General features: G+C 31.3%; 6 protein-coding genes across 7 annotated transcripts in view; 2 read left to right on the forward strand and 4 right to left on the reverse strand.

Annotated features, from left to right (window-relative positions):
• Window positions 1–1,528, reverse strand: part of LOC114189813 (transcription factor E2FA) — a 5,023-nt gene extending 3,495 nt beyond the window's left edge. Inside the window, exon 1 of the mRNA XM_028078513.1 lies at window positions 1,137–1,528. Coding sequence (XP_027934314.1) covers window positions 1,137–1,334 — 198 coding nt within the window. The 5' untranslated portion in view covers window positions 1,335–1,528. The remainder of the gene's footprint in view (window positions 1–1,136) is intronic.
• Window positions 1,529–13,165: 11,637 nt separating this feature from the next.
• Window positions 13,166–16,727, reverse strand: LOC114190686 (cytokinin riboside 5'-monophosphate phosphoribohydrolase LOG7-like). Of its 2 annotated transcripts, none has more exons than XM_028079664.1 (7): window positions 16,545–16,727; window positions 15,427–15,524; window positions 14,719–14,749; window positions 14,484–14,583; window positions 14,254–14,324; window positions 13,601–13,744; window positions 13,166–13,502 (listed from the first exon to the last, which is right to left on the reverse strand). In XM_028079664.1, exons 1-7 carry the CDS (start codon window positions 16,650–16,652, stop codon window positions 13,413–13,415), a joined length of 642 nt encoding a protein of 213 aa, XP_027935465.1. In that variant the 5' UTR covers window positions 16,653–16,727; the 3' UTR covers window positions 13,166–13,412. The 2 variants fall into 2 exon arrangements, with proteins under 2 accessions (XP_027935465.1, XP_027935466.1); XM_028079665.1 differs by lacking the exon at window positions 16,545–16,727 and adding an exon at window positions 15,737–16,472.
• Window positions 16,728–33,592: 16,865 nt separating this feature from the next.
• Window positions 33,593–35,220, reverse strand: LOC114189921 (probable aspartyl protease At4g16563). The gene has a single exon (XM_028078648.1). It carries the CDS (start codon window positions 35,105–35,107, stop codon window positions 33,725–33,727), a length of 1,383 nt encoding a protein of 460 aa, XP_027934449.1. The 5' UTR covers window positions 35,108–35,220; the 3' UTR covers window positions 33,593–33,724.
• Window positions 35,221–36,356: 1,136 nt separating this feature from the next.
• LOC114189900 (protein TRANSPARENT TESTA 9-like) lies at window positions 36,357–37,994 on the forward strand. The gene is made up of 6 exons (XM_028078625.1): window positions 36,357–36,636; window positions 36,848–36,899; window positions 36,979–37,055; window positions 37,139–37,272; window positions 37,476–37,572; window positions 37,934–37,994. Exons 1-6 carry the CDS (start codon window positions 36,584–36,586, stop codon window positions 37,992–37,994), a joined length of 474 nt encoding a protein of 157 aa, XP_027934426.1. The 5' UTR covers window positions 36,357–36,583.
• Window positions 37,995–38,706: 712 nt separating this feature from the next.
• Window positions 38,707–50,570, forward strand: LOC114192591 (protein TRANSPARENT TESTA 9-like). Its single transcript, XM_028082362.1, has 16 exons — window positions 38,707–38,769; window positions 39,163–39,271; window positions 39,366–39,486; window positions 39,591–39,780; window positions 40,717–41,051; window positions 41,703–41,791; window positions 41,889–41,944; window positions 42,616–42,675; window positions 42,811–42,951; window positions 44,678–44,783; window positions 45,114–45,188; window positions 45,298–45,347; window positions 47,482–47,638; window positions 47,724–47,890; window positions 48,045–48,312; window positions 50,388–50,570. The coding sequence occupies exons 2-15, from the start codon at window positions 39,226–39,228 to the stop codon at window positions 48,309–48,311; spliced, it is 1,860 nt and encodes a 619-aa protein (XP_027938163.1). The 5' UTR covers window positions 38,707–38,769; window positions 39,163–39,225; the 3' UTR covers window position 48,312; window positions 50,388–50,570.
• A 4,314-nt stretch (window positions 50,571–54,884) lies between these two features.
• On the reverse strand, window positions 54,885–59,284 carry LOC114191737 (protein SMAX1-LIKE 3). The gene is made up of 3 exons (XM_028081104.1): window positions 57,625–59,284; window positions 56,646–56,886; window positions 54,885–56,259 (listed from the first exon to the last, which is right to left on the reverse strand). The coding sequence occupies exons 1-3, from the start codon at window positions 58,818–58,820 to the stop codon at window positions 55,102–55,104; spliced, it is 2,595 nt and encodes an 864-aa protein (XP_027936905.1). The 5' UTR covers window positions 58,821–59,284; the 3' UTR covers window positions 54,885–55,101.
• Between the last annotated feature and the right edge of the window lie 1,664 nt (window positions 59,285–60,948).

The raw sequence follows: 60,948 nt of genomic DNA on the forward strand, positions 1-60,948 counted from the left end.
GAGAAGATGAATGCAAGCAAAGGTATAATTCATCCTTCCATATTTACAATCGATTACAACAATGCTAAATATAATGTTCCTTGAAATATCAACGAAAGAAGTGGAAGAAGGGGATAAACACACGTACAAAAGCAATTCAATCTTATCACATTGAGTCACAGATTAAGAAGTTCATGAGCCAGCATTACCTATCCACTAAAACTAGATGAACTATGCATAGCAAAACTGTGTCAACAATTACAAATCAATATGCATGGCTGCAAATGAGAGTTAGGGACATAGATAAGAATTAGCTCATTGATAGAAGACCATAAATGTTCGAAGGATCAACTGTATGACTTTATGACATACATCCTCCAGCTCGTACGAGTGTTACAGAAGTTGAGGTTGACCAAATTCTTTCCCTCACTTTCTTGTTTCTCTTATTTATTTTAGTTTCCATAAAGAGCTTGATCTTAACACATAATCACTCGACTTCAAGAATTGATTTAGATTAAGTCATACAAATCGCCTAACTAATTAAAAAGAATATAAGTTTTCCCATCACAATAACTTTGTATGTCCAAAACCTAACTCCTGGACAACTATAGCATGGTGTCCTTAATCAACAACTGACCACATCAAAAGTGACCCATTAAATTCCCGCTCAATCAACCTCCACTAAACCACCTTCCCACTTGATTATCGCAAAGAACTACCTCACTATGCCCCAACCTACACTGATTTGCCAGTTTGCGACTGAGAGACTAACTTCACTTTTTTCCCCAGAAGCTAGAAAATTAACCCAAACAAATAACAGAAACGGTATCGCACTCTCAAATAATCATCAGAGACAAATTGAGACTGAGAGACCAACTTCACTTTTTCCCCAAAAAACTACCCAAAAAACAGCAGAAACACCATCGCACCCTCGAATAATCATCAACTCGTTCGTTCACTAAGGAAAGGGAAAAGATCCAGAGAAAAGAATAACAACACACAACACGACCGTTAAAACACGAAAGAGATCTCCGTCAAGTAAATTTAGCATCGCAGTCAGTGAATTTAACATCGCATTCGACGCAGAAGAGGACATTCCAGATTCGAGAGCCGCGGAGGTGAATTTGAGAGCGGAGAGAGGAAACCGATGTACTCACTGGAGATCTAACGACAACGGCTTCATCGGCGAGGCGGCGGGAGTCGATGGAGGAGAAGCTGTGGTAGTCGTCCGGTGGAGCAAAGGGCGGTTTGGTGACGAAAGCGAGATGGCGCTTGAGCGCCGGGCGTACAGTGGTGGCGGCAGCCCCCCGCGGCGGCGAGGCACGGCGGTCGGGAGGTCCGGCGGCGGTGGACATGGGGCGAGGGGCGGAGCGAAATTGGGGGAAATTTGGAGGGAAAAGGGCGAGTATGGGCGGAAAGTAGGGTTTTAGAGAGAGAAAGTGAGGTTTAGAGAGAGAAAGAGTGGGGAAAAGGGTTTGGAAGGAAAAGAGGGAGTTAGGAGCGTAGAGGAGGCGAGAGCAGAAAACGAGGGAAGGAGGGAATTTGGTTTCGGATAGATGTGGAGGGAACTGCATGCGCCAAAATTAATAAACAAATTTTAATTCTTACATCACTAACCTAAATACTATTATTATTTTTATTATTATTATAATTATAATAATTACCCTACATTCTTTTTAAATTATTATTATTATCAAATTATCCTCACGTTTTATTTTCTTTCTATTTTTATATTTGCTTTTTTTAGGATTAATCATAGTCATAATACAAAATTAATATTTAAGTCAGCAGGATGTACGATGTGACGACAACGAAGAAAATAGTTAATAATTTAGGTATGTTAGTAATTTCAAAAGAGACCGTAGAGTGGGTTATAAAAATTTAAATTTGATAATAGTATTAAATTAATATTTTAAGAAATAAAATAACGTAATTTTAACTTTAATTTCAAGGGTTCATTTAATGATTTTAAATTTTAGGAACTAGCATTTGCAGTGCGTTGAAACAGTAAATTTACTGTTTAACCAGGTACTCACTGTAAAGAGAATTTGAAATCAATGAAATTAAACTTCAAACAGAGGATATTTACGTTTTAAGATTACCGTTTTCTTTATTGTATATGTTTGATGGATAAAAACATTGGATGTATTTATTAGGTTGTCGTCTCTATGATGAACTTGTTATAAAATTAATAAATAAATAAAATTGCAACAACTATCTTGTTTATATATATATATATATATATATATATATATATATATATATATATATATATATATATATATATATATATTATATATATATATATATTTAAAATTTATAAAAGTTAACAAAATTAAAAAAAAAATGAATAATTATCATCTGTATTGTTTTTGTTCTCTTTAACTATTTACATACAAAGTACAATTATAATAATATCATAGACAAGGAAGTGTTTTTTTAAGAATATTTTAAATTGTAGTTTAAAATGTTGGGTAAAAACAATAGACGGCTACTTGTATTCACAAAACAATTAGAAGAAAGTGAATAATGTAATAATTAATGATAATAATAACAAAATTACCTTATAACAAAAGATTTTAACAAGAAAGAGCATGTACTATAATAATGTATCGAGATATTAGAACAAAGATAACAATACATTATTAAGAAAAATGTCATCTTTGAAATTAGAAAGGGTGGAGGATCTACCTAATCTAAATATAGTAAATTGTTTTTCTTTTATCTTTTTAACGATCATGATTTTGAAGGTAATACATTATAGTTATTCACCATAATTTCAAATAATGCAAGAGTTCCTCTATAACATTTTCTCATCCTTAAAAAAACAAAAAAAATAATTTGTTTTGAGAAATATTTAAACTTCGATTTAATAGTTAGTTATAAAGTTTTGTACAACACACAATTTTTCTATTATTTTTTTAACTATATGTCTTCATTCACCTCTTATGAGTATAAAATATACTTAACACGAGTAGTAGATAAAATTACAAATAATTGCAAATTAACTTTTCAACAACTATAACTCCAAACATTGTAAAAATATATTAAAAAGTATACTTTCTATTATTCACATAATATGTATCTACAAACCTTTCAATAGCTTATCCATTATAGTAGACCATCTATACACAAATTCAAACGATATTGTTCCACTAAAATTCCTTAGTATTTGCTTTAAACTTTCTCAATGAACACGTTTAGGATATGTCATGAACTTGTTAACCATATTTACAATGTCAAATTCAATCTACTACACCTTTGAAACCTCACCTTCCTCAAAAAATTAGCAAACCTTGTGTGTTATTGTCGTGAACTCTTTTTCAAGTCGTACAATTATCAATGCAAGAGACAAATTTTTCCTTAACCTCCAATAAGTTGTCATGTTGTTGTATCTTTTAACGTCCAATTATGCCAACCAAATTGTAGTAGTAAACAACTAAAATCAATATTTTTCCCTCCACTTGTGTAGAATATTTCACCACCAGTCTCAACTTGAATCTTTCTTTCTCCACACTCAATATTTTGTCTTTTTTTCTTGGATACTCACTTGTCTCCCACCACTTTATGATTTTTGCACAAGTCCACAAGCATACACATGTGGTTCCACTTCAAAGATTCAATTTTCTCTTTCACGAATCTACACATTCTCTCACCTTTCTAAAACTTACAAGTTATAAATGTTGTATCTATTTATCCACAATAAAGATATAGCAAACAATTTTAGTGCACCCAAACTGTTGTGTTGGTTTGATCATCATCCCCTCCCTATTTACTTATATGTTGATAGTCAAAGTCCAAATTTGAACGTCTTGACCTTCCTAAGTGAGAAGTAAAAGGTGAATTTTATTTGTTTAATGATTCATCATATATCCCCTTCAAACGATCTAATCCAAACTAGAAGACTCAATCTCGATGCGAGCTTTTTCTTTACCTTTTTATAAATCTATACATACCAAAAAACATGTGAGTCTAATCCAATGTACCTATTACAAGGTGCATCAATTACCATGTGACAGAGGCCAGGTGGATTAAATCACAATCAAATTGTAGCACTTGGGTTATTAATTTCTTAAGTAAAAAAAGTTGTGTATTTATTAATGACTATAATTTTTTGCCTAATGGTAAACGTTTGATCCAACAATATTGTCATTCTCAATAAAGCATCTAACATATCCATTTTCCAACCTCCCAAAACGTATATCCATTGATTATCCAATAAAAATACATATTTATGTCTTTACTTTCAATTTAACTTTCTTTACATGAGCAGATGTCAAAGCAAAAACACCTTGAAGTTATCCTAACATATTGCCTTTCCACTTCAAATTCCTATGGGAGCCTGAATCTTAAAAACAAATTATTTTATCATGTTTATTAGATAGATACCATAATATAAAGTCCCCCCTATATGGACTTAAGCAAACTAACTTCTAGTGCATAGACTTTGTCTTTGTCTGTTACAAAATAGTTATATTCATCCTCTCAATAAAATTATTCAATTGAGGCGTATCTATTGCCATCTTATGCCTCTTAAATCATTCTTTCCAATAAAACTCATTAAATCGATCTTATACAAACTCCAAATCACTATTAGTTCTAAGCATATTAAGAACATACTAATTATCGATAAAGATGTATTTTATAAAGAAAAAGTCTTAATTTGTCTATCAAATATATAAATCCATACCCTTTGTGAATAATTGTTTACAACAATAAGGAAATAAGACATTTCACCTTAAGGGTGAACTCACGTTGAATTCTACCCGATGGGGGTTCTTTTCACCCTCCCCTCACGGTACTACTTCATTATCAGTAAAGATTCACATAAGCATACTTAAATAATTTGTTAGAAACATGCTTACTAGTCTCAAACTTCAATCTATGAAACTTTTCAAGTATGCACTCATCACAAAACTCAACTTTTTCATCTTATCAACTCCTATAATGTTCTACTTTCCAAGCTCCACCAAAGAGTTTTCACTTATGTGTCCCAACCTCAAAGGTTACAACATCATCTTTTCTTGGATCGTCTAATTAGTTACAAACGCATGCATAGTCATTGTTGAACTATATAGTTTGTTGAGACCGTTCCTTCTCATCGGCTTAACAACTATGCACACTCCATTTAAAATATTATAGTATCTCGTTGAATCTTGATTTTCAAAGCCAATAAGATTAAACACATTAATTGACAAATTATTTATCTCAAGCTTTGGAATATACCTTAATCTCGCAACAATATCTCCCTTTTGTCAAATATCTTCAATTTGTATAATCCTATATGTTTTACCTTATAGGTTTTATCGTTCTTAAGAAGAATTACACTTTATTCTTTCGGTTCAAAGGTCTTAAAGAACTTCTTTGCTAGTATGGTGGTAGTGCAACTTGAGTTTATGATGCAGTTCTTGCATGTTTGTTTATATCACTAGTGCAGAGAAAGGAAATGACAACGGTTATTTCCAGCTTTTGGCTTCGGATCCGCAACCGCTGCATATACGACCGAGGTAAAAAGCTAGTATTTTATGTCTCGGTTACAACCCGAGGCATATTTAATCTTTACTGCCTCGGTTCTCGCACAACCGAGGCCTAATGAGTATCAGAAATTCAAAAAAAAAACGCAGCGGCACCATAAGAACCACCTGGAGGTGCGTGCAGTGGCGGTGCAGGTAGACTAAATAGAATCGCAGTGGACGTTGGTGATGGTTGCTCGAAGAACACGCAGCGGCTCCGGTGGCAGTGCACAGCTCCTCCACGGTGCAGTGACGGTGGTGGTTGGTCGAAGAAGAAGAAGAAGCCGCGGCGGTGCGGTGTAGGCGACGAAACGATGGCCTAGAGCATCGGAGGTGTGCGGGATGGTGGGAGCTGTGCGTCAGAGGTGTGCGGGACGGTGGCGCAGAGCTGCGTTGGTCGTCGGAAAAGGGCGGTGCGGTGCAAGCGACGAAATGCTGGCCTGGAGCGTCGGAGGTGTGCGGGATGGTGGGAGTTGTGCGTCGGAGGTGTGCTAGACGGTGGGAGCTGTGCGGGACGGTGGCGCTGGTCGTTGGAGAAGATGAAGGTTGGCCGGAGATGGTGAAGCTCGTAGAGAAATCGGAGAAGATGTCGCTGCACAATGAAGAAATTGGGGTTTTTTAACCCTACGAAGGGATACTGCCTCGGTTATTCGAAACTGAGGCATATTGTACCCTTACTGTCTCGGGTGAGTGCTTGACCGAGGCCTATTGTCTCGCTACTGCCTCGGTTATTAGAGAACCGAGGCATATTGCTTCAGTAAAAAAAAAAAATTCAAATTATGGGTCAACGCGTGAGTCAAAATTTTTTTTTAGCCATATGCCTCCGTTAGTATGATAACCGAGACATAAAAAATGAATTTAATTACGAAACTGCCACCGCGTGCTTATATGCAGCGGGTCCGCAAGAACCGAGGCATATATTGCGATATAAATGCTCCAAAATGCACTAATGTATCTATTTAAGTCATATGTGTGCACTCCAATTTATAACTATTTAGTCTCTTAAATCCTTATTTATTGTGTTATAGGTTGTGAGATTTAAATTATTTTCATATATTTTCTTCCAGATTCCAGGAATTTAATTGTTATTGTCATTTTTGTAGATCTAGATTGTTAGTATCATTCTTGTAAAATTTTAAATGTAATTTTCCATCTCATAAAGAATTTCAGTAATATATAACATTTACAAAAAGTATCGCATTATACATTAGTTAAAATCATATTCATATAAAAAAATATACATTCTACATCAATTAAACTTTATAACCAATTTTCAATTTCACTAACTATTATGAACTAATATTATTATTAACTGATATTAAAATACCTGTACTTTCCACACAAGTAACATTTTACATCTATACATTATTCAAATAAATTTTTTAAAATAATCATATAGAAAATATACATATCAAAATAGTACTAATAAATTATTATATAACTTTTTGTTTCTTTCTTTTTTGTCTTTTTTTTAATCTCGATATATATATATTTTTTAATTTGCCTCTGTCATAAACTGCTATTCAAATCAATTTATTTTGTTACTCATTACGTTACTCCAACAATTTAAGGAAAAAACATAAAAAAGTGAAAATCATTCATAATCTAAAGATTATTTTTTATCAGGAATAAAAGAATATAATTCAATAATGTATTAAAGAATAAATATATTGAAGCCTTAATTAATACAGATTAAAATTTAAATATTAAGCTACTAGATTTAGAGATTTTATTAATAGATCAAATCCATAAAGCTATACTTAATTAAGATTGTATTATTCATTTTGACGTATAATATACTATTTTAAATACAAAAACATGATGACGTTTATATATTTGAATGTTTAAATTTTCTAAACTTTGATGTACGTGATTATTAGAATAATGATAACCTTTGTATGAAGTTAGTTATATCATCAGTTGGGAATTTTTTTATATTCAGATACATAGTAATTATATTTATTATATAATGCGTTATATTATAAATCTAACATTATTTTTTGAAATATTTTTAACTAAGTTTAAAATAAAATAAAGTTAAAACATATACTTGAAAAAATATCATGATTTTACGTTTCAGAGACTAGGGTGATTTTTAATTCAAGAAAAAAAGTAAAAATATATTTGTTGAAATTTTAAGAATTAAATAAATTTTATACACAATAAAATTTATATTCTCATTGCAGTGCAACAATGGTTAAAGTTTAGAATACATCAACCAGATGATGTTAATATGAAATTCTTTAAAAGTATCACTATTCCATTATTTTCTCATATAGTTTAAAGAAAATTACATTTAACTTATGTGAAAAAAAAAAGAGTAAAAGTATTTATAAAATATATATCAGTTTATTTGACATACATTTGAAGGGATGTCTATTGAACTAAAAGATTATTCTAGTTTTGACCGTGTTGTTAAAAATAATATTTTCATATTTTTGATATCTTGTGTCAAGATAATATATATTTCCTCTCCAGACTCACAAAGTTATCATGGTCAAGATGTATGAGATGTATTTTGGCTTAACTATATCAGGTCTTACACAAAGAAAAAACAAGATTAGACTCAAGTTATTATGATCGAGATATACTAGACTCACCTTGTTTGAGATATATTAGACCCTGTACAATACACAAGTCCCCTAGACTCACAATAAACGAAGTGTAACAAGGGTATTATGCTCTTTGTGATGATAATTGAAAATATGATTAATGTTCTTTATCTGTATATCATCGACCTTAGATCAAATTGCACCAACCCATCTTATGAACATAATGTATATATACAGTAGCCGCATACACCGAGATATACTCGATTTCCCACATTGGTAATGGTGTGTAGGGCGAGATATACTTGATTTCCCACATTGGTAGTAGTGGTGCACAGGTCGAGACATATTGGATCTTGTGTTACTTTATCGAGGTTGACATGGTGTTAGTAATCTTAAAGCCGACATGATCCTTACTCACATAGTTATTATGATGATTTTGGCTGGGACGAGCCTAATCCCCCTGGGATTGATATTACCTTGCCCGAGATCATCTCGATCCTGTGTAGCAAAATACATAGTAATGGTTGAGATGATCTAGGCAATGATGACCAATATGGTCTCAATCTTAGGTTGGTATAATGTTGGAAATCCTAATTCAGTATAATCACTACTCATGTAGATACTTTTAATGGTGTTTGAGATGATGTATGTAGTGATGACCGAGATGATCTTAGTCTTAAAGGGTGCACGTATAAAAATAGAATTGATATTCAAAACAATATTTCTATTCAAACCAGTTATATTCAAAAAGTGAAGATCTTCAAAATGTAGATCTAGATTGATACAAGAAAATTTATGAAAGATGATGTGTAATTATAAATTGAAATTAAATACTTTATATAAATTCTCTCACTGATAACCCCTAACTTTTGTGATGTAGATATGGTTTTAGTTTTGACATGATTATAACTGAGCAATAAGTGTTAAAATACTTAACCAAGATATATCCTTATTAAATACATCTTTGTTATTCTTTAATGCTATATTTTTGGCCTTTCTATTGTCATCATGCATTGAGTTATAATTCTATAATAGGAAATCAAACACTAAATAATCTAACTATGAATCAAATAATCCCGGTTTAGAAATCTGGTGTGTGTTTAAACTCTCATATCTACATTTAGAATCTAAAGAACTCCTTAAGATCAGCCACCCGGAATTTGTCAGGATGAGAAAAGCGCTCCTTAAAATCGATCCATATATCGAGAGAAGTATCCATCCACATGACAGACTGTTTGATTGAAGCACTCATAGAACGTGTGAGCCAAGCCATGACCATGCGATTGCAGCGACGCCAGGCATCGTGGAGAGGATCGCTGATAGGAGGGCGTGAAAGACTGCCATTGACAAATCGTTCTTTGTTCTTGGTTTCGAGAGCCACCATCATTTCTCTTTGTCATTGATGGAAGGTGTTTTCTGTGAGGGGAGATGAAACAAGAACAAGGGCTGGGTTTTCACCCGCGTGGAGATATAAAGGGTTTGCCGGATTTAGAAGATGATCCGGAGGATTTTGGTTGGGTTGAGCCATGGTCGATCAAGAAGCGTAAGAAAGAAAGCGGGAACGAAAAAGGATATTACCAAACTGATACCATGTTAGTTTATGGAAGATAACAGAGGGTAATGAGCATGGAAAGGACGTATAGTCTTCATTGATCATTACGCTATGTTATTTTCAATAAACTAACATCTAAAGAACAAAAACTGTTGAACTCAAATGCAATCTAAATGTAGATAACGAATCCACGTTTAACTTGAGCTAATTGTTAAACCAAAATTGCATGTAATTGGTCTGTTTCTCACTTTCTCTATACTCTCACTATCACTTTAAATGTCGCATGTTATCATCACAGCACAGTGCTTTGAAGTTTGAGGAATCTTGCTGAAATGTTGTTTTTGTTTCTGATTTAACATAGTGTGAGCTTGCACTGGTTTGAAACACTTAGCCAGAGGTTTAATTGCTGTAAATTGCTTTATGAAAATAAGGGTCTGTTTGGTTTGACAAAAAATGTTGTAGTTTAAACTTCTAGATATTACTGCTGAACCTGTTAACGAGGTGTTTGTTTATGTGTATAAAATCTCATATTATGCTTACAACAAACATAAATTGAAACACGATTTTGTCCATCTGCAGATGTAACGAGATTTCATGCTATTCATAAAGAAAAACACACGACAAGACCTTTGCATAGACAGCACCAACACTCTCCCATGCAGATGTGTGAATGGTCTGTGTTGGAATCTGTAGGTTCATTATGTTCTCATGCTTGTGCCATAGCTTTTCTAATGGAACTGCCACAGTTTATTTATTCTTCGTATGTGATACTGTTGTATTTGGTGTAGTTCTCGCATCTTGCATGGATTCAAAAGACAGAAACTCAAGTGGCCTTGGTGACTTGAACTGTCCTCTGGTTTCTGATGTCACCAGAATGTTACAGTGTTCCATTCCTGAAGAAGTATGTTCTGACTTCAAATTTGTTTATTATGGTTGGTTTTTTAAGAAGCGGACTTTAATTATAATTTTACGTTTAAATTGTCTAAATTTATAAACTAAAAACATATTTATGTCCTAACAAAATTTTGAGTTTTGTAAACTGTTAAATACTCATAAATTTTGAGCCTTGTAAATTGTTAGCAGAATTGTCTGCACTAAAAATAAGATCCGTTGGGTATACGAAAGACATACATAAGAGTAATAACACAATATATTATGTTATCTTCTGAATTGTTCATGAAACACATAATTCATGTTTTAAAGAGAAGAAAAAAAAAACATCAAATTTTGTTAGTTACAAGGCTAAAGTGTGTCCTACATAAGAAGTCAACTAATACGGGGTGTACTAAAAAGCATCACAACTTATATAAGTGGTTTCAAATTCCGTTTTTTCTGGAGATTTTGGAATTTAGATGTTCACATTGCTGTTGAAGAATTCCCCAACAAAGATAAAATGATTGTTTAGTGGCAATAGAGACTAAATTAATGTGCATTGTTGGTATCTTTTATTAGATACATCACAATTTTAGGTCATTGGTCAAAGTCACCAACACATGATAACAGGCAAATAAATTTGGTACATGCGACAAAATCCTAGTTCATGTGATGATATTATGAGTTAGACTAACGTTATCCCTATCATTTGGTTTATAAAGATTCCGTGAAATCTTTGGAATTTTTTCACGACCAAAAGAATAAGGTGGTTATTTAGATGATGATGTATCTTAAGATAGAAGTTATGCACTTTTTTATTCGATGATACCAATGTTGTATTATACAATGCTATGATATATGTTTATAGTTGTTGATTTAATGAGTTTCTTTTTCATTCTCATTAATTTTCCCACTTATTGAATTGATCTTAGCAGTCTAATATTGGGTGGAACATCATATCCAAGAAAGCTCGTTAGGATAGATTTTAATCTGACTCTGATACCATATTAGAAGTGAACTTTAAGTCTAACTCAATCCCACAAAATCGGTTTGTGAAGTGAAGATTGCACCCACTTCTATATTGTGAATTGACCTTATCTCTAGTCGATCTGGGGCCTCCAACAAAATTAAGTAAACAAATTATTTTTAATTTGTTGAAAAAAATTAATTCATTTTACATGCCAAGTTTTCTCTCTTCTATAATTATTTTAAGAAAATATGTCACATAATATTGTTTCTAATATTTAAATGGACACAAATAACATGTTGAATATATGAATAAGTACACCAAATTCAAAGTTCTAATTTTGTTGTTGTCATCTTATACACCACAACACCCTTTCTCTAGAAGGAATACTAACTTGTACACGTTAGAGCTTTAATCAAAGAACTAAAAATATTATAGTTTTATTTGGTATATATATAAAAAAATCACATTTTTATTTGGCACATAACAAATATTATATAATTGTACCTCCACCATACTTCTTTAAGTTCTTTTTATTGATTCTTTATTTAATATCCTCACCCACTCATCACCAGAACTTTCTTATAGGATTTACTTGCAACTGATTTTTTTTTTTGTTTAATATAAACTTTAGGATAAAATAACTCATAGGTCCTTCTCATTCCAAATTAGTTGGATAGAGGAATGCAATAAATATTTCCCAAAGCCTTTATTTATTTCTTTGTGATTATATTTTTGATGGCCAGTGCAACAGAATATTTTGAACAAATAGTTAGAAATTCTTTTGTTTGTTGTAGAAAGAGGACTTTAGATGAATAAAATTAATTAGTTCAGACTGAGTGGAGTTAATTTTTTTAATGGTTGGTGACTGGGAATTTTCCAACAAGATTGGATTAGATTTGATCTCATCTAATTGATTAAGTCAAAATTGCAAGTGTTAATTTCCTAAACATCATGTGCCTCACATGTATTTTGTTACATCAAAGTTTTCTTGTTGTGTAGTTTTTGTGGGACATTTCTCTTATTTTGTATAAAGCTTTCAACCACTTTACAGTGACATGATAATGATCAAATAATAGATTACATCATTAAATTTTGGAGATGCTAAGAAAAGTTTTTGATGTGTGGCATTGGGCAACAAGCTCATTGTTGTTGTTGTTGCTTTGTTAAAATTTTCTATCAAAATGAGCATTCAAACTCATTTTATGTTGATTCATAAAAGAAGTAATAATTAAAGATTAAAACATAGTTTTTATCTCAAAATTTTAAGATAATAAATATATAACTATGTTTTTTATATATTATTCATTTCTTTTATGAAAAATTCTAAAAACCCATGTCGTGACATTTTGCACCAAATCATATAGAGCATGTTGACCCACGTGACAAGCCTTTGAGCAATGGGACATCTAAGTTTTCTTATTCTTAATAATATCTCAATAATTTTAAGTTTAAGATCTCATAGAAAAAGGTTCACTAAAATATGTTCATAAGATATAGAGTGGTTCTTAAAGTTAAGATTTGAATTTTATATAAAACTTTTATCTTGAAAATAAAAAAGATGACATTAAAATAATAAAATTAAGCTTTTAAGTTTTCAAAAATTCGAATCCAAGAATAATTGAGTTACATGATTAAATGGTCAATTTTTCTTGCATAGCATTCTAATTTTGATAACAGTAAAAAATTAATGAAGTCCGAAAGAGAAAGAACATAAAAAACAAGGATCGATAAGATAATTAACTTCCATTAATCGATGATTTTTTCATATTTTTGACCTACCCTCGTTTTCTGTATAGTAGTAGGGGCATCAACATAAGTTGGAAAAAGAAAAAAACCAAAACAAGAGGATGATGTATGATCCTACGGTTCCTATGCCCATATATATATTGACTATATTATGTACCCAAAATACATAAAAAAGAACAACAAAATGATAGAAAAGATCCCAAAAACTAAGTCTTCATCTTCATCAGTCACATGGCAACTTCGGATTCAGCCACATAACTCAGTCTTTCTTCCCACACCAACTTGGACACAACTTCATCTCGTTCAGGCACATGTTCCTGTTTCACAAAACATCATATGATTATTGTCCCCACTTAACAATCATAATCACCATCATCACCATCTTAATTCTTAATTAACATGATTTTTTACGCACCTCAAGCTCCCTAACCAACTCTTTGGCTGTGGGGGCTGACACGATAATGCGACGTGCCTTTGGAGAAATAAAGCCTTCATCAACGGCCTTGTCAATGAAACACAACAACGAATTGTAAAATCCATCCACATTCAACAGACCCACCTGCACCACACAATAAAATTCTTAATCATAATAATATTAATAATAATAATACATAGCATTGACCATTAACTTTAAAATTTGTGTCGTTTCCCTCAATCATTTTCTCTATGTTTATTCATCGTGGCATATCTTTCTCCCATTCAAACGGAGAACCATCAAATAATGTAACGTGACAACGATTAACTATACAAAATCTCTCATGTGAATCTTCAATTAAATACCCCACATGTGTTTGTTCCATTCTCAAGCTTTAGCAGGCTATTTATTTAACTTGTCTAATCCGTATAACTCAGAATTACGACATTATAATATAAGGAGATAGTGAATGAATGCGTAATATCATGCGTCATGTGGAACCAAAGTTTTTTTGATTAAGGCAACAACAAGTGCTACAACTACAACAATACAAATAATACGAGATTTGACTTGTTCGTTTTTATATTCATTCACACATCAGAAAGAACTTTGTACTAAAACTGAGGAATAATAGTTCATTGATTCATTCATACCGGTTTGCTGTGGATTCCAAGCTGAGCCCATGTAATGATTTCGAGCAATTCTTCGAGTGTTCCATATCCCCCTGGTGTTTGAAAACAACAAGACATGAGTAACAGCAACATGTGTTGATGTTTGGTTCCACCATTCAAAAGACAGAAAATCCCCACTTCACATGACTATGTCGTTAGTTACTTTCAGTTTTTGTGTTTGTGTCAATGTAGTTATCAGTTATAATCCATACCAGGAAGGGCAATGAATGCATCAGCTTGACGAGCCATCTCAGCTTTCCTCTGATGCATATCAGATACTGCTCTCACTTCACCAATAGGTTCACCAGTTATCTGTATTATTAATTTCCAACATAATTACCATTATTAAATTACTGTAACATAACAATTTATAACCACACAACAACATGTAATCACTGCATAAGAGACAGCATAGTATAAAGAGACAAGAGTTGTTTATTTATTTACCTCAATTGGCATGAGACTTCTCGGGATAACACTGCAAAACCGAGTCAAATGATGCACACCATCAGTCAAAAAGACAGAAGTGGAACTATTTTATAAGAGGAAAAAATGATTATCTCAATAAACAAATAACAAAAGAAACAAAGACCAATTTGAATTCCCCTCAACCATGGATGATGATGATGATGATGAACTTTTGAAAGTGCATGCAAAGTAAAAGAAACAAAAAAATGGAAGCCAATGGTGTGACTCCGATTCCTGAGCAAAAACTTTCTACCGTTAAAAGGTATTCAACTTTTATCCAACAGAGCAAAGCTGTTCAAAAGGCTTCTAACCATAGGTAAAGGTTAAGACCTTTTCCCCTCTTTTTTTTAACACCCCCGATGCAACATAAAGCTACATTAACCATCAAACATAGTAAACTTATATTTTATTTATATCCAAAATGCTCCCTTTCATCCAACATTTGGAAGCTTTAATCCAAAATTGATGTCACATGTTGGAGTTTTTTTATCCAATGATGCTCTTAACATAACACATTTCTTAGGAAACAGAGAAACACGCATGGGACAAAACAGAAGGATTAAACATCATAACCCACTTTGTTGTATCAATCAACAAAATGATTAAGGTGGTCTATATATCATAAAACATAGACATAGAGTGAGATTAAGAGAGAGAGAGAGAGAGAGAGAAGAAAAAAAAACAAACCCCAGAACATGGCGTCCACCATCATGAACTGCCTGAGAAACTAGACCCATCAACCCCACGCTACCACCTCCATAGACCAAATCAATCCTTCTCTTAACCTACAAAAAAAAATCACATCGAAAACCAAACCAGTTAGACACGTGTCACTGAGTTAATCATCATCATCATGGAAGAAACAAACAAGCTAAGTTATTGGACACAAGCAAAAATAAAATACTGATAAATTTACTATAGTATATTATTCACCAAGTGGTCAATGGTAAAGTTTGGTGACAGGGAAAAATCATTTTAGGGTGCAAATAAAAATTACCCCTCGACCACAGGGAAAAATCATGGAGCTGATGAAGCTTGTGGGGAATGCCAAAGGCTAAGAGCACGCTTCATAGTGCAATGATGCCAAAATTGCACGTTCGTCCTCCTTGAAACGCGCACAGAACATTTCTTTCTCTATTTGTTTTTTTTATGGTTCAGTTGGAAAATTATTGACACAAAAAAGAAACGGAAGAAGAGATAAAAAAAAAAAACAAACATGTTACAAGCATAACATAGATCATGCAAGAAAGCTGCTCAACTGACAGCAGGTTCCAGCTTGCAATCTTGCAATCTCTCTCTCTTTCATGACAAACTCTTAACCTAAACCTTTCTCATTCCTCATCGATCATAACCAAGAGTTGAGACCTTAAAGATTACGTTTCTTACCTAAAACTTATAGAATGAGAAAACAAAGTTCAGAAAGAGGAGAAAAGAAACTGCCGCAGTCTTTGAAGAAAATAAAAAAGAGGCTTCAAACACCCTTAAATGAAGCAAGTTCATTGAACATGGTAAAAGTAATAGGTAATAGGACAAAAATATGATAATGCTATAGGGTACCCAAAATCAAGTGGATGAAGATTTAAGTTTCTAAACTATTTTTCTTTTGTTTTTTTACTGAGTTAAAGTGTAGAGTGTATGAAGATAGAGGAAAGAAAGAGTGCAGAATTTGATAACAACAATTGGGTGTCTTTATCATCTGAAAAGGACTTGTGATCTGAAGAAGAAGGTGGTGAAAGTGAGTGTAGAATGGTAGAAAAGTGAAAGTTTTAAACTACAAGTGTTGAAAAGTGTTGAAGTAAAATTACCATCTCCTCGCCAAGTTCCACAGCAGCTTCTTGGTAACTGGCTTTGTTACCAGAACTGCTTCCACAGTACACACAAATCCTCTTGAACTTGGATTTGGTCTCTTCCATTTGTGATGTGTGAAGTTGTGGAAGAAAGAAAAAAAGGGTTGAGAATGAGATAACACAGAGAGAGTGAGTGCTTGATAATGCAGAAGCACTTGTGTGAGAATGTGTATATATATAGAATATAAGTGCTTGGCCCTTCACGCTCGTCAATTAGAGCTTTTTTTAAATGACAAAAATGCTTTTTCTATTGTTCTTTTTCGGTTTGTTTTTGTTCGCGTTGAGTCATTGACCCAACAAGAAAAAGCGAAACCAAACCGTGAGATTATGTGTATTGTGTATGTTATCCTTTTTGGAGTTTATTTATTACATGGAAATAATAATGCCACAAATACATCAATTCTCTTTTTATATATACTCGTACAATATTATGTCGAATTTAAAAGATATTTTTTTATCTTTCATGTAATTTTAACAATTAAAATAAAAAATAAATCTTATATTATCATTATTTTTTTTATATTAGATATTTGATAGATTAAATTTATTTTCGTATTAATTAATAATTTTAAACTTAATATATATGTAAACGTCGTATTTCGTGTCTTATATTTTTTTAATTTAATCGTATTTTTTATCCATATCTATTTTCGGACAACATAGGTATGTAGTAATTTATTTGAAGAATTTACTCAGGATTCATTGAAAATGAATCTTTTTATTTCCTTTTTTGTTTTTAGAAAACTAGAACAAAGCCTACTTCGGTGAAATTTTGGGAAATTTTGTTGTGGATATTACTCATCCTACACTATCACACCCTATGTTATCCACATCATATTGCACGTGTTACTTGTGCTAAATATTTGAAAGGAAGATGTAAATTATGTAATATTTAATGAAATTATTTTCTGGAAAAGGATTTTTGTCTTCAAACGCCAAAGTTGCACGTTCTTCGTGGAAGGAAGAGGGAACATACCACAAAATTGTCAAAAACTAAAAAATGGGTTTGATTTGTGTAAGTTCATCATAATTGAATGTTGTGTGTCCGGGATAAAATATAGGTTTTCATTTTTTCTTTATGTCATTATTTTTCATTGTTTAATTATTTTAAACCCGGTTAAACTACTTTTGTAATGGGATTTTATTTTGAACTTAATTGAAAAAAGAAAAAAGAAAAATAAGAGATCCAAATTGAATTACACGAACAAAACTTATTATCTCTTCTTTACAATATATGTTCATAACAAATGGATGACCAAATCCAAACTCAATTGATACAATATTATAAGAAATTCAAAATATTAGTGAACACCTGCATGAGATGAGATATAAACTTTAGATATGTTTAACAATTATTTACATTTTATGGATATTTAACTTTGGAAAGAAATTAATGTGAAAAAATATAGGGTTAAATATGTTTTTAGTCTCTTAACTTTTAAATGTGAAAAAATATAGGGTTAAATATGAAACAAACTTCGATACATTTTGGTCCCTAAATTTTTAAAAATGAATAAATATAGTTCTTTTAATTCAATTACGTTAATTTGTTATGACGTGTCGAATACATTTTTCAACAAATATTGTCAGAAGTCCCACATCGATCATAGATAAGACCAATTCAAAATATATAGTGGATGCGATCATTATTTTATAAGTTGATTTTGTAATATTGAGTTAAGTCTAAAATCCACTTCTAACATAATATTAAAATCAAGTTATAATATATTTAGGTAAACTTTTTTAAATATTCTATTTCACTCCATTTAGAACTGTTAACGAACTATGAATTAATTTTTAATCTCACACGAATAAAATTAAATTCTAATTTTTAATGAAAATTCAATAACAAAAATAGTTAGACCCAAAAAAATATATGTGAAAAGCTATAAATATAGAGTTGGTTTAACCGTTGGATATCGGAAAGAGAGAAAAAATGGATAGAAGGTACTAGGTTATGGGATGGAGGGAAAAGATGAAATTAGTAGTAGAGTAGGAAAAAAGAAGACATTGGAAGTCGTGAATACTCTTTGCAGATAGCAGAAATCAGAGATTGCAGAATGCAGAAATTGCAGAATGCAGAGATTGGATCAATCGGTTTGGCGGGTAATGATTACACTTTTGCTTGATTTATGCAACATTTTCTCATCTTCATCTTCCAAATTTTTCTTTTTCTTTCTCTCAGATTAACAAAACTCAGAACGAACGCAGAACAAGTCAGTTCAAATCATTACCACCAAAACAAAAGGGTTTAAAACTCTGTTTTCGTTTTACAAACAAAACTGGAATTTTTCTCATTAATATAAATTCTTTTATCACTTTTTCTCTTACTATTACTTTCAAACCTTTCTTTTACTTACTACATTGCTTTCATTTTAATGTAATATTCTTTCTTTAAACTAATAATTATAGTTAATAGTTTTTTTTTCTATATCAATAATCCTTTAAGTTTTTAAAATATTTTCTCCAAACAACATCAATTGGACGCGACCTTTAATTAATTGAGAGGTTATTTTTTCCTCTCCACAACAGTGTTTCACGTGGTGGAAGTAAAACTTAACTAAAATTTATATCTTAAATAACCGTTTGATATTCAGTAAGTGAATGATTTTTCAATAAAAAAAGGTATAACAATCTATTTTAAATGGAGAAAAAGTAATAAATTATTGTTGTTCAATTAAAATTTGAAATATAAAATAATTTCGGATCTCAATTTATCAGCAACTAAAATTGTTTATTTATAGTAGTTTATTCATCACGGAACTTTGAGAGAGATGAAAGATTGAAAAATAGAACTAAGAAAATGAAAACGAAAAATATTACGCAATAAATTTTCTTCAATATCTAACACTGATTTGTGAAGAAATATATACATTAGTTATATTATAAAAATTTCGTTATTTTAGTAATTACATCGTTACTATTTTATTAACATATTATATTATAATGTTATATACTAAATTTATTGACGACAAAGAATACAATCATTATCCGGTAACTATCATAAGGAAAAATTTATTCAGTACGTTCTTATCTTCGAACTTAATTAATAAAGTTGAATATTATTTATATTTATATTCATATTTATATTCGATCGATGTGAGAATCATTTAACAAAACTAATACGAGTTCATGCAATAACCATGAGTCAAATTTATTTATCATTCTAACTAAATCATTTTCCAATAAAAATATAAAATATACACTTAATGTACAAATATTAGAATAATAAATTTAACTAATTTAAACTTTTATATTTTATAAAGTAATTTATATTTATGTATTCTTACTTTCAAATATAGCTTTTTTCACTAAAGCTCTATTATAGATTTTTTATTTTAATTTTAAAACTATTTAATATTTTAAAATATAATTTTACATTAAATTATTCTACAAATTTTTTATTATATATATATATATATATATATTAGCTACGAACTTTTCTCTGTATTTTATCTAGTTTAAACAATTTTTTTTCTTTTGTGTTGACATGTACTTTGCATTGTTCTATCAAATAAAGAAATATGTTATAAATTATTTTGTTTACATGTTTGATATTTCATATTCTTTTCGTATTTATAAATATATTATATATTTTGAGAATAGAAATTACGATCGATATAGATTCACTGTCATGTTTTGATAATTATAAATATATTTTATGTTTAATTACACATTATGTCTATGTTTTTGTCTAAAAATATTAAGTTGATCTTCAATTTTTCAAAAAATCAAAACTAAATTGTATCAATTTTTACAAATTGAGACTAAAAAATTTGCAAAACCAATTTGATATTTTTGAAAATAAAATTAAATAAAATTAATTATACTAACACAACAAATCATCCTTATTAATTTTTTATGAAAAATCCATGACACATTTCAAGAATTTAATAAAAAAGACCAATTTACATTAATTTTTCAAAACCCAAAATCATATTCCATTAATTTTTACAAATTAAAATCAAATAGGGACCGAAAAAATTGGAGGACCAAAACATTTTTAAACTATAAAAATCATATGTATAATTAAACCTATATTGTATATGTAATTAATTTTTACAAAAATATTTACCCTATATATTTTTTCTCAATCGCCAAACGATCATCTCACACAATGACAGATCTTGACAAAAAATGTTGGAAGGGCAAAAATAATATAATTTTAAGATGATTAGATTTGATTATTAGTATAATGCTTTAGAAAATGAATTCTCTAACTGAATTGATAATTAGTCTAATGGTTTAAAATATATGAAGAAATAGAATTTATCTTCTTTTCATCAATAGTTTCTTTTTTATCACTTTTAAAAAATGAATTTATTCTTTTATTCTTTATCAATATACTTTTCTTTTGTAAATAACATTAAAAAATAATTTATCATAGTATTATTTTTATAATTGAGACACATAATTATTAAAAGAAAAATATATTATAATCAAGTCATAATTAAAAATCGATTATGAAAAAACACATAATACATCATTTATTTTTCTTCTATATTCATAAAAAATGAATATACAAAAAACTCATGAGATAAAGAAATAATGTTTTTCATTATTGAGACGAGAGACAATAAATGGATGCGATAAATGAAAAATAAGAGCAAAAATAATGAGTTTATTTCTAACTTTTTTTTTCTTCAAGAATAGAAAGAAAACATATAAGAGTAAGAAATGATTACAATATTAGAGTGAGAAATTATTACAATTTGTGAAGAACTAAAAAGATAATGAGAAAGAAAATAAAAATTATCTTAAAAAATATTAGGTTTAATTACTCTTTTGATTCATGTTTTGGTTTAAAATGTTAAATTGGTCTTCCAATTTTTTAGTTTTAATTTGGTCCCAATTATTGAAAAATTGATACAAGTTGATATTTTACGATTAATTTCGTTAAATTTTTTAAAACAGATCAATGACTTTTTTACTAAAATTGAAACTCTTAATATGAATTGTTTGTTTTGTTGGTGTAATTAACATTATAAGATCAATTTTTGACAAAAAGATGGACCAAAAGGAAATTAAGCCTAAATATTTTTATTCTTTATTATATTTTTAATTTAATTTTTATTATTTATTAACACTAAATGTTGTGCTTTATAAAATAAATGAAAAAACACACAATTTAATTTTCATCAATTTTTAAAATATACTATCTACAATTTAATAAATTTTAAATATATATATATATATATATATATATATATTATAAATTAAAAAAAAATTGGGGGGCCGGGACCCCTCCCTCCCTGCCACTGATCTCACACACATATATTTACAAATTTTTTCCAAAAGTTTTATTTTTCATAATTAATTAAACCATATACAAATATAATATTTTCACAATAAAGGAAATAAAGCTACAAATTATAAATCATTTTCTTGATTTTAATCTCATCTAATATTATATTTGATAAAAAGCGGCATATAAAATAATCGTTCATAAATTTATATTTGATAAATTCATTTTTAATTTATTCTCTAAAGTTGGAAGAAAATAGAATGTTAATTTTAAAATAACTTAATTTAAACACATATTTCTTCATCCAACATTATATTATGATTAACTTTATCACGTGTAGAAACATAATTTTGTGAGTTATTTTGCGTACAACATAATATAAAACTTCTTATCATATAATATAATTACATGGCTAATTCCACGAGACACGATGAATTTTGTTTTTCTATTACAGTGACTATTGATGTTATAAATAATGTATGTTCCATTAAATAATAGTTTTTAGTACAATAATTACAGCAACAACTATATGAAAGTATTTCCCTTTACAATCAAAACACAATAATACTTATACTAATCAATATAAATAATAAATATAACACATAAAAATGTTTCAGACTGAATTGAAAGCGCGTAAAGTATTATCTTTAGAATCAGAACATTTTCAGGTTTAATAATATTTAATCTTTTTATATATATATCCTAGCGAATATAAATGCATTCTTATATACAATCCATATTTTTTATCATACTAAAATATTATAATTATAAAAGTTTCAAATATATATATATATATATATATATATATATATATATATATATATACACACACAACAATTATTTTAGGAGAAAAATGTATATAATTATTTTTAGGTATAAAGATTATGAAATTATCTAATTAAAGAATGATTAAAATGAATATAGAATGTACTTTTTATATAATAGTAATTAGCGAAAAATATAAGCGCCTGTTCGAATTTTCGAAAAACATAAAAATAATATAAATTATTATTAAATATTAGAATTAAAAAACTACAAAACATCGAGTTTTTTAAAATATATTTTGAATGGTCTTATATTTTTATTTCATGTAAAAGATGATGAAAACTCAAATTAAATGGAATAGTTACAGCAGTTATATATAGAGAAAATGGTTTTGAAAAAAAAAAAAACTTATGTAAGCGAAATATTATAGATATATAAAAGTAAAAAGCGGGAGGAATGGTAATGATAAATAAAGCATTATATGGTCGTAGAAAGTGAGACTAAAAAAAACATAATTAGGTTAAAATATTGATTGTTGATTAATAAAAAGAAAATGATATGAATGAATTGGTTAGGATGTGTTTGCCGACACGACGAAGGTGTAGGCTACGTTGATGACAAAGAAGGGTTTGTGTTGAGAAGAAAGAAGAATGATTGGTGCAGCGGAGGAGTTGTAGCCGTTGATGGATCAAAACTGTCTTCGGACTCAGACATCAAAAGGAACATCGTGGGACCTATCAGACGTTGATGTTGGAAGCTACGGTTATAATGTGCACGTGCAACAACGCGCCGGCAACCTCACCGACTCCTTTCACTTCTCATCATCATCATCTTTTCATCTTCAGAGACTAAAGACTTGGGTAAATCAAATATTTTGGGTAAAAAAATTAAAACATTATTTAATGTTATAAAATTATTGTTAATGAATTTCGATATGAACAGAGTTCAAGAAATGAAGTAGGTTTTCTGATATTCAGTGTGGATTTAACACGATTCTGAGGATGAAAGCTACGGCCATTAACCCTGTGTTTGTATTTCTGAACATATGTGTTTCAAAACAATAATTTCGGTGATTTGTGGACCAACCTGTTTTTTCAACGAAGACGAAGACAGAGACGTTTGTTTGGAAAATGCAAATGTCTTCAGGCTTTTGGGATTTCAGTGTCGGAGATAGCGTACCGCATGGAAGTAAATAATTAACATTCTAATTCGAGTTGGAATGGATGAATTTGCAGTACGATCGTGTTTTTATGCTTTGGTTTGAGAACATATATAATTCAATTTTACCTTAATAGATCATACCTCCAAATTGTATGCATAACCGCATTAAGTAATATAATAACAAGGTTAAATATGTTTTACTAATCAATTTTGTATTTAGACATTTTGAAAATTTTGATCAATTTAACTTTTTATTTTTTAAAATACATAAATTTAATTTTTTAATTAAATTTTATTAAATTTATTCGATATTAAAATAAAAAATATGTTAAATAGTATTAACAATTTAAATATAATCCTAAAATAAGTACGAAATTTTAAATAAGTCTAACAAAATTTGATTAAAATAACTAAATTTATATATTTTACAAAATAAATAATTAAATTAATCTAAAATTTAAAAAGTGACTAAATCTAAAATTCACTAAAAATTAACAGAAAAAAATATATTTAACCCTATTATAATATTACATTAAGTAATCTCATTATCATTTATAAGATAAAAACAGATCCAATGATACATTTGAGGGAAATGCAATCTTTGTAGCTTCATATAGGTCTTAAGTGCTAATCGTTTGAGAGTTATAATTAACAATTGAGGTGACGTTCGTTATGCTAGTAATATTTCAACTTTGTATTGCTTTTTTAAATTTTTTTCTTTTACTTAAATTCACTTTCATGTCTCTCAACGTGTAATTTTAGTTCTTATAAATATTTAATAAGATGTTTAATCTTTTAAATCTCGAAAGTTAAATCATTTTCATTTGATTTTAACATATAATCTGATTTTTAACAAAAATACTAGCAAGTTTTAAGTTTTAATAGATGTGAAAGTTCATCACCAAATTTTTCTCTTAATATCTTATGTAAATAGGTGATTAACATTGTCACTACTACTATAAGCTATCTTATATTTTTATCATGCAAAATATAATATTGAGTTAATCAAAAGCGTTTACCTTCAAACAAAAATTAAAGGACCACAAATATAATTAAAAATTTGACATTACCAAAAATTGTACATTCATAAAAATGGGCCAGAGTCTTTTTTTTATTCACAACTTTTTCCTTTTAATGTTTGATAAAGTTTTAATTATTATCGAAAGAATAAGGTATTATTGCAAAGTTTAATTATATTTGTAGATTCTAAAATATGGAGTGAATTCACCCCTGCCCTCAAACTTCAAAACTTACTTTAATTATTTAATCTAACTTTTAAAAAATATAGTTTTAGTGTCCTTGAATTTATTATTTCAAGACTAAAGTTCGTTTCAAATTATCATTTTAGCTTATGAAATTTAGAACGAACGACTTGAAAAGTATTTTTTAGATATTTCTTTAAAGATCGAGAGACATTTATCATTTATTTTATTTTCAATATTTTATTATTTAGAAACTTAACATTCAAATTATATTAAAAATTTTATTATTTTTTTTGGAAGTCTTATGTTGAAATAAAATAATTTTATAATATATAATTAAGATATAAACCTTATCTTATAAGTCAATTTTATAAGATTGAATTAAATTTAAAATTTATTTTTAACATTTTTATATTATCTTCTTGTTTTTTCTTAGAAAAAATATAAATTTGATTATAGTAAAAAGGAGTTTATTGGAGTAATTTTCATTGAAAAAAAAGTTTTAATTGAGAAATAAATTTAAGTTTCATCTTATCTTATGTATAACAAAAGCAGGGTTTTTTTTTTTCAAACTGGTGTAATTTAATTATGTATTTCCTGAAATGGTGTAAATTTTTTTAAAATTCCAGCGAAGGGTAAGTCGTGATTTAAATATGAAGAAGTCGTGCCAAAATGAGACGTTTTTAATTAAAATGAGTTGAAGTCGTGCCAACATGGGGAGACTTTTGTGTTATGAAGAAGTCGTGCCATGTTGAGACGACTTTAATTAAATTTAAAGCAAAGTCGTGCCAATATGGGAAGACTTCAGTATTAAATTGTTAATGAATAAGTCGTCCCATATTGGAGAGACTTCAGTGTTGTGTTGATAGTGAAGAAGTCGTACCATATTGGGACGACTTTACCTCGAATAAAAATTAAATATTTTTTAGTCATATTAATTAATTAAATAATAATGCATATAAGTAATTAAAAATTTTATGATGTTTTGGTTTGTTATAATAGGGCATCAAAGTTATCTATGAGAGCCTGTGCCACAAGGAGGTCTTCTTCGGTGTCGTCTAGGTCTTAATTGAGGGCTCTAAACTGGATCGTCATCATCATTATCTTCATGTTGTTGTCTTTGGTTTATATCTTCCACCATTTGTGGCGGCATTGTAGGTCGATAATATTGGTGGAAGGATGTGGGATATGCATATAAGTAATTCTTTTTTTTTTTTCTTTACTTTTTTATATCTCGGTACAATACAAATTTTAACTTTTTTATTCAATTTAATTTTATCATAATTCAATATTTTTTCTCTTTTCAATTTTTCTTTGTTATTCACTTACAACTATAGTCGTGCTATTATGACCAAACTTCCTTTATACTGAAAACACTAAAGTCGTGTCATAATGGCAAGACTTTCTTGAAACCTAATACTGAAGTCGTGCCAATATGGAAAGACTTTCTTAAAACCCTAATACTGAAGTCGTGCCATTATGGGAAGACTTTCTTAAAACCCATTACTGAAGTCGTGCCAATATGGCAAGACTTTCCTTATTATGAAGTCGTCCCATTATAGGACGACTTTGATTATTCTCGTAATTATTTTAAGTGAAGTCGTCTCCGAATGGCACGACTTCATGAAAAATATTGAAGTCTCTTCAATTTGAGACGACTTCAGCTCAAATCAACCAAAGTCGCCTTAATTGGCACGACTTCTTTAAGATGAAGTCGCTCCATCTTCTTACGACTTATCTCTGCCGGGAATTAAAAAAAAATCTGCACCATTTTGAAAAATTGGAAAAAAAATTGCCCCACTTTGGAAAAAAACCCCAAAAGCAGAATATATACTTTTATTTTATCCGTGTAAATGGTATTTTTCTTATTTGATGTATTTTGGATATTTGTTTTCCATTTTTGTGAGCTATGTTTAGAGTAGCGTAATAAAGAAAAAGGTGAAGTGCAGAAGACGTCTATGTCAATAAAAAAACATTTATTGTGAGTAGTCGTGTCGATGAAAAGAAGAATGATGAAGAAATGTAATGCAATGAAGTGTGATTAGACATTCGACACAATCCAGACCTGTAACTTTTACATTCTCAAATTATTTTCATAATTCTAAATAATATATTTTTTTTCTATTTAGTTCTCGTAACTTTCTAGGTACTTTTACAAATATGGTTTAATTTATTTTTATATTACGGATTCTGTTTAAAAAAATTACGGATAGGTTAAATCGTGTTTTGTATATACGACTTTATCTTAAAGGAATGTACATTTTCAATAAAATCGTAGAAGCAGAGCACGATTTTCTTAATATAGTTTGAAATTGTGGTCGAGAATGAAGATTTTAGTAAAAAAATTGCTATATTGAATTCCTACATGTGACGACTTTTATACAAATTTATTTGGTGAAAACAAGCTATTATAAAGTTTCTAATAACTTGTCAGTTGTGCATATCATTTGATGGGTATACGTAGAAGATACTTTGATGTTAAAATTAGTAGATAAACGATCAAAAGAATATTAAATGTTATAATATATATGTGATTAGTCCAGAGAGTGATCAATCAAAGAGGGTGATCGACCCAAAGAATAATAAAGTTTAACATTTTCATATTTTAGAATAATTTTTAGGGTTAAATATGTTTTTGTCCCTTAAGTAATTTGAGTGAAATTTAAAATTAGTTCATCTTTGAAATTTTTAACTAATTTAGTGATTTATCTTTTGAAATGCGTGAATTTAGTAATTTTAATCAAATTTTGTTAAGTTTATTTAACGTTTCAAACACGTTTTATGATAATATTTGAGTTAACATTGAAGCGAAAATGTGTCAAACAATATAAACAATTCAAATAATATCATGAACAGATAGACTTAACAAAAATTGGTTAAAAGGACTAAATTCACATATTTTTAAAAATGAATAAAGAACCAAATTGGTCAAAATTTTCAAAAAAAGACTAATTCTAAATTTTACTAAAACTTGAGAGATAAAAACATATTTAACCCTAATTTTTATAATCACTCTCAAATATATCATCAGACAGTAAAAATAAGATGCTAATGAATAAATATAATTCGTATGATTGAAAGTAATATTTAACAAAATATATATATATATATATATATATATATATATATATATATATATATATATATATATATATATATTCATATAAACACATAAAAAGTGAGTACATAGCAAATTTCGCTATTTCTATATTAGGTTGATGTTTTGCATGTACTCAACAAGTTTATTATTGGAATTTTGTCCAACTTCTTGTTATTTAATATTACATGTAATTTAGAATATCAACCAAGCTAAAATATTTATTTATTTTTAATAGGTTTATGTGCTTAATACCGTGACCATAATTAGTCACAATCTCATTCCATGTCTTGAGCTTTTCTCAATCTAATAAATTTAGCGCACACACACATGACAAAATTGTGAGAAGCATTATTTTTACTTGACAATATTTAACACATTTATTGATAAAACCGTGTTATAAAGTAATTTAGTAGTAAAGTTAAAAAAAATGAGAAATTATTGGTTCAACGTAAGTTATGAGATTGGATATATAGAAAAATATTTTAAAATTATCCCATTGAAATTAAAAAATATTAAAATTTTAAATTAATAATGTACACCTTTATAAACCAACTATGTAAAAGTGACTCCACAAATATCATCATATAATTTAAAGAATTAAAAAAAAATAATGTAAATAGTATTATAAATTTATTTTAAGACCACCTAAAATCTTTAAGTCACTTATTTTTTTTTTTTTCTTTTGGGTCTTTTAGGCTCATCATCCTATAGAAAATTCTTACTTACAACAATAGCAACTATCTTGTCATAAGAAAAAAATTGTCCCCTTACTACATTTAGTCAAAGTTTAGCTTTTACTATGAACCAATAGTAACAGTGGTCCATGTTTCATTACTCATCCTCCATGATTTATTCCTCCATATTAATGTCCAATATTATATCATTAAAATATAGTCACAATCGCTTCATTTTTAGGTTTTTTTCAAACTTAGTGCTTAATAGTTCAACAATTCTACAATTCAATCACTTGTCACTTTACGTGTCTCTCTCCCTTCACATGCATCTTCATTTCACGATAGTAACATATAGTTTTTATGATCTCTGCATTCTTCCTTATTTCACTCGTCAAATATTCTCCAAACTTCATAATAAGAAAATAAAATAAAATAAAACAATGATTATCAAATCAATGAAATCTCCATAGCTTAACATGTGAATACAAGAAAAATGTAAATTTTGACAAATAAAATCCTCCACATGTAGACGGTGTCATACCAAGAAGAATAACACGCTTTCTTCATAAAAAAATATTCTAAATATACTCATAGTCTAATAAATTCATCAACACATGTATTGAAATGTGCATGTTAGGACTATGGAAGGAAAGATTTACAGGAGAAATACAACTTTAATGAGATATGAGTCAAACCAGATAAGACATTAATACAACTCTCAACTCAAAATCTTAAGACAACAAATTAATGTCTTTATCTTTATATAGTGTTATACTTTCTTATTTCTAGTCAATGTGAGACTTAGACTCACACTTAGATTCATAACAATCTTTCCCTTAAGCGGCAAGAACGGTGATGTAATTGTGATAATTGAGAAGTTAAATTAAAACAATAATAGTTATGAAAGTGAGCAACTTTTGAATTTGTTAAACTTGAAGAAGATGAACAAAGTAAGCAAAATGCAAGTTCCTTTCAATTGAAAATAGCATCCAACGGTTTATATGTTTATAAGAATGTTGAAAATGTCTTTGGATATTAATTCTTCACTATTATTTTTTCTTTCACATGTTGATTTTTTGAACTGAGTTTTACTTTGAAATGAAAAAGAAGAAAACTTGCTTATGTAAACCATGTTTACAAAATAAAGTTCGTTTAATATAATCAACAAAATTTTAATGCAAACACGCATTAATAAGTACACAAACGAATATTAAAGGCATGCTCAATTCTACTTACTTTTGGTCTCCTAATAATAAAGATGCATTATTCACATAATTTTCTGTTAGCTTATTGATAATTAAGATGTAATTCTTAAAAAAAAAATTGCCGACAAATAATTTTATAAATTATTCTCAGATTGCACATTGTCGACCCTCAAATTCTCTCATCCTTTTCCTTCAAATGTCTGCAAAAAAATTCAGAAGCTTTAGTCAAACATAAGTGTCTTTGGGTGAACTTTAGTAAATAAAAGTGCGGCCTTTACGTTAAAACATCTTAAACATCTTCGTTTCAAAAATAAGTACCATTCTTTGGGATCTCAGTGAAAATCTTCCCAATAAATTAAAATGAATTTTGGATTTATTATCAATTTCTCAATATATTGGACCCTTATCTTAAATCATACATGTTAACTGTTTTTTATTTTTATTTTTTTAAAGAAGGAATGATAAAACATCTAAAATTTATCATGTGAACCAACCTTTAACTTATTAAAAATGTTATCACATGCCAAGTAATTCAATATGTCGAAATAGTCAACTTGACTAAATGAAAGTTGGTCAATCTAACTTTAATCCATCGAAATTTAAGTTTATATAAATAAATTTACATGTTTATATATTTATACGTAGGTAAAAAAATGAGTGATGGATTAAAAAAAAAAAACTTAACTTGATATTTCTATTTTATTTTAAACTTTTTAAGAAAGTTTTGACGACTGAACCTGTTTTATTTAAACAAAGTGAAGTATATTTTTTCAACTCATCTCAACATCATGTGAATATGTCTCATACGGTGGATCAAGATATATATATATATATATATATATATATATATATATATATATATATATATATATATATATATATATATATATATATTGTATACTACCTTCTGATCGATTACATATATATTTTGACTGGTCTAAGATCTTCAATATGTCTACAATCTTTTTTCCGAAATTTTTGTGCACTATTCAACTAATCAAACTATAGAAAGAAAATATCAATTGTCGTATGATTATAGATTTTAGGACAAAAATATTTTAAAGATATAAATAGGCTCATAGCACAAAATAATACATTTTGAAATCTTCAACTTAGACTTGTATTAAAAATTTGACATTGCTTAGAAATAATGAATTTATGATATATAAATAAATAAAAACTTTATTTTATAAATAAATTTTTTAAAGTTAAATTTAATTTATACTCTATTCTTTAAAATCATATTAGAACTATATGAAATCTAACATAACGAATTTTATAAATTGATGTAAATTTTACATTTTAAATTAATAATTAATTTTTAAAGTTAAATTAAATTTATTTTTTTAATAAATTTAATGGCATGTTTGAAAACCTATATCGAAGAAAATAATAATAATTATTTTAAGATTGAAAAAAATAAGAAATTTTGACGCCTTACCGACTAAGGTGAGAGAAATGAGATAGAAGTGAAAGCAATGTATGGTTTGAAGTGTTTGAAGATGGGATTGAAAAAAAGACAAGACAAGGAAAAATAAGAAGCATCAAATCCAAGAATAGAGAGACATGTTCAATGAATCTCCTACCATGAACTTAGATTTTGTTCACGCACTTTTACTTTGCCACGTTGGAATTCAGTTTTCAATGTCACTGCTAAACAACATATTATATTCTGTGTACCACCGTCAATTCTCTTTTTCAACATTATCACAAATTAATCAAAATCACTTATCACTTGCACAACATCACTTCTACATAATATTAAAATAACTATATATACATTTTTAAGTTAACTCTCTCTCTCTCTCTCTCTCTCTCTCTATATATATATATATATATATATATATATATATATATATATATATATATATATATATATATATATATATATATATATATATATATATATATATATATATATCATATCCATATATATCTGAGGACATGTTTAATATATACATAATAAGATATAACTGGTAATATAAATTTTGATAAATTTTAAGTTGAGTTGCAAATTTTATCACTCAACCACCACTGTTGCTTGAATTTTATCATCTAAGTATTTTTTTTTTAACGCCGAAAAAAATATATTTTTAGGCTTTATATAACAGTGAACGCCATAAGTGGGCTTGCAACTCTTTCTTACAATTAATTATTAACGAAAATGAAAATGAAATTGTATAGGGAAAGAAAAAAAAAAAAAAACTTCGAGGAGTATTTACAATCACTTAACGCTATTTTTTACAATATTTATATTAAAATCAGAGTTATGATGTTATATGTGCATCCCATTCTTTCTTATATCTTAAACATGGCGTGTTGTATTTTACTTGCTGGTTTTCAAATTGATGTTGGGCCTAAACCCTTGGAAGAGGAAACTTAGAAGCCCAAATTTTAATTAATGGGCCATATTCATTGGGGTCCCCATTTGAATTAGCCCTGGTATTAGAAATATATAAAAATGTTTTCAAGAGTTTCTTTTATTGATAATATTTTTTAATAGTCGAAATTTCAAAAACCTTATCTTGAGATCCAAATACTCTCTAAATAAACAAAGATTTTTTTTGATTTCAGCTGTTTAGATTCTACAGGAAATAAATTAGATTTTTTCTGTTTATGTGAGAATATCAGTGATGATTAATTTACAAGCACTTTGGTTAAGAGTGTTTCAATCTCAAGGTTCTAGTATACTTTTGATGAGTTTCTTGGATCTAACTCAAAAGTTTTCGTAACAAAAGGAGTTTAGAAAGTGCATAGTGGGTCATGCCTTGTAATAAATAGTAAATTAATTGGTTTTAAGTTTTTTTTTTCCTTCTCTTCATCTCTCTCACAATTGTAAAAAAATTGCTTTACAAAAGCGATTTGTCTTAATTGAAGAGCATAAAGAAGAAGAAAAAAAATGTTGAAGACTTACATATTAAGCAATCCAACATGAACAAAGCCATGAAAAGTGAAATATAAGTGATGATACATTTAGGACCCATGCACCATTAGTTTCAGTGCACTATGAAGTTAAAAATCACAAGTTCACTTCACAAAAGAACCTTTTGGAACCGATTAACACTTTTGGTCGTATTCAATACCACGTTCGATTAAACCTTAATTATCACTCCTTTTGTCACAAAAATCATCTCTTTACACTGTTCACTTTCAACGTAACCACATACTAATGATCGAACACCAAAACTAAACTACAATTTTACTTACATCATAATAGTGTTGGTGATGATGCAAAGGCACGAAATGATGTTACTTTTGGAATGTAAATAAGTGGGGTTGGTTCTTTGAGTGCAAAGGACAGAGAAAAAGGAAAAAATAATGCAAAAGTGAAGAAGGAATAAAGATAACCCAAACACTTTACCTCCCATCCTCCAAAGAAAACTTTCCCAAAGAACATTGAATAGGAATCGATCCCTTTGGAAAGAAGTTCCCTTTTTTAAACTAGCACGAGAAAGGAATATAATTTTGCGAACAAAGTAAATAAAGCATTTCGATTCATATTCAAATCTTTCATGAAAAAAGAATCAGTTATTTTTACCAAATCAGTGTAATTTCGTTTTGACAGTATCAAAATAAATAAAAATTATAAGATTAAATTAGACATGAGACATGTTTTGTTAAATACAATTGTCATTTTTATGATGATCTTGGTCGAAGCACGTAAACATTCCATATATATATATATTGAGAAATTGAATAACAATAGATTAAGAAAAAATAGAAGAAAAGTAGCAGCACCATGCAACTAATTCGAACACTTCATTGTGAAAAACTAACTAACCTAACTTAAACGCGCGTTTTGCAACTCTGACTCCGAAACCCGAACCTCTCGTTTTTCAAGTCATACTCAACGTAGAAATTCTGCTGCTGATAGTTCCCCAATATCACAGCGGGCCCACCCGCCACGCCAGGACCCGCCACGTCATCAGACACAATAGTCAAACACGCCACGTCGGATTTCCCGACCAACGAGAAATAATTCGTCAGCGGCAGACTCATCTTCGCGCCACCCCTGAACTCAAACCGGAGCTCCGGAAACGACGCCGTTCCAGACACCACAAAACACGGACTCAGCCCGGATTTTTTCTCCACCTCCCTCGCGCGCGTGTAGTTCACCTGCTTCGCAAACTCCTGCGCCACCAGATCAAAAATTGGCCTCTCCATGAACGTGAAGGTGGACCCGGAGTCCACGATAGACCCACCGTTACCGTCAGCGTCAGGCTCCAGAAGCCTCTTCGGAACGCGCACGCGCTTCTCCCCAACGACGATTCTCCTGAGAGTGAGGTAATAGTACGCACCGAACGCGGGGTTTTTGCTCGACGGGTTTTTCCGGAACGGCGTGTAGCTGACGCCGTTTGTTCTTTTGTTGTCGGAGGAGAAAGTGTGCAAGACGAGGTCGCTGGTTTCCGGCGATTCGTCGAACTGGTGAGAGAGTAAGCAGTAAGAGAATCCGGTGAGGTTCATCTGCGACGGCAGGGACTCCGGACCGCGGCCGAAGCCCGCGATTCCGGCGGGCTGGTAGACGGAGACGATGGAGCAGCCGACGAGAAAATCGGGAAGGATTTTCCCGGGAAAGTTGAGGTTTTCCGAGAGGAGAAAGCCCGCGGTTGAGCCCAGCCCGTATTGGACAGTGTAAGCAGGACATGTCAGTGAGCAGTTGGCGGCGCCGGCGGCAGTGTTATTTTTGCAGCAGCGCGATTGAACATTGTCGCCGAAGAGCCAGGAGCATTTGGGGTTGGTGCAGCCCACTAACTTGGAGGAAGAAGAGTTCTTGGGGATGAAAGATTTGGGTGCATTGTGGAAGGAGTTGCAATTTGAGCAGAGGTAGTGGGAGGAGCACGGGAACCAGACGAGGGTGCTTCCGGTGTCGAGAATAAAGGTGAAGGTTTGCGGCGGGGTTCCGAAATCGAGGTCGATGGAGTATCCGCCGTATCTTTTCGGGTGGATTTGGGTTTTGATTGGGTTGGGTTGGCGATTTTTGAGGTGGTGGGCTCTTGTGATGGAAGTTGAAACAGCGAGTTTGAGGGTCTGGAATGGCTGCGAAGAAGGGTGGTTGGTGAATAAATGGGAGAGAGGGAGGGTGATGGTGTTGGGTGTGGATGATGAAGTGAAGATGAAGACAGAGAGAAAACAGAGTATAGAGAAAACATGAGAAGTTGGAGGAGGCATTTCAGAATGTGAAGGTTAGATAGATTTCACAGGATGTTTCAGTTTTGCCGTTTTGGTCGTTTATGCATAACGTATGTATATATATAACAATGGAAGAGTGCGATGCTCGAGAGAATCGTGCTCCATTCATGGGTTGTTGTATATGTATATATATATATTCACAGTGAGAAGCAGAGAATCTGAATTTCACGAAACTTGAAACCAAAGAAAACGGTGGTTCTGACGTGGCAGTAGTAGCACTTGTAAAGAGAGAATGTTAATTGACTATTAGAAATGGTGAAATTTCTATGCATTATCGTTCTTACGTAAACTAAGTATTACTGCTACAGAAAAATCCCTTTCTTCTGTTTCAATTATATCAAATTTACGTGTGAACGTGAACTGCGTATGTTTACCTTTTGCGGCTTGTTTAACTTTAATCCATGTTTAATTTGAATTTAGATGCAAACTTTATTTGAATTAGTAATTTTTTGTTTTCTTAAAGTATTCTGTTGTAGCATATATGGAGCCATGTCTGTGGAGTAATCTATTGTGTCTGCTGACAGTTTTCTATTATGTTTGCGACATCAAGAGTAACATATGATTTTTGGTAGATTTTACTTTGATGTCGTTTATTTGCAGAATTTTGAGGACCCAACAAGAACCAAATGACAATGAGAATTTATTTATTTCTTGGATTAGAGCTACTGAAACGCAGGTTGAGATAAAAAGCCACTGTTGCATTGCTAGTGCTTACTTTTTCATCGACATTATTCATATAAAAAGACATTCTTTATTAGGATAAAAAAAAAGGAGAAGTTTAATACAACAAAGACGAAAAAAGTTATAAACAAATTGATATAAAAAGACATTCTTTATTGGGATAAAAAAGGGCAAACTTTTATACAACAAACACGAAGAAAGATATACACAAAAACTTACTAGATAATGGGGTTGTCGTTGTTCTAAACTATTGAGTTAATTAAAAATGCAGAAAAATGGGAACCTTCTCTAAGATTTGAAATAGGGACAGCAAAAAGTGTGACATTTGTTGTTATAAAAGTATAATTATTATGTTTTTGACTAATAATGAAGAAGAGGAGGAAAACATGTATTAAAAAAAAATACATATAAAATATAAGATATTGAAGAGAATTTAATTTAATTTTTCAGAGTGTGGAAGTACAGAAGAAGTGAGAATGTTCCTTGCAATACTGCATGGCCATTTCCAGCGTCGCAAAAGCGAAGGCTTCGTTTGGTTATGTGAAGACTGAGTTGAAAGTTTCATAAGTTGAAAGGTAGTTAGTTGGGTGGAATTGCAACTCGCTACCAAACACGCAACAAAATCACTGTCAATAGCAATTCGCATTGCACCATTTGTTTTCGCTCTACAATGCGAGATACGATCACCGCTTCTTCCAAACGCTCTTCAACCTTCACGTTGCACAGCCACACCTCATCACTCTCTTCACTCTCATTCATTCCATCTCCGTCGCCATGTTGCGCGCTCTCTGGCGATCCATCGATCGCTTCTCCGTTCAAAACTTCCAGTAAGTGATTCACCGAATTCGCCTCGTTAGGTTTCGTTGCTATTTTCATCGTTTACTTCATTGTTCGTAAATTTCGGTGACAAATTGAATGTCTACGATACGATGCATTTTAAGGTTTTTATTGTTTTCAGAGTGCGGACTTGTTTCTTATGAATAATATTGTGAATTGTTTTCGATTCTCGTGGAGTTTTACTTGTTGATGTGGTTACAGATATGTAATAAACGAACTGCGGAAGATCAACGTTGTGGACAAAAGTAACAGGGTAACAAGCGTCAATTTCTGTGAGCGTTTTCTTTTGCATGAGAAAACTGTTATATATTGATGTGTGCCTTTTATTGCAGGAGCTTGTGATGGATTTATTGCAGTCCGTTGTGGAGATTGTGATGTATGGCGACAGACAAGATCCGCAAATTTTCGAGTATGGATCTGTTTCGTTCTTATGTCGTTCTTGTTTTCTGGACAAGGTTTTAATAATTGTGACGGATTGAAAATTTTGGTTAGATGTTTCATGGAGCGCCAAGTGCTGGCGGATTTTGTTCACATTCTTAAGATCAGTGAAGATTCGAAAATTGAGGCACCACTGCTTCAGTATCTTAGCATAATGATTCAAAACATGGACAGTGAACATGCAATTTGTAAGATGGCTATTTTAGTATTTTGATGTCTCAGGTTAAGTTCATTGACTCCTGAGTTTTACTTGTTTATGCATACTTAGTTGATATCTGCCTGATGCATTCACTTTACAAAATACAGTGTTCCTCTTCAGTCCTTTGCTCTTTGGCTTAGTACTGTCACTGGTATTTAGTATAAATTGGTGTCTCTTATTTGCATGGTGCAGACTATTGCTTCAGTAATGGTTATATCAACAACATTATTTCACACCCCTTCAAATTTGATGGAGGAGACCTAGCTTCATACTATGTTTCTTTCCTAAGGTATGGTCCTTTTTTCTCCTCTCCTTTGCATCTCACTTTTTCACTTCAAAATTTATTGCAAGCAGTTATGTGTTCTACATTTTTTCCTTTCTTTATTTTAAGACTTAAATACCTTTTTGGTCCTCGTTCTCGTAGTGTTTGTTGCAGATGGTCTTTATTTTGACAGAATGTTTAAAAATGATCCTCATTTTCACCGAATGTTTAAAATGGTCCTTATTTTCGCAATTCATGTTTTATTTGGTCCTTTACTGTAACACCGTTTAAATCATTAACAGAACATTGTACATGTGGCACAGTTTGTATTAGGGTGTGTTATGTGTACTGTACATATGGTTAATTAACTTTAATTTTTTTAATTTAGGGGAAATTTTGCAATTAGGGAAATCTCTTCATCTTCGTCTCTTCATCTTTGTCTTTCTTGAACTCGGATTTGCAGAGGAAGCAACTAATACTTGTCATTCCATAATTGGATTGCAGTTGCAGCTAATATTTTGCATGAAGCATCTGTATGCAAATAAAAGATCCTCTGGCAAAAAATTAAAGATACTGTGGAAGGCTGCTAGGAGCACACACCCAACACTTTGGGAAAAAGTGATGTTAACGATTAAAGAGTTAAATATTATGCTTACAGATACCTTATTGCTATACCTATGCAATCCAATGATGAAATGACAAGTATTAGCTGCTTTTCCTGCAAATCCGAGCTCAAGAAAGACGAAGACGACGAAATTTCCCTAATTGCAAAATTTCTCCTAAATGGAAAAAATTAACGTTAATTAGCCATATATACAATACACGTAACACACTCTAATACAAATTGTGCCACCTGTACAATGTTCCGTTAATGATTTAAACGGCGTTACAGAAAATGACCAGATAAAACACAAATTGCGAAAATGAGGATCATTTTAAATATTCGGTAAAAATGAGGACCGTTTTAAACATTCTGTCCAAATGAGGACCATCCGCAACAAACACTACGAAAATGAGGATCAAAAAGGTATTTAAGCCTTATTTTAAATAGTATTGGGAAGTGGGTCGATTTTTTAATTTCTGATATTCGTTTCACATAATTTTTTCTTTGTTGTGTTACAGTAATTTATAGAATAAATTAACTTTTTGTTTGTTTCTTCATTCAGGGCTATTAGCTGCAAAATAAATAGGCACACACTTTGCCTTCTTGTGGATATTCAGGGGGTAAGTGAAAAACATACAAGTGCAACAGTTAGCTGCTATCTGTTAAATCAAAGGTCATCACTTCCCCACTTAGGATAAGAACATAAGGCTTGACTTATTTTTTGGTTGCACTTATGAGGTCTCAGTTGTTTAACTTATTTCAGTCAATCAACAACCTCATCAATAAATATAATGCAATGCTATTGAAGTTGAGAAACATATTGGATGAAGTTACATACTTGACTCTAGCATGAATTAGTGTTTTGAGAAAACTTTTACCCCTTGTGAATGCAATATGAAAGGGGAATAATCATCTTCGGTTGATTTCTACTGTACATCCAAGACGGAATTTTTGTCCAGCAAAATTCAGCAAAATTATTTTAAAATTATTTTTGTTAAAATGTTCGACTGCAGGATGCTATAGTCTCCTTTCCCTTGTATACTGGAGCTCTAAGATTTGCTCAGCATGAAGAAAAGATGATTCAGACAGCTATACGTGCATTGGTTCTTAACATCTACAACGGTATACTTCTCTATTTGAATAGCTAGCAGGTTATAAGCATGCCTTAGTGTAATATATTTCTGAACTTCGCATCATTTTTATCTTGATTCTACAGTGAGTGATGACAAGGTCTATCAATTTATATCAACTCCACCAGTTTCAAAATATTTCTCTGACCTGATTTGTAGATTAAAAGATCTATGCTTTCGGTTAGATGCTGTTGTCTATGATAAAGAGTATGTTAACTTGAATATTTTTTTTCATCAAATAATTGTTGGTACTTTATAGGCACTCAGGAAGAGTTTTATCTTATGGAACTAACTGCCTTATACCGACGCAGGAAAATGGACACTCAGAAAAGAAGAAATGGGATTATTCTTGAATCTGAAAAAATTGCAGATGAACTGTACTACTTCAAAGACATTCTTAATGTTGGCGAGCCTCGTTTGACTAGACTGGTTATGGAAAATCTTTTGAATGGACTTGTGTTTCCTCTACTACGTTCATTTATGGCTTCAAAGAATATAAATGTGAGATGAGAAAATTTCCTGCAAACTAGTCTATCTTTTAGTTTTAGTTTCTCTCTGCATTTGTGCCATCCATATGTTAACTTAGGGTTCAGGTATGTTATGATAGGGTGAGGCTCTCCAATTTGTGAATGCTTGGGAATTTGACTCCTCTGAAGTGAAGTGTATAAAGTGAGAAAGTAAGAGTGTATCTTTTAATATATAAGAAGAGAAATTATTTAAAATAGTTAGAATATTACTGAGTTAGTAACTCAAGGTGCTAGTTAGACATAAACAATGGGAAGGAGGAGAGGAGAGAAAAAGGATGTTAATTTTGTAGATTGAGCTATTAACTCTTGGTGAAGGGGGAAATCCTTGGAGGAGAGAGTGCTCTCCTATTTCTTGTTCTTTTCATTCTATTTAATCAAATTCTTTCTTTCCTTTCTCTTTTCAGTTTTTGGTTCCAAACAGTATCCATGCTTGATTTTAAATGAGTTAAGCATACTAGAACTTGAATTATAATCATGGTGAACACATCCTTACTTTCTGACTTTATTCCACTTTTTTCTTTAGAGGACTTAATCCAATATTTAATCTATATTATGGTAAAATGGAAATTTTGTTTTCTATGCAATTGAATGAGAGGAGAAAATCATCATTTAAACTAACCACAATGTCCTAGTTCATACTTCTCAGTAGTTCATTCATTTTTTAGATTTGATTATTTCGAAGAGATCTGTCACACCGTCATATTAAAATAATTTTCTCTCCCATGTCTTGTATTTTCCATGCTTCTTAAAGTGTGCCAATTGAAAGGTTCAACACAGATCTGTTATGAAAGGAAAGAAATATGAAAAAAAGGCTCGGTGGAAACTCCAGTAGTTTAGGCTTGTCATCTTGCATTTTATTCTAATTTATTTTTTCACATGGTTACTCATTAAAATTATATCTTTGCCCCAGGGATCTGACTTATCTGCTATCACTTCGCTATATATCATATCCCGCCTTCTCCAGGTTGTTGGTGGAAGAAGCACGATTAACAATGTGGCTTGTGTTCTTCTGTATCATATATTGAACTTCAATGTGAAAAGTCCGAGTGAAGGGAATACTTTTGATTTCCACTATGATATTGTAACCTTTTCAAAGCGCTTGAATGAAGTGGAAAATGTTATATCTAGTGCTCCTGAGTCAAATGGATCTCAGAGTATCAACGGGACCTATTTAGGTGCTCATTGGGAAGGTTTCATGTCTAGTATCACTATTTGTAGTCCAAATGGTGAAATTTGTTCCGAAAGGTTGGTGATTATTTTGATGTGTAAATTTCATTGTAGACTTTTATAGTGTTAAGACACTTTCCCTGTACTTTGTCACATACTTTTTTGTTTCCGAGCATTTGCACCAGTAGGAAGACCTGCGGGGGAAATCAGAGGACAAACCTTACTAGTATATGCATAGTGATTTCTGATAAATGACTTTTCCAGATTAGAAATAATAGAAAATGTGTTGGTGCTTGATGTCATATTTTGTCCTCGTTGGATATTATTGGTTTCCATTGATTTATTGAAGCTTTGCATAAGCTGATCATCATCTTCATCTTAATATATTATTATTATTTACCTGAGCCTTGGAATGTATTCTGTTTTTCCTTAATTTCTTAGTTTCATGATTTTGTTTGAGCTTTGATACAATAGTGATGCATGAGAAGGTTAGATCCAAAAATTGTTGAAGATTGTATTTTCTTTTTTCCAATTCGACTTTAATTTTCTCTTTTTCTTGTGATGCAATTAATGCTTCTATATCTTCATCAAGAACCTGTTCTTCAGCATTGTTATGCAGCTCCTGACATCAGGAGGAAGCATTTACTGAGACAGATCATTAATGTATTTAGGAGTGGTCATTATCCAGTGTATCTAAATATACATATAATGAAATTGCTACTTTTGCAGGAGTGGAATATTTGCTTTTCTTTTCTGTAAGGATCAAAGCCTATTGTTAGCTTCAATATTTCTCTTGCTTATCCTGATTGAGAGTAAAGGTAGTGTAATTTTGTTCATTTATGTTGCCTTACAGTTATCTTTTAGTAAACAACCGAGTTATTTGTTGTTTATATCAATTTCATGCAAGTTTTGCAGATCTTGATTGTGACTTGTCACTGATGAGTAAGCTACCTGAGATGGGGGATGAGATGGTAAGCCTTGATGGACATATTCGTTTAAATGGAAGAGGACCATCAGTTTTCAGAATGTCATAATGTGGCACATCTATTACTGACACTGTAAACTGTTAAGGATCATTTATTCTAAAAACAGTATATTTTTCTCAAACAATTTCAGAGCTTTTTATCGGTGCTAAAATACAACACCAAGTCAGTTTCCCCCTACTATGTTGGATTGGCTACATTGGCCAAATGATTTCATAATGTTCTATAGTGAGTCCATCATGCCTTTAGACAAACAATTGTCCTTTAAATCTTTTTTAATGATTTTGCCCGTTGTTTTGGTCTTCCTCTATCTCTTGCAATATGGCTACCCTCCAGTCATATATAATCATCATCTAGCCTCCATAATCACAAATTGATGCCTCTGGTCAACACCGATTATGGGACTCCATGCATTTATAATTAGAAAATCACAACGAAAAATTGTTTCTTTGTAAAAATATTATAAATTTTGGAATATTTAGCATTTGAAGTTGCTAAAACCTGTCTTGTTAGTAGTGGATCTCAATTAAATCTAGATTGGATTTTAAAAAATCTAATACATGATCACCCTTATATCTTGTCAATAGCTGATACCTGTCTTTTTCAGATCCATTATGTTTTATGTTTTATATTTTATTCTTTGCTTGTACATTTTTCAGACTAATGGCACAACATCTAAGACTGTGGATGGAAGTATCTTCATTAAGTTTATGCCTGAGGTATATCTATCATTACTTTTTATATGTTAGATCAAATTGTCCTTTTTATTTACTATCGTTATGTTGGTTCAGTAGAATTGGGTTCTGTTCAACATGCAGAATAACAAAATTACCATCTCGTTTTAAATTTAACAGATTTTAAAAGCACTGCTGAACGTTTTAGCCTTCCAGCAACCCCTCTCAACAATGATGCTATGGCATGCGGGGTGGTGCCTGCAAAAGCTACTGGTCTTCCATAAAATGGAGCTTGACAGTGATAATCTTCTCCTATTCACTGTAAGTACTCAACAACTTAATCTAATTTCTTAACATTTGCAACTGGATGTCTCCTTGCGTGGAGAAATACTAATATTTTACTATTACAAGTTTGGCTAGGTAAAGTAAATTTAAAGATGTATCAATTTTGGTAACTTCCATAGCTTTTGATTATTTTTCTTTCTGGTGTTTCGGTTCAGTAATAATTTTACCATCAGTTGTCAAGTCTAGAAGATTACCTAGATACTAATTAGGTACAATATTTTAGTTATTATGCAGAAGAAGTGTATCATTAGTCTCACGATTAGTTATGAAATTATGTAAGCTGGCAGACCAAAAACCGTTTCTCCTAATGTTCTAGGACTATAGGGTCTACCTACAAGTTTGTCTTCAAATCTGAAGATGATCGATTTTGTGCATGTTATTGTCATCATGTCATGTTGTGTGGGTTAAAACAACGGCCATATCATTGCTCAGAAGCATATTTAGCGATAGGTTTTTTATCATGTATGATAGATGACAAATGTCACAAAATATATAGGTATTTTGATAACAGAAATATGCCAACTTACGTGCATATATATATATATATATATATATATATATATATATATATATATATTCAATCTAGAATTTTGTTTATAAATTCCGGAAAAATTATTGATGTTATTCTTATGAATCAACTGTTGGTAGAAATATAGTGATCAAATGTAAAGGTGTGAATTGTTTTATATTACAAATCTTGTTGATCGACCACACGCAAAAATCCTTTGGGTTTGAAATGTCAGTAATGCACAGACACACCTCATATCTTGTGGCGAAAAAGAACTTTTTGTAGAAGAATGCGTTGTAGAGATATGGACTTTAATGCATACAGAAAACATTTCAGGTGAGAAAAAATCATATTACAAGAGACTAGAGGGTTGAATGTAATATAACAATAAGGATCTATTGGCATAAAGGTTGTAAATTACATACTAACAATTCTCGAAAGCAATTTAAACATGAAGATGTCTCCTTTCCTGTGTGCATATTGACCACTGGATCAATATTGTTCTCTTGTCCAAATGTACAGTTTGATTTCTAAACATAGTTTCCGCATTCAACTACATATACTGACACATTGAATTGTCATGTTCTGTTACACTCAAGCATCGCATACTAATGAGTATGTTACTGATTGTATTATATTGTGTTCTTAATCATATATGATTTTGGTTCTCCAAACTTTCAAAATATCATTTCCAATTTTCAGTTTGAAATTTCTGCATATCGCCTCCTGCAAAATTGTAAACAACAATCATACAGCATAAAATTTTGAATTTTGATTCCTAAGTTATGACCCCATCGATTCTGTACCAGCATTCCCCATTGAAAACCTGAACTTAGGCAACTGCCATTGTATAAGATCTTTCCTTTTTCTTTTTTTTTTCATCTCCGTTTCTGCATAACCTCTTCTCTATCTTTTATTTAGCTTGTTATTCTCTAATGTAGTTTAAATGCCTCTTAGTTACATATGCAATAAATATAGATAAATGTATTCATGAACTATGCTTGGCATGTTAACTAATTATTTTGGGTATACATGCAGTCAATTTATTTCATCTTTAATTTTGGATAAGGTATACATGTTATGGGATTTAAGATTGATTTATCCATGTTATTATAAGTTCATGAGTACCAATTACAAAATTGCGTTTATGTTCAAAATTTCTAAAGTTTTATAGTTTCTAGTTTCCGTCGGCAGACTTCCTATGATCAGTCCCGTGTAAAGTTTATGAAAGAACTTGAAGGAGTTTGGTTAGATCATATTCCAGATACACTAATTACAGAATTGGCAAGCTGTAAAAGAGGTATTTATTAATTTGTTCACATAGAGATTGAGCCTACTCTCTTTTTGAGTAACTTGGTATTTGAACAGTTAAAACAAGTCTAGTAGATGCTTAAAATAGACCACCATGGTGCATACATATTTTTGTTGTTGAATGGAAAAAAAAGGAAGATCGTTGAAATTTTGGTTTTTGATAGATTCCGATGGCTATGTTTGATACAGGTAGAACAGTCCATCTGATGGGATTAAGATTGTACTACTAATATAAATTTCCTTGTACTAATATGAAATTAGCTTATAAGTTATAATGGTTTATAATTTTTCTAATGCTCATCCCACTTATTGCATGCAGTTCTTGAACAACCTTCTCAATATAAAGATCCATTATTCTTGTTGGAGCTTGTTCTTCACCAACAACCGACCAATGGTATTGTCATTACTGCACAAACACCTCCTCCATGATATTTCACTTTAATGTTGGGTAGAACCAAGTACTATTTATATTTATGATTTCATAAAATATATGTCTGTGACAGGTCAAAGAGCTTCATATTTTGCATGGCAAAGAATGGTTGATGTAGTGAAGGTGATGTCATATGTTTTTCCATTTGTGATTCATATTAGTTTGGATTACAAGGATAAGAAGTTTAAGTTAGATTTCACTGTTTCATACGGTATTTGACATATTTACAAGTACATGTTATATTTGATTAGCTAAGACGATTGAACTCTAAACTTGGGTTGTAGAAAAAAGCTTGAAATTTCTTAAGTATGTGTATGGGTATGAAATGTAAGTTCAACAAGACATGAATTAGGTGTGATTTAGAGGTGAAAATTGGGGATTACACACCAGTTACATATAGTTTATGCATCTTTGGATCTATATTTCAACATCACAAGGATCTTATTAAACAATAGGAAAGAGAAAGATATTGAGTTGAAACTCTGGGTTTTTTTGACAACAGTGCTCTGTTTATATTGAGAAAATGGCACCAATATAATAAATGGAGGATATTTGATATCCTTTCTAATAATAGTGATTTGATACAAGAAAAAAATCAAAAAGTTCCTAATAACACATAAAGGATTTACGCCTTATTTCTATAATTATAGCACTTCTCCTCAAGCTTGAGCATATAAGTTGTATGTGCTTAACTTTTGCAATTATGATTGATCCTTGGTCCTCTTAGCAACTTGGTGAATATGCCAGTAGATTTTTCACTAGACTTGACAAATCTAGTAATGTCTCTACACTCCAACTTTTCTCCTATGAAATGACAATCTACCTGAATATATTTGGTTCTCTCATTTTGAGAGACAAGATTAGAGACGATGTGTAAAGCTGCCTAGTTGTCACATATAAAGTACATTTGAGAATTTTCTTCAAATTTAAGCTTTATGAGGGATTGCTTTAGCAATATGAGCTCAAAAGTAGTGACTAATGTTGTTGCCTTGTTTTCTACTCCTACACTTGAACTTGCCATAACATTTTGTTTCTTAATTTTTTTTTATATGAAGTTACCTCCAACAAGAATACAATGTCCCGAAATGGAGATGAAGCTTGTTTATTAAAACTATCAGGAAAAGACAGAAAAAGTGTTCTGTAACTAACATGATTAACAATTCAAACTAGACAAATGTTTTAAAGTCCACACCATCTTCTTCAATTGTCAACCCAAGATGTCCTAATTGTGCATGAATTATCATTGGAAAGACTGCAAATGCACATACCGATGGTGAAGAAAAGAGATAGTAAAGGCATGTGACTCACATTCAACACCAAAGTACTCTACCTGATATCATATGTTTGGGTCAATCGAGGTTTTTTTTTTTTTTTTTTTCTTTTATTGATAGGCGAAAAATATATCAACAGCACATGGGGTGTTCTAACCCTTGTCCAAAAAAATTTACATAGTTCCCCTCTCCTAGATATACTTATGGTTTCTCATGAGATTTTTATATTACAAACCAAAACAAACCTACTCAAATTCATTTTTGTACTTTCAAAACAACTTGACTTAAAAGATTACAAAGACCTATAATCCTGGAACCTCCTTACTCTCCAATTTGTCAAATAATTATGCAGACCATCCTCACATTTATTATCGATATATGTGTTGGAGATTTGCAAACGGCCTTTTCTTATTAGCCAAACTGGGTGTGCATAGCAGTCCCTGATGTTGAAAGAATTGCTTCACTCGTAGCTATACTAATAGAGCTATGCTGCTTCTCAAAAACCACATACCGTATACCATGTTAGAAAGCAGCTTCCCTGCATCAACTGGTATTTAGGCATCTTCTCTGCACCAATGCAGCCCCATTGCATCTTTCCATGTTCTTACTTTAAAGCAAGCCTCGGCACTGGCTAGTTATGAGCAGACTGGAGCAAAAAGACAATGTGTATATCTTACAAATCTGCGTGGAAAACAGACTGCATCAGTCCCGGAAGCAAAGGATAATGAGAGATATAAAGAGCAAATTTTACAATAATGGGTGGAAGGGGTTAGGTAATGCTAAGGCTGGAAGATTTTATTTGTCAACCATCGGCAAGAATGATAAAGGGCAAATGGTCAATAGCAAAGAAAATTGTTAATTGTTAACTGGACATTTGTTACAAAGATTTCTAGCACTTTTGGCGGGGATTTAATCAGTTCATGAATTTCCTTGTTTGACCAAAACATTACATTGTTCCATACTTCTAATACCAGTTGTTTATTCAGGCTTTTGTTCTCCACATCCAGTTGAGGACATTAATTTTCGAAGGAGTATTGCTAGAGAAGCCATTATTGAACATGATTTCCAGTTCTACCAATGATTCTGGAGTAATTCGTACTTCAAAAATTTCATCTGCTAGCTTTGGGTCCAATGTCTCGTTGGGTAGGCACCGGTATATTTATTCTTGGTTCTGCCTACGGCATTTTTTTCTTCTTGTGTAAATTCTAACCATTTGTAACGGTTGCAGAGTCCGGACTACCTTGTGGAATTGCATTTTCAAATTCTGAAATTAGAGATATATATGTAATTCCAGTAGCAAGTGGAATAACTGGAAAATTGCTTCTAGCAGAGAAACACCCATTCCGCAGTCGACATGGTGTTGTGATTGCAATTGCTCCGTTGGCAGGGTTATGTGTACGTCTACATTGCTGTGACCTTTTTCTGAGCTTAGCGTCTTTGGTGATATTAGTCTAAAATAATCCATACATTTTTAGGTGTTAGGGGGGAGGGGTTTGATAATTTTTCATCAGTTAATCATGTTTTGATTTCTTGGTTGAGTTTGATGCAGCCTAAGATAGATGAGAAGCACTCGTCATGGTTGCATGTTGGAATCAGAGAGTTTGACCCACAGTTTTATTCAATGAAAGGTAGAGAAAAGCATGCGAGCATGGGTGATGATTGGGCAGATGGGAGATGGACCCTTGGTTTCCCAAACGCAAGAGCTTGTGAGGAAGCTCAATTAGCGATTCTCAATGAAATGGGGAAGCAGAGATCAGCCCTCCAGTATATGCTTGCTCCATTACTTGAGGATGATTTTGGATTACCTCAAAACTGAGGTACTTAAGTTGTTAGAATCACTTGTCATGGTTACTTATATTCTTTGCTCTTTTAATCATTGTCTCTCTTTTATTTATACTACTTAGAATTTAACATAACAATTTATTATTTAATGAATTAAATCTTTTTGAGTTAAAATGAGTTGTTAGAAAGGAAAATTAAAAAAACAGTTGAAATTTAAAATATTTATGGAAATACTTATTTTAAATAATAAAATTTTAAATTCATTAAAAGAATGAAATAAATTGAAATTCAACATCTAATCACTCCCTCCTTATACACATTATACACACAAACATATTAAAAAATTAAATTATTAAATATTATATAAATATTTAAATTTGAATTATATATATTTTTGATAAAATTGAATTTTAAAATACATATTTGCAAAATGAAATGTTATCTTAAAAAAATACAATCTTTTATCCAAATAAAAATTTGAAATGTAAAATATTTTAATTGCTGAATAAAATATTTACAAAAATAACAAGAATTTAATTATAAATAATTTAAATATCACGTATTTTAATTTTTTAAGTTATTCAAATTTCTCTTCAAAACACAAAGTTACACTTTTATATATTATTTTAAACGACATATTTTATTCTACAAAGTATGTTTGTCTTGGCATTTGGCAGTATATACTAGGTTTCTATATCGCATATTTTTCCGATCATGTGTGAATGTGGTCAGTTATTATATATTTTTTGTAATTTCTTATTTTTACTTATTCATTTTATTTTGATATATTTAATTAGGATAATTTAAATACATATTTTTTTCCAATCATTTGAAATGTCTTTTAATAACAAAATTATTATCGAAGTTTCCAGTTTCAAAACACATAATAATTTGAATGTAATAATTAATTCTAGTGATGCTATCTTAATGGATCTGGGGATAAAATATTAATATCATCTTTGGGAAGGAAAACTTTCTTAGATTTCAACTATTAGACTTGTTTCGTTATACTCAATAATTCCAAATTTTAAGAAACAAGTTTTCCTTCTCAAAGCAACCCTCACGAAAGTTTTATATTCTAAATCTCAAATGTAGTAATTGTTACTACCCATGCTTACTTTTATGGACTTGGTGACACAACAACTATTATTTATTTTTGCATATGGATTATTGGTAGCCCTTTTACAAACTTTCTTTTTACTTTACCAAGTTAATGTGAATGTTAACATAGGTTTTGATTTTGCATCTCTTATTGACTTCCTCATAGTTTGGGTGTCTTTGCCTTTTGTATCAAAAGGAACAAAATTAGCATAAGCAACAAATAAAAACTTCTCTACTTTCACTGATTTATTGATGTAGTTAATGGGTTAATTATAGTTGGAAATGAAGCACCAAGAGAAAATAAGCCTCTGCTGAGTTAGAATTGAGGATTATTTAAGATGGTGAGTTAAAAATGAAAAAAATGAAATTGTGGATTTTTGCTTAGTTTTTGTTTCTCGATCGTTTTGGTCTCTATAGAAGCGATATGTCTTAAGGTGACATGCTAATAACATAGTAGAATTAACGCATCTATTTTTTTTTTTTTTTTGTCTTAAATAAACTTTCCTTTTACATATAAGATCATGTAGGATTTCTGGATGTGGACTGTGTCTATCCGTCTCTAAGAAATGCGAAGATATATGTATATTTAATTCCATAATTAAATTTGAGGAGTCAGGATTGGCTTGCACAACTCTTAAATAATAATTAACTATTTTTTTTAGTTAAAATCTTACACATATTCAAAAACCTATAAATATATATATATATATATATATATATATATATTTTTTTTTTTTTTTTTGATTCATATGTTTTACTCACTAAATTCTCTCCATCAATATTTATATATTTGTTGTAATAATTTTTTTTTCTGTAGATAAATATTTCCTGAATTTCTATCAGTAATTTGATGATCAATCTTTAAAAACCCGCTTGACTTGTCAGAAATATCATTCTTTCCATTACGGAAGAACTATGCTGTTTTCTATTTGAACAATTCTTTTAGTAGATGCGTGTAATTTTGATCGTTACTTTCTTGAATGTAATTTGGTTCGTTCATTTTCTATAGCTCGTAGTACAAGAACGGACAAGATTCCTGAGACGTCTACAATGTTTAGGATATACATATTGTTATGAACACTATTATGGAAGAAGAATTTTTTTACTCTTGTACAGTAAGATAAGAATGAATTCATATTGGTCTTTAGAAGAACTAAATTGAGCAGTTGATTTATCATATATATACAGCAAGAAGATCAGTAGGAATAGAAGGTTCAATTTCAATTACATTAGCTGAAGAATTGGAAGGAGTAGATGTTCTTATTGTTTTGATTATAGCTTGGTGGAAGACCATGTTTACTCCAACCATTTTCAGAGCTGTGATTTGTCCTTTGATAATGATCGCAGTATTTGTTATTATGTCCAACATATTTATTATAGTCTTCTACAACGTGAAAGAACTTTTGTTGGAATTATCTAGAAAGTTAAAATTTCAATTGATTATGAGAATTATATGGAAGAAAGAACCACTAAATTCATGATCTTATTGAAGAACTAAATGATTTTGTAGAACTTGATATAGGTCCATAAGTATGACTTGAGTACGAGCTTGAGAAAAATCACCATTAAGATCACAAACTTTATAACACAATCTCTCTCTTTTTGAATTTTCATGATTAAATCACAATTACAGGGAGAAGAACAAGTACATATAAGAATTGTAGGATATATATAAATAAATAAATAGTTTTCATATGAGTATAGTAACGTGATGCTATAGAGTTACCTTATTTGTACTTTATGGACTTACATATTTGTATTGCTTAACTTGAAATGATGTTTGTACCTATAATTGCAACATACAAGAAACACTTAAACTAAATAGTCTTAAAGTAAATTCATCCTAGTATATAGTGTATTATTATTTTTTATATAATGAATAAGAGAAAATTATATTTTGACTCCTATTTTTTTACTCTCATCTTTTACTCTTTGACATGACTTAATGTGGGTCATTGATTCTTTCAAAGAAAAATATAGTGGTACATTAATCAATGATGAAAGTCAAAAACTTTAGGAGGTCATAATATCATTATACATGAATAAATAAGTGTTAGGATAAGACGATATAGTAAAACTCATAAGAGAGTTTGATAAGAATTTTGATGATAACAAACTAGTATTGAGTAATGAAAATAAATGGTATTATTTGTTTGACATGTGTAGTTACGTATAGATAAAGGTCATCAATATGAATGAATTCTTATTCAAGATTTGATCACTGGACCTCGTCTAACATCTCTTTAGATATCGTCTAATACTCTAATTATGATTGTCGATAAAATTATTAAATCCATCATGATAAGTGGATTAGGAACCAAGTTATTAAAATTATTCTTAACAAATATTTTATCTTTAAATTTAAGTCAAGAAATGTCTCTGAAGGTTAACTATACTTGATTAATAATTCCATACAACTCTACTTGATTATTCGTTAATATGAAAAATAAAATATTGAATGCAATTTTTTTTTTATTCTGATTGATATCTATGTTCAAAATCATGTATTTAATCTGTCCTATATTAGTTCAGAAATTAGTCCAAAAGTAAAATAAAAATAAGAGTCTTCTATGTTATAATGTTATTATCTTTCACTCTAATCTTTTGTTGTCATCACCTATGCTATATGTTGTTGTTAAGGTTTTTATGCAAACTTTTTGTAAAGGAGATAGTCATATCTTGGAATTATCAGAAACAAGCTACTCTGAAAAAGAAATTATCTCTTGTTGACTCTATGGAAATGATGATTTACGAGAGTTTGTTGGACCTCAGTTTTTTGCAAATTTATTGTATGTTATATATAGATTGTTATCTCTATTTTGGTGGGAGATGATCCTACGCTACAATTGTATATATAGATTAGGCTTAAATACATTTTTAGTCCTCATTTTCGTAGTGTTTGTTGCGGATGATCCTCATTTTGACAGAATGTTTAAAATGGTCCTCATTTGTATCGAATGTTTAAAATGGTTCTCATTTTCGCAATTCGTGTTTTATTTGGTCTTTTTCTGTAACGCCGTTTAAATCATTAACGGAGCATTGTACATGTGGCACAGTTTATATTAGAGTGTGTTACGTGTATTGTACAAGTGTGGTAATTAGATATTTGGGGATAAATAAGTGAGCTAGGGTTTTGGTAAGGAATGTTTAGGCAGTTGGTGAGTTTTGGCAATCTTGTTCCTCTATTCCCAATTGGTGTTGCTGCAATCTTCTTCTTCCTGCAATCTCATTATATAGGTATGTTACGGTCCCAATTTTCTTCCTTTACCTCTAGTTGTAATCGTTGGAGGCAACCGTGTTGTATCACTTCGTGCACTGTTGGTGGTTCAACGAGAAATAGATTAACCCCGATTTGTAGCTGCGAAGAGATGGTAGCTGTGAGGATGGCAAGAACTCCAAAGAATATTGGTAGAAAATTTTGGGTACAATCTATTTTTATTTTTGTGTTAATAATAAATTGGTTTTAATTTTTGGTTTATTGATTTACAGAGTGGTGGTTCCAATCATGTGGGCTGCAACTTTTTCAAATGGTGGTGTTGATGAAAAGGATGTCATCATCATGACACAAATGAGACAGATTAATGATTTGGAGAAGTCATTGAAGGAAGGTTGCTGAGAAGAGACTGCAATTAGTAATAGGGTTACTTGTGTTGTTATTGTATTATTCGTACTGTTATTGTGTGTAATATTTTAAAGTCCAATGTGTTTTGTACTATTGTTAAATGAAGAAATGAATTAGTTTGATTATGTTGATATTAGTCCCAACATGTTCAAAATGACATCTTAATCTGAGCATTGAAGTAAGTGATATTGATATAAGTTTGGGAAAAATTAAATTGATCTAAGTCTGGAAGAAGTTAAATTCATAACATTAATTCATCCTCATCAAAATGCACTACATCAATGTTTGACAAAAGTGAAATTGAACAAAGTTTAAGGAAAATCAAAATGCAGTACATCAATAATGAATTCTACATCAGAAATTCCAAAAAATAACTAAGACGTTTGTAGCTGCTATCATGGCCTTCTCCTAATCTGTAATTTCATCCTTAACTGCTGAGATGGTTCTTCTGGTGTTGGTAGTGGTGTTGCAAGGAAGAAGAAGATTGAGACTGTAATATACCTATATAATGGGATTGCAAGAAGAAGAAGATTACAGCAACACCAATTGGGAATGGAGGAACAAGATTGACAAAACTCACCAATTGCCTAAACATTCCTTATCAAAACCCTAGCTCACTTATTTATCCCCAAATATCTAATTACCACACCTGTACAGTACACGTAACACACCCTAATACAAATTGTGCCACATGTACAATGCTCCGTTAATGATTTAAACGGCGTTACAGAAAAGGACCAAATAAAACACGAATTGCGAAAATGAGGACCATTTTAAACATTCAGTAAAAATGATGACCATTTTAAACATTCTGTCAAAATGAGGACCATCCACAACAAACACTACGAGAATGAGGAACAAAAAGGTATTTAAGCCTATAGATTATATGTAATATTTTAGATTTATAAAGATAAAAAAATGCATCTCATTTATGTTTCGTCTTATGCGGGGTTTTGGTGTTGTCTAATGGTTTTGTATATTGGAAAGGAGACTTAGTATTCATAGGTTTCATTTTCTCATCTCCTTTGTTTTTATTGGTATTGTATATGGGTTGAGACATCTCTAATGTCTTATTCTTTTATTTATATCTTAGTTATTGCTGATAAAGAAAAAAAAAAAACTCTACTTGATTATACTTAAATTGCTATATTTGCACAATTTATTTTAAAAGTTTCCTTTAGTAGAGTTATTCATGAACATTGGAAAAAATATCATCAAATATTTCTAAAACAAGTGTCCTCTATCATCAAGATGAAAAACAAAGATCAAGATCTCTATGTGAAGATATTACCATATCAAAGTCTACCGTATAAAAAGCAAACAATCAAATTTTTGAAGTTACACATAGAGAAACGAGTTGAAGAGTGCAAATATGACTAACCTATGTATTGAGAATGGTAACCAGAGAGACTTATGTACTTGTTATAACCTAAAGAGATTTTCAAACTTGTTGTAACTTATGTTTGATTAATGGAACCTTCTAAGGTGAATGCTTAGGGACAACTAGACTTGCGCATGAGTTTGAATAAGCCAACATAAATATTGTGTGTAAGTGCTTCTTACTAGACATCTACTCTAATCCTTGACATTATAACACATCATATTTTGAACATTAATTTTAATTTTTTATTATTTTGAACTTTAATTTTATTACTTATGTCTTATCTTGAACTTGTTGATCTTATTGTTGTACTTGTTTTTCTAAGACGAAAATTAGCAAAATAAAAATGTTTTTCTTACATTAACATTTTACAATAGCTATTAAATACAAGTACGACAAGATTAATATTTTTTTTACATTGATTGCTAAATGAATATGGTAAAAACTGACCCTTTTACATGAATTTTATACGGTCAATGCAAAAAGTCTTTACTTTCTCTATCTTCTTAAAATAATGTAAGAAAGATAGTTGGATATGCTTGGTAATAATAATGTACATATCTAGTTACATAATAATATTAAAGGGCGTGCAATTTGTTTCACCCCTAGCCCTAGAAAATGCCTAAGAACACAAAGACATGATGAATAAAGAGAATTCAAAGAAGCCTAAACTACAAAAGAGAAAGAAAAAAAAATTAGCTATTTTTGAAATTCTTCTCCTCACAATTCCTGAAAGTTGAATATAATCTTTCTGTCCACGGATTCAAGAAGCCCAATTTCATCCACCGATCGATCCTCAACCTCGTTCTCGTCATCAATGGAAATATTCAAATCCAAAGAAACACAAGGGCTTGTCTCCTCCAAAGTTCCAATGTCACCATTGATCTTTTCTTCCTCAGACATCGATTTTTGTTTGATCGAAGGAGAACAAGTCCTTGATCTTGAACTGAAACTTTCACAGCTCAGAATGATGATTGCGTCACAAAGTGCAATCTCTTCACCGTTTGAATCCGCAACTCTTCCTCTCTCCATGGCCCTTTTGAAACCAAGTTGAGAACAATAATCCGCTTGTTCTATATCTTCAACAAGAAACACTCTATGAGGGTTGTTCATCATTGCTTCTGCGAACCTCTCTATGTAACTGCAACTTGTTTCTTCTCTCGATCTCTTGTTCCTGCTATAATCCTCAGTTGAATCTGCTCTTGTCGACGCGAAACTACTCAATGCTATGGAAACGACGTGGTTGTGGGATCCAAAAACAAGCCGAGCCAATTCTCTTGTTATTTTCTCTTTAGCTTCCACATCAACACCTTGGAACACCAACCACGTTTCTTCTTTCACTTCTTCACTGTTTCTCACTTTTCCTTTTCTTCTCACCATGCCAGAACGACACTGCAAAATGGTGCTCGCAATTTCCGGTATTATATCCTTCTGCCACGACACCTTTTTCTCCAAAGCATTGCACAGTGTTTTCAAGTTCTCCGAGTTCAACTCTTTGAACCTGCTCACGTGCTCCACTTCCATGACGTCACTGGAAGAAGCGGAGTTAGGGTTGGGAGATGAGAATGGTTGCTTTGTGTTGTTGTCCTTGTTCTCTGGAATGTACACTCGCAAAGTTGGTTCCTTGGGGTTGTTGCATCCATTGTTTGAGACCCAGAAATGGTGGTTGTTCAATGAGTCTTTGGGTGAACCCACTTGCCACTCGTGATGGGTTTGGTGCAAATTCGAATGTTGTTGTTCGTATGAGAAACCTGAGGTTGAGGAAGTGGGTGACACTGAGGATAATGTGAGTGTTTTGTCCGAAGGATAAGGTTGCTTTTGGATTGAACTGCACATAGAGTTCCACTTTTTGCAAAGCTCTCCCACTGGGACACAATTCTGTTGGAATATACGAAAAAAAAAAGTTAATTTTCATCGTATACGATTATACTGTAACTATTACACACTGCATACAAATACAAAAGTAAAACATGATGAGTGTGTTTAATGAAACATGTGATAAACCAGAAAGTGTTAAACAGTTGATGTTAAGAGAGTTGGAATAGTAATTGGAAAAGTTTGAGTGAGAGAAGTTGAATGAGTGTGGAGACATGAAAAGAGAAAAAACAAGGAGAGAGAAATTGTGAGTAATAACAGTATGAAAATCCTTAATTTTTTTAGGATACCTAAGAATTTGTTTAATTTGAATGCAAATGATGTCTTAATATAATATAGTAATAGGAGTGGAATCCTTTGAAGGTGTGTTTGATTGGGATAATGAAGACCTGATCATTGTAGGTGATTCCTTTATTCTCATTTTTGTACTGTTGGAGCCATGCAGGGAGGGTTGAAGTTGAGGAGTCACTATTACAAGTACTGCTTTGAAAGCTTCGAATTTCGGTCTCATTCTTGGTGGAAGCTTCCGCGAAACAAGGTTGTTGTTTGTGTTCATCCTCCACTCCTTCGAGTAAGAGCCAGCTACTTCTCTTGTCAGCTTTCTTGTTTATGGCCTCATTTTCTACACCACTGTGCAAAAAGAGATAACATTTATCAGTTACTGCCTTCATTTATTTCGGGTCATATTCCACTTTCAAACTTATGCAGAGAACAGTAACAAAAAACGGAAAAAAGGCTCTCAAAAAGATCCTTATTATCGATGTTAATCCAAGGAAAACCAATAAAAATACACAAAAAGAAGAAAAACCTATTTCCTTAGTTGGTTCTAATCAACTAAAAGGGAAGTCACACTCCAACGACTGACGTCTTACTCGTTTCAGTGCATACACTTTTAACCAAAGTTTTTTGCCATTGGTTTTTTCTTCTTATACACAGTACCCACTTCAGAAAAAGAAGTGAAAAAGAAGCAAATATTCACACAGAAGAAAAAAAAAAGTTTTCCCAATTTTGTTCACTGTGCATTTCTTCCACTCCCACTTTTCTTTTCCAGTTTTAATCTTTAAAAAGCAAAAGCTAATTCCATTTTTTCCCTTTTCCGATGCCTGTTTTCAGCTAATCAACTATTCATCCAAAGGAAAAAAAAAAAAAAACAGTTTGAGAAATGGGATAGAGAAGATTGCACAACTAAATCAAAAACATGTTTGGAAACCGTTGAGTAGGATGAAAACATGAAAATCTCAGAACTACTAACTTACCAGAAAATGTGTTCAAATTATATATATTATATGTATATATAATATAATATCTGTAACGTATAATATGAAAGGCCTTGTAATTATATATGGAACTTTACCAAAACTGATTTACCTGTCAGTGATGAGACTCAAGCGCAAGGTTCCGGCAGGGATAGTAATGGGATGAAGATCCCAAAGAGTCTCCAACGATGGTTGGCCATTTTTGCATCTCATGTAAGCTTGAAAAGTGGCAACACCCATCAACCGAAACCTTCCACCATTTTCTTCAAACCCATTCACAAGCTTCCCAATCTCCATCACCATGTGATCCACGGGACAATAACACGCTCTCCCTTGTGATCCACGACTTCTGTAATCAAACACCCATTTGAGATCTCCCAGATACAAAACATACCCTTTGTTGTGTTCTTCACTTCTCTTCACAAGATTTCTCAACTCTTCAATCTTTTGCTCAACTTCCACTCTCGAAACATTCCCAAAAGAAGAAAGAGAAAGAGGGATAAACTTCACACCCCTGAGACACTCACCAGCATCCCCTCTATCAACCTTTTCCATCACTCCTCTAACCACACTCTCCATACTCGTAACACACTCTCCTACAATCACAACACTTCTCTTTCTCTGACTCGCCAAATTCTCAATAACACTAGCAACATCCTCACCCCTAATGGGATCCAACACCAACCCTTTCTCTCCACTGCCACTGTTTTCCTTTGTCTTAGTATTACTATTACCGTTACTGTTACTGTTATTGCCACTACCATTGTTCTGAGAGCATATTTCCAGAGAAACCGCTTGTTCAACGTTGCTTTTCACTTGGGTGCTGGAGAACCCAGCCTCCCTCATGACTCGGCTAACGCTAGGGTCATCCAAGATCGAGATAATGAGTTGCTCCAGTTCTATTTTCACTGCCAGAAGAGGCTGTTGTTGATTCTCGATGGATCCACGTCGTTGGTGCGCCTGAGCGCGTTTGAAGGCGGCAACCAAAGCGTTGGAGATGGAGGGGCAGGCGTGAGAGTGGTGGTGGTGAGAGCCTTGCAACATGGGGCTGGAAGAGGTTGAAGCCGGTAAGCGATTGAGCGCAACGTTGAAGCAAAGCTCCAGGGCCTTGCACTGAAGAGGGTGAGAGTGGGATTGGAGACACGCGGTTCGTAGAAGGCCGTTGGTGATCGAGAGCATCGTGTTCGCAACGTGGAGCGGCGTCACCTGCGCGTGCCCGCGACGCTTCGCGAGTGTCACCGCTTGCTTCACTATGCTTGCAGCTTCCGGGGTTAGACCCTGTTGCACGGCGCAGCTTCCTGTTCTCATCTCCGAGGATGATGTAACAGCACTGAAAGCAAGGTGAAAAATTGCAGTTTTTCGTCGCAATCTTGGATGTTGTTGTTGTTGTTGTTGTTGCAGACAATGGTTTGGAGTAGTGAGAAAATTAAAGATTAACGTTGTGAGTAGAATAGAGTGTCTGAAAACGTTGGCATCTTGGGTAAGTGTAAGAGGGTGTGATGGTGTTAATTTGTAGGGTAGGGTGGGGAAGTAAGGTGTTGTTTTGGGAGGGTAACGTGATGAAAATATAAGTGGTTTGGTGCATATGAGATATTAAGCATAAAATAGTGAGAAACTTTTGGGGAAAAAGAGGGAGTGTATGGTACGTAATTCCATCACCTTTACATTAACAAGGCTGTCATGTCAAAATTAGAGCAACTTTTTCGACCCCGTTGTAGCCTTTAAAGCTGCCCATTCTGCCCAATACTATTAACTAATCTTTTTTGTGGAGGGTGGGTTGGTCTAAAAGACAAAGAGAGAAGGAAGAAGAGAAAGAGCAAGAGAATTTATGGAGGAAGAAGGAGTGTGCTTTTCTTGTGGGTGAGGTAAATTTGTGGCAGATACTATTAACTAATAATCTTTCTTTTTTTCCCTTGGATATTGCTTTCAGCCACATGGCCACGTAGAGGTAGAAGATGCTCTCATTTGAAGCTCAAAAGCATAAAATGAGCGTCCCTTTTGAGTAGATAATGCCATATTTTACTTTTAATATTGCTTTATGATACAGCGCTTTACTTTAAGCAAAAGATGGAGGGTATATTAAAATCGGAGCTCTAATAAAATGTGTTTGAAGGTGTTTGATGGTGTTTGATGGTGAAAGAAGAGAAAAGATAATAGTCATGTACCTTTCACTTTGCCCTCAAATCTCATGCTGTTTCTCCAAACACATTAGTTTAGTGATCAACTCTTGGAATGACCTTTTTCATACACATTAATACAATAACCATTATCCTTTGTGTTTAAAAAATCAAAAAGTTAAACCGTTATTGGTGGGAGAGAATTCAGAAATCAGAAATGATGGGCTGTGTTGTAAGCAAGTGTATATATTCCCCTCTTTCGTTCAGACACTCCTTTTCTTGGTAGCATTGCAGAGTGCTTTGTGTTCAAATAATTTTGGTGCCCTTTGTAAGTCTTTTTAGGCCAACAAAGATAGATAGAAGAGACTTTTTGACTGGAAGCCTCAGCTAGCTAGCTCTCTACACTCATTCATATTCACCAAACCAAAACCATAAAAGTAATTCACAAACAGTTTCTAGATTTGGATTACATCTTATCACATTCATTTTCGATCCTTATACTCACTAATTCTAACCACATACTTAACCATCTTCTGGGGCGTGCACTTCTCATGTGTAGTACAAAGTCATGCCCTAAACATCATAACAAAACACCATTTTTTTTTAAGGGTTAAATATGTTTTTGGTCCCTCAACTTTCAACAAATTTTAGAATTAGTCCATTTCGAAATACGTGAATTTAGTCATTTTAATCAAATTTTGTTAGGTTTATTTGATGTTTCGTACGTATTTCACGATTGTATTTGAGTTGTTTATACTTTAATGTTAAGTCAAATACTATTATGAAACGTGTTTGAAATGTCAAATAAACTCAATAAAACTTAATAAATCAAAAGATGAAGGACTAAATTGGTTCAAAGTTTCGAAATGGACTAATTCCAAAATTCACTAAAAGTTAAAGGACCAAAAACATATTTAACCATTTTTTAAAATGTTAAGACCTAAACTGGAAGTCTATCTGAATCTTACAAAATTAACTTTAAGATTTGCATTCACTTATATACTCTAAATTGATCTTATTTCTAGTTGGCGTACGACCGTCAACAAAGCAGATGTTACTAAAGATACAATCTTATTTTTCTAATGTAAGAAAAACCATCTTGATAGAAAAAGAAAAATTTGATGAATATGAGACAATGGTGTTAGGGATCGACGAAGATGACGTTATGAATTTTGGTGTTGTCAAAATGTGGTGTGAATGGTCATGTGTGTATGTGCCTTCTAGTTTGGTATCAAAAGAGACAAGTCCATGGTTATTTGAGTGGGTTTGCACTGTTTCTTTCATTGATTGCTCATCAACTAGTTATCCATTATATCACT

The sequence above is a fragment of the Vigna unguiculata genome, chromosome 7, assembly GCF_004118075.2.
Source record: "Vigna unguiculata cultivar IT97K-499-35 chromosome 7, ASM411807v1, whole genome shotgun sequence".
Lineage (NCBI taxonomy): Eukaryota > Viridiplantae > Streptophyta > Magnoliopsida > Fabales > Fabaceae > Vigna > Vigna unguiculata.

Excerpts from the sequence above, each read along its gene's own strand:
- LOC114190686 (XM_028079664.1), bottom strand. The coding sequence starts at position 16,652 with ATGGAAGAGACCAAATCCAAGTTCAAGAGGATTTGTGTGTACTGTGGA. Across the intron at positions 15,525-16,544 it reads TGGAACTTGGCGAGGAGATG|GTTAAGAGAAGGATTGATTT; the intron begins GTAATTTTACTT and ends TTTTTTTTGTAG. Across the intron at positions 13,503-13,600 it reads AGTTGGTTAGGGAGCTTGAG|GAACATGTGCCTGAACGAGA; the intron begins GTGCGTAAAAAA and ends TTTGTGAAACAG.
- LOC114189921 (XM_028078648.1), bottom strand. The coding sequence starts at position 35,107 with ATGCCTCCTCCAACTTCTCATGTTTTCTCTATACTCTGTTTTCTCTCT.
- LOC114189900 (XM_028078625.1), top strand. The coding sequence starts at position 36,584 with ATGTTGCGCGCTCTCTGGCGATCCATCGATCGCTTCTCCGTTCAAAAC. Across the intron at positions 37,056-37,138 it reads CAAGATCCGCAAATTTTCGA|ATGTTTCATGGAGCGCCAAG; the intron begins GTATGGATCTGT and ends AATTTTGGTTAG. Across the intron at positions 37,573-37,933 it reads TACTATGTTTCTTTCCTAAG|GGGAAATTTTGCAATTAGGG; the intron begins GTATGGTCCTTT and ends TTTTTAATTTAG.
- LOC114192591 (XM_028082362.1), top strand. The coding sequence starts at position 39,226 with ATGATTCAGACAGCTATACGTGCATTGGTTCTTAACATCTACAACG. Across the intron at positions 41,052-41,702 it reads GGTGAAATTTGTTCCGAAAG|GAGTGGAATATTTGCTTTTC; the intron begins GTTGGTGATTAT and ends CTACTTTTGCAG. Across the intron at positions 41,945-42,615 it reads CTGAGATGGGGGATGAGATG|ACTAATGGCACAACATCTAA; the intron begins GTAAGCCTTGAT and ends TACATTTTTCAG.
- LOC114191737 (XM_028081104.1), bottom strand. The coding sequence starts at position 58,820 with ATGAGAACAGGAAGCTGCGCCGTGCAACAGGGTCTAACCCCGGAAGCT. Across the intron at positions 56,887-57,624 it reads TTGAGTCTCATCACTGACAG|TGGTGTAGAAAATGAGGCCA; the intron begins GTAAATCAGTTT and ends CTTTTTGCACAG. Across the intron at positions 56,260-56,645 it reads GAATCACCTACAATGATCAG|AATTGTGTCCCAGTGGGAGA; the intron begins GTCTTCATTATC and ends ATATTCCAACAG.